Source organism: Patella vulgata, chromosome 5 (assembly GCF_932274485.2).
Source record: "Patella vulgata chromosome 5, xgPatVulg1.2, whole genome shotgun sequence".
NCBI classification, from domain to species: domain Eukaryota; kingdom Metazoa; phylum Mollusca; class Gastropoda; family Patellidae; genus Patella; species Patella vulgata.
In genome coordinates, this window is record NC_065883.2 from 54,982,397 (window position 1) to 55,054,485 (window position 72,089).

At 33.6% G+C, this 72,089-nt stretch overlaps 4 protein-coding genes across 5 annotated transcripts; 1 reads left to right on the forward strand and 3 right to left on the reverse strand.

Annotated features, from left to right (window-relative positions):
* The first annotated feature begins 2,764 nt into the window (after positions 1-2,764).
* Positions 2,765-18,241, forward strand: LOC126820335 (consortin). Of its 2 annotated transcripts, none has more exons than XM_056101185.1 (11): positions 2,765-2,797; positions 4,517-4,650; positions 6,450-6,634; positions 7,007-7,037; positions 7,234-7,320; positions 9,861-9,969; positions 11,160-11,190; positions 12,834-12,942; positions 13,151-13,255; positions 13,562-13,618; positions 13,923-18,241. In XM_056101185.1, exons 2-11 carry the CDS (start codon positions 4,563-4,565, stop codon positions 14,120-14,122), a joined length of 1,002 nt encoding a protein of 333 aa, XP_055957160.1. In that variant the 5' UTR covers positions 2,765-2,797; positions 4,517-4,562; the 3' UTR covers positions 14,123-18,241. The 2 variants fall into 2 exon arrangements, with proteins under 2 accessions (XP_055957160.1, XP_050404159.2); XM_050548202.2 differs by lacking the exon at positions 2,765-2,797 and adding an exon at positions 2,975-3,113.
* A 1,350-nt stretch (positions 18,242-19,591) lies between these two features.
* LOC126820336 (uncharacterized) lies at positions 19,592-25,866 on the reverse strand. The gene is made up of 6 exons (XM_050548204.2): positions 25,502-25,866; positions 24,367-24,523; positions 23,353-23,523; positions 21,367-21,482; positions 20,755-20,872; positions 19,592-19,755 (listed from the first exon to the last, which is right to left on the reverse strand). Exons 1-6 carry the CDS (start codon positions 25,774-25,776, stop codon positions 19,669-19,671), a joined length of 924 nt encoding a protein of 307 aa, XP_050404161.2. The 5' UTR covers positions 25,777-25,866; the 3' UTR covers positions 19,592-19,668.
* A 229-nt stretch (positions 25,867-26,095) lies between these two features.
* On the reverse strand, positions 26,096-45,137 carry LOC126820332 (claspin). Its single transcript, XM_050548198.2, has 29 exons — positions 44,976-45,137; positions 42,627-42,729; positions 42,033-42,082; positions 41,719-41,800; positions 41,343-41,374; positions 41,113-41,176; positions 40,345-40,409; positions 39,662-39,746; positions 39,311-39,402; positions 39,105-39,198; positions 37,635-37,752; positions 36,672-37,370; positions 36,248-36,357; positions 35,751-35,992; positions 35,445-35,544; positions 35,156-35,251; positions 33,886-33,959; positions 33,489-33,643; positions 33,130-33,257; positions 32,464-32,578; positions 32,020-32,164; positions 31,697-31,812; positions 30,551-30,724; positions 30,161-30,282; positions 29,736-29,869; positions 29,271-29,355; positions 27,091-27,188; positions 26,802-26,951; positions 26,096-26,404 (listed from the first exon to the last, which is right to left on the reverse strand). The coding sequence occupies exons 1-29, from the start codon at positions 45,012-45,014 to the stop codon at positions 26,276-26,278; spliced, it is 3,696 nt and encodes a 1,231-aa protein (XP_050404155.2). The 5' UTR covers positions 45,015-45,137; the 3' UTR covers positions 26,096-26,275.
* Positions 45,138-49,485: 4,348 nt separating this feature from the next.
* LOC126820334 (uncharacterized) lies at positions 49,486-55,912 on the reverse strand. The gene is made up of 7 exons (XM_050548199.2): positions 55,056-55,912; positions 53,928-54,029; positions 53,590-53,742; positions 53,004-53,122; positions 52,413-52,551; positions 52,006-52,135; positions 49,486-51,210 (listed from the first exon to the last, which is right to left on the reverse strand). The coding sequence occupies exons 1-7, from the start codon at positions 55,392-55,394 to the stop codon at positions 51,119-51,121; spliced, it is 1,074 nt and encodes a 357-aa protein (XP_050404156.2). The 5' UTR covers positions 55,395-55,912; the 3' UTR covers positions 49,486-51,118.
* Positions 55,913-72,089: the final 16,177 nt, after the last annotated feature.

Below are 72,089 nucleotides of genomic sequence, written 5' to 3' on the forward strand. Positions count from 1 at the left end.
TTTTGAAGAGTATATATTGGCTCTCACAGAAGTTTTTATTTTATTATTTAGATTGGTCCCCAAAACCGGATTTTCGATAGATTGCCCCCCTCCCCTTCACTGATTTTCTATAGATTATCCCCACACAAGATTGCCCCCATCAGTTATTGGTCACAGATCACATTCCAAGAAAACCGACCACAGAGACACAACATAGAATTTATCAAAGAAACATATATACAGGGTTCGTCTACGGTTGTTTTTAACGATTGAAAGTAGAATTATTTCCAGAATTAAACAGAATGTGGAATATAATTTTTCACAGTAAAATATACATGCAATTGAAATGTGTGTAAATGTTGTATTCCGAAGTCTAAGAGAAAGAGAAATGGGGTTTATCGTCCACTCGACACAAAGTAGGTCATTTCGGGACTTGCGCGTATGGGTCTTTAGCAGTGGGGGGAAACCGGGGGACCCGGTGAAAACCCACGAGGTTGGACACAATGGCGGCGGCAAGGGGGACATTTGTCCCTCCCCCATAAATCTGGTCTGCCCTCTGTATGCCCCCCCCCCCTCCAATAATTTTAGAAAATAAAAAAAAGTATTTGTGGTAATCAATACCTTCTACGGTGAATAAATCCCACATCCCCACTCAGTCATAGACTTGCATGTTGTAGAGCATTTCCGACAGTCAATTTTTCAAAATTTTCTTGGGGAGGTCCCCAATACCCCCCACAAGGACTCGCTAGTTTGGCGCTCATAAGGGGAATTCGTTGAGGTTCGCAAGTCCGTTCGTTTGATATTTTGTTCTCTGGTCGGATAAACTAGTGATCAGGGGACGGACGGTATCTGGTCAGATCTATTTATCTCGACGATCGGTGCCTGACGGAATATTGTCAGACAGCATTTCCGGCAGTCTATTTTTCAATATTTTCTGGGGGAGGTCCCCCATACCCTCCGTAAGGACTCCATACTTTGACGCTCGTGAGTGGGCTTCGTCTAGGTTCGCAAGTCCGTTCGATTGACACTTTAACTCAACGATCAGTGCCTGAAATACTGCCAGGCTGCATTTCCGGCAACCTGTTTTTCAACTAGTTGAAGGTCGTGCCTTTGCCCCCTTAACCTTGGACTTTGCCCCAGCTTTGCCCCTCCAAGCATAGACGGCTGGCGCCGCCACTGGTTGGACAGGCGACCCTATTCCTTGTCACGTACAACCGGGGAATCGACACCACGCCAGCTGACTCAATGACAGACTTTATGATACAGCGCGCACGTGCTAACCATTCAGCCATCCAACCCCCACAAAATAGAACGTTATTGTGATTGTCTAAACAATATAAACTCATGTTTGTTCATTGTCTTCAAGCTCCAGGTCGGTCGAGATTTGCCAGCGTGGTTTCCCCCTTGTCAGTGTGCTGAACAGAGATCGTGTAAAGGGAATCGTCTAGTCGTTCGGATGGGACGAAAACGGATCGTGTCCACAAGATGGCATGCACATTAAAGAATCCTTGAGTAGGCCTAGGCGATAGCCCGGAAAAAAATTTCCCTAGAAATGTAGGACGCTACACCCCCCCCCCCCCCGGTGCAGGACAGAAGGCCTGAGAAGGAAAGCTGTCTTGTCGTTCGGATGGGACGATAAACAGCGTACACATTGGCATGCACGTATAAGATCCCTTGGCAGTTGAAATTCGATATCAGAGTAGGCCGTAGAACCGCTGTCCGGGAAAAATTTCCCTCATAGCACACTGTGTAGCAGCATCCATTAGCCAGTAGGTCGTTAAACCACATTTCGTTTCATTTTCAGTTCACGTTAATTTCGCCTTTGAATACGGCTAAAAAATTAAACTTAAAAGCTCTAAGGCAGCTTAACATAGGGGGGAATTTTATTCTTAACATTGCCTTTGAATTCCACTTACCCTTAACTTACAGGAAGTTAAATCTCCTTTGAATTCATAGGGGGGAATTTTATTCTTAACATTGCCTTTGAATACCACTTACCCTTAACTTACAGGAAGTTAAGCTTACGTTTGAATTCGGGCAGATCTAATACTGTTACACATAAAATTCGTCTACAATTAGTTGTTTTATTCACAGGGGCCACGGCAATCACGTCGACCAAGGGCTACGGTAGGGCCTACGGTGGCTCACTATTCACGGAGTAAATTCTGAGCTCAAAGAAGCATTTTTTTTTTTTTTGAAATCATTTAGTTTTATAAATCGAGTTCATGCTTTAGCTCAGAGGGACCCCAGAAATGGTTCCACTACCGATGCCTTCGGTCTTACTCCAGCCACAGTTTACATCGACAGTTTGTAGCTCAGAAGGGCCCGTGTGCAGAATAACTCCGGACAGAAAGCAACCTTCACCGATCATGTCAAGGCGTGGTTATCCTATTTAATTCCCACCTACAAATACATTAGTATTTCTATCCTGATAGCTAATGATAGCTCCTCCCCTTTTTGGTATTTTGAAGGATGGAATATAGCATGATATTTACTAATAGCTCATCTTTCCGATGTCTTGATCATCCAGTATTTCCTAATTTACTTGCGGTTAGATCTATTTGATAAGGTCAACTTCAAGTTTCGTCAAAGGTCACGAGACGTAAAACAGGGCTAGCGGGCTAGCGCTAATCTCAACTCTAACCGTAACCCTGGCCTGGCCCAAATGCTTACCCTAAACTACAATCTCGCCAATAATCACGTGCCCTAACCTTATTTACATCCCAGCGACCTTGATGAAAATTGAACTGGCCTTACCAAATAGATTTAGCCATTACTGGATGGCAAACAAGACTTATGTTTACAGAAAAATATCCAAGTAAAGAATTTCAGTGATCATTTTAATCGTATGAATCGAATTTAATTGTGAAAAAAAAAATATATAAACCGATGACATGTGTTCCATGTAAAATTATAAAATAAGAAAGATAAATTAATATCATTACTTCTTGAAATATTTCACTATTTCGTTTCGGATAAAACTATATCCCAATATTTTTACATCGACACGATATTAATGATGATTGGAAAAGCGTCTATGGTTGCAATCAACTATTTTGATTGAAAAAAAGTGCATTCAGTACACGTATTCAATGAATTGGGACATTTGTGTTGGGCTTTGATTTGTTGCCTAGGTATGCTTCTGTCAGATAATGCAATTTTCGTGATTTTGTTTTATGATATCGTTATTGCAAATGTGTGCCAAAATACGAGGGGAGTAGACCGAATAATGATTTCGTCTGACATTCTTTGAATCTTTTTCATTAACATTCTCAATGACAAAACAGTCTGTGCTTAAGAACATCAATTTTTCCAACCTCTTGCACTTGTCATAGCATTTCTTTTTATCCTAGATGCTTCAGAGTGTAGTTGCCATGCCATTTGACGTATTTTGTGTTGGCGTTATGTCTTATATTTATGCTATAGCTTAGGTAGGCTAGCCTAAGTCTTAGTCTTAAAGGAGCTAAATCGCTAACATTTGGGACCTAGAACTTGACAAAAGTGGGTCGCAACGCATATAATACTGTAATATGAATGTATATAAACTGATTGACATTCAATGGTTTCCGTTTTTACTTTAATTTCAAATCAGTTATGTTCGGCGAAATAAGCCAGCAGTCTCAAGCGAGTGCAAATTTCTAGCGTCTGGTTATTCCAGTCTACATACGCCATTTGATTTGGTGCAATGTGTCTAGCCTCGTCCCTCGAGTCTCTTGATACAACTGGGGCTGAAGCGCATTATGGTACACGATTCGTGTACCAATGGTAAAATGTTTATTTTGTCTTAAATATTGGATATCAGAGGCCCATCTTTTCCTGGTAAGATCACAACATGAATGTTGATTTAATTTGACAAATAATTTGTGTTTTCAATGTTGAAGATTTTGGATGATATTGAGTTAGAGACTTAGCTACTTTAACTCTTGCTTAAAATAGTGCTCATGACTCATGTTATTTAACAAAATTAGGTAGAAATTGTAATACATGTATGCTTTCTTGTTTGAAGTTTGTTACTAGCTATTGCTTCTCAAATAATAGGAATGAACACTTGAGTTATTATGGGCAAATAATACAGTGTTTCATTGTGTTTGGGGGATGATTATAGATATAAAGATTGTTCTTGATTCATACTGCATCTTTTTACGTAACCGGTATACTTCCCATGCAACACCTGTTTGCTTCCTTTTCTTGTTCAACAATTATGGAAATAGTTGCTTGTTCTTTTTGTATTACATTTGTTTTATGATTATGAAGTTATTTAGTTTTAATACGTTTGCATTATATATTCAGGTGCCCCATTAACCCCAATATGCACTAAGTTATTTGAAACAACATACGGGTACTTGAAAAATTGGTATGTTGTGATCCGTTAAGATATTATTTGCCTTCTCTAATCAGTGCAAAGTGACCACACCAAGCCAACCAAAACCATACATATACATGTACATATAAGCTTCTAGTTCTACAAGGAAATTGTAAGGCGTCCAAGAACCATCTTGATAGTGAAGTGCATAATTATCTGTAATTTTATTTTCAGATAAAACCCCCCAAGGGACACAGTGTTAATCTAAAAATAACACAATATGGAAGAAAATACTGACAAATCAACTGAAGATGGAAAAGATGAATCCACTCCTGATTCAACAAAAAACAGCAATAATGCTGATACACGTAATATTTTGAAATATTTATTATATGCTCAGTTCTATAGATATGTTCCTTCGAAGCTTAGTTTCATGTTGGTCATCTGGGAAATGCAAACATTGATCAAAATTTCTTATATCAAGGGTTGGGGAAGTGCACATGGATATGATCAATGGCATCACCTAGCTAATCTGGTTAACATTCTTACAATGGACGATGATAATCATATTTTAGTAAAAATGACTCTTATTAATTATACATATATTAAGCCTAACTTACAACCCGTCATACATGTTTTGGACACACACGGGTCGTAGGGTTTGGTCGCTCACAGTCTGGCCACAAGAAACCGAGTGAAAGTTTTGTAAATAGTATGGGCATAGTACTTGTCGTCACGTACAGGCTGCACATCTGACTTACTCAAAGCATGGGGGAAAAATTTTTTTGTAACTCTGTGGAAAACATAAATCTGACATACGTAGTTGACTTTTAAAATTAACCAGAAGTACGACCTGCACTTATTATGCACTTGGTTAGCATGTGATGAACGTGAAATACAAGGCAGTAGTGTGTATTAGTGTGTATTAATGTTTTGCCTCCCGCATATCGACCAAAAGAATTGAATATTTTCATTTAGTTTAAAACATGGGACCAAAGAAGAAGGTCTGTAAAAGTTCAACAAACTTAGTCGTGTCAGTATGGTGACAGCCATATTGCCATTAGTGCTTTCTGCAGTCATACATGTTAGAAAATCTCCCTATTATATTGTGCTGGTATGATTGTACGCCACACACACACCCACACACACAGCACCTACTAGCAGTTTTCATGACTTGATGCAGGTATACAACAGGAGTACCGACCTCGTACGTACTGTATGCCTTCACGATTTTTCACCAGACCTGTAGAATTTGCATGTGCAGGACCAAAAACACATGCAAGGGATGCTTAAGTCTCTCACATGGGATTACTAAATTTTCTCCCGTAGACTGCCTATAATAGCAAGTACAGTAAGTTGTGAGCTAGGCTTTAGCTATCAATATACACCTTCACGGTGTTTTGTCTTTGATGTTCCATAAACGATAATAGAGATATTGTACCGAGGATTGGGTGATCAGAGGGTGATATGTGATATCATCCCTGGGACGATATCCCATATCACCCCCTGATGACGTCATATTAAGCAAACACAGCAAATGAATTTTATTTTGTTATAAAGTTAATAGTACAGTTAGTAGCATAAATGATAGGATTAGAATCATTTTCTGTAGATGTTTGTAGACAAAACCTTTTTGCTAAATTTTCGGTCTGTTCTGGTGTCTTCCTCGCCTTTTACGTTTTTGCCCTCAACACTCTTACTGACATCGTTCTCACCATTTAATATTTCACTTATTTCATGTTTCATAGCACTTGGCTGGCAACAAGGAGTTCTTCGTCTGACTCAGTCATTGACAGCATTTTACTAGTGAACTGGTGAATGCATGACTAAAGTAACGCAGGTGTATTTTGAGTAGAGGTGGACAACAGTTCACTATTAGTATACTCATTCCAGCAGTGTTGTGTAGCCCTACATCATGCTAAAACAACACGGGACGATATGGATATGTTTATGTTGCTATATGAGGGTATGCTGACCACTCTGTCATTGAAGTAATGTCATTGTGTATGTCAAATAATACCCCACTAACCCTCGGTTCGATATTAGAAATATTCCGAGACCGAATTCTAATATCAATCTCGAAGTAGGGTATTATTTACTACATATAAAGACTTTCATGAAAGGTTTCTTTATTTATATTTTAATTTTTCTTATTTGATTTTGACAGATGAAGATGTGGATTTGGGTGATATATCACAGATGGATTCTGATGCAAGAAACAAATTATTTGAAAGAGGTTTAGATTTTGAGAAATCTGGCAAAAAAGATTGTGCTCTTAAATGTTACCTCGGCTGTTTGACATGTTTACAAGCAGATAGTCATTTTGTTCTTCTACCACAGTGCCTTAGAAATGTAAGCCATTCTTATATCATATTCAGAAATGTGTCACAAGTTTCGTGTTAACAAACAGACTTGTGACCACCTTGACACATTGAATTTTATTTTTATATTAGCTTTACATTAGTAATAATATAGTATTTGTATTCGCATACATTTATAATACCAACCTATTTCTATATGTGCAATTTTCAATAATACATCAGTAGATAATGACATGAATGACCAGTTTATTTACTGTGTGTCAATTCGACACAGCGTGTATTTTTAGCCTTTATCCAGTATACATGTACTAAGTGTTTATCCTAAGGGTATTGAACTTTATAATAATTAGATAATAATTTATTTCATAGTTTTAAAATAATTAAACTGTACTTCTTATTTCAGATTGCTGACATTTATTTTTCCAAAGAAGAATGTATCCTTTTGTTTAAGATGAACGGTTCAGGTGGGATGGGTGGCAGAGTCGTCTAGCACATGTACTTTAGATACACCGCGTTCTGTATCGTTGTGCTCTAACGTATTGTACAGACAAATGTTAATTCCTGATATTTTCTTGATTGCTTGTAAGATACATAACTTATATGAATTTATTTACCTTTACATTTAATTAGATGAAAAGGCCATCCTTTTTATACAGGCTGAAAAATTATTTTATGAAAATGCTTTAATTGATTCTACAGACATACAGGATACATTAGGTATAGCTTCATGTTAATATTTCTTTTTAATTTTCTGAACTTCTTGAAAATCAAAGCGGGATTAAAAAAAATCCGAATGTGCTGAATTTAGGAATCACAGTAGTCGATTGGTATAGTTAAAGTGTTAATGTGGACTGAGAAGAATTTTTCGATAAAAACTTCACTTGAAATGAAATGGGCAAAATTGTCTGCAGCAAATAAATTAATGAAGGCTTATCTGTTCATTCAGTATTTTTAAGGACATCTAGAGCTAAATGACACTGCTCAGAATTTCTTTATTATGAGATGCACACAAGTTACAAACTATCATCAAACTGTACACTGCGTCTATTGGAGCTAGTTTAAGATTCTGAATGTATTATACTTTTTCATTCGCCTGTTAATGTTATTAAATGATATAATGCTGGATGAATGGTCAATGGTTAGCACAAGCGTGATGTATCATAAGGTCTATCATTGAGTCAACTGGTGTGGTTTCGATTCCCCGGTTGTACGTGACGAGGAGTAGGGTCGCCTGTCCAACCTCGTGGGTTTTCTCTGGGTCCTCCGGTTTCCTCCTACTGCTAAAAGACCTCTACATGCAGGTGAATTATTGAAATAAAACTGAATCATTTGTTAGTCCCAAAATGACCTAGTTTTTGTCGAGTGGGCATTAAACCCCATTTCTCTCTCTCTAAGGATTTTTATACGCCCACATTTTATTGTCGTCGCCCCTGTTCATCCGTCCACAATTTGTTTGTGGACACTCTACAGGTCACAATTTTTATCCAATTTTGGCATGTATCGGACCATGACTTCATGGATTATGGCCCCTAATTGTACGAAAAATCACATTTTTAGCTCTAGAGGTCACAATTTTGATCTGATTTTGATGAAACCTGGAATGCATGTTTATAACCCAAAGATCTTGGTTCCTTTCAATATTCGCGCATATCGGATTGTAACTTCCTGAATTATGGCCCTTGATTGAAAAATCGCGTTTTTAGCGTGTGGTCCCTCTAGAAGTCATAGTTTTTATCCAATTTAAAAAAAAGGTTTACACCCTAATGATGGTTGAGTTCGAATTTCGTGAAAATTGGCCCAAAACTGCCGGCGAAATGGCCGTCCCTTGTACTCAAATAGTGTAAAATATGGTATATCAAGGTTGTGGACTCTCTAGAAGTCACAATTTTCATCCCATTTTGATGAAAATTGGAATGCATGGTTATGTCCCAAAGGGCAAAGATCTAGGTTCTTATCGATATTCGCGCATATTGGATCGTAACTTCCTGAATTATAGCCCCTGATTGTACGAGAAATTGCGTTTTGAGTTTGTGGTCCCTATAGTGGTCACATATTTTATTCGATTCAAAAAAAAAAAACGTGTGAATATATCACAGTTATGCACTAATGATGGTTGAGTTTGAATTTCGTGAAATATCGAAATGAAACTGCCCGACAAAATGGCCGTTCTTTGTACGCAAATTGTGTATAAGTATGTAATACAAAGGTTATGGACACCCAGAGGTCACAATTTTTATCCGATTTTGATAAAACTTAAAACATAACTTTATATTCCAAAAATCTCAGTCCCTTTTGATATTTGCGCATTTCAGACCATAACTTTCTGGATTATGGCCCCTGATTGTTCCAAAAATCGTTTTTGTTTTTGGCTTGTTCTCTATCTATCTCTTGCAAAATGTTGGCGTATCCTGTCTGGCAGCCGCTGGTTCATTATATATAAAATATTCATATGGTGCCTAAAACAAGTGTTCGGGAAATCAGTCTCTTATAATAACGCTTTGTATCATTGTCCAATGTATTACATAGTAATAGTTAGATGGTTGACTGAGAATATTATAGTCTTGAACCACTTATGATAAATATCTCGTATTAAAGTGATAAACAATTGAACTAAATATTTGGGAGACAAAATAGTGGTTGTATTTTCAATCGTTCTTGTTTGTATTACAGAGGAGAGCCAAAAAAAGCTCCCCTCAATCAACGAATTGAAAAAATCGCTCCCCTCAAAAAACTCTCCAAGTTTTGATAAGAAGAGTGATTTAGAAATTAAGGAGAGTGATCTGATATTAAGGAGAGTGATTAGTTATGTGCATGGGAAATGGTTATAAGATCAATAACTGTGTGTAATTGGCTCATTCCTGGTTTCATAAATGATAATAAACCCCCAATGACTATATAAAGGAGAGCGATTTTCAGTTTTAAGGGGAGGGAAAAAAAAACCTCCCCTCTGTCGACATTTAGGTGAGCGGCAGGTGCTCGAGAGCGATCGCTCGTCTTAAAAAACAGTGACTGTATTTCTAGAAATATTAGTTGATCGTATGTATTGCATGAATTTAGCTTTGAAAGTACATGTGTGGGTTATTAACTATGTGATAGTTACTATGCTGCCAGTAGTTTAAAATTTCAACACAGACTGCATAATTTTTTTGTCCCATCTGAATGAGTAGACTTATTTTCAAGCATCACTCACAAGGAGAAACCAGAATTCATTTTTAAAAGTTTACCCAATCTTAAACCAAACTATTTTTTTCACTCAGAAAAATTAAGACAAAGTGAAAAAGATGACAATAGTCCAAAGGTTGATGAAAACAGTGTTCGTGCAGATGAATTTGAACATTTAGCAAAATTATGTATGGATCAAAATCAGTGAGTTTATTTTATTTATATGTCACTTAAACTTAAACGTATTTCGAAATAAAAGCATAGTGGAAAAGGTTGTCTTTGAAGTTGCTATTACTTTTATGATTGGAATTCCAGTGCTATAACAAGACAATTATTATTATCGCATGTCGAACGAAGTTAGGGAGGGATATTTCGTTTCTGGAACATATCTCATACACCGTTCAAGATATCGTTTGGAATCTTTGTACACACACCAACCTATTACAGTAGTTGTCCCTTTTGCTATTTAGGAATTTCTGGGGTTTATATTTTTTGTGTTTCCATGGAAACAAATTTGACTTAGTTTTTCGTTTACAATTTTATTTATGGAGCATATCTCATAAACCCTTCAAGATATCTTTGTACAAACATCAACCTGTGATTGTATTTGTGCCTTGATTAGAAATTTGTCGAATTTAATAACGTTTGTGTTTCCATGGAAACAAATTTCTCTGTTGAATGATTTTTGAATATACTACACATTTGAATTAGTTTTTGGTATATAATTATTATTCAAGAGCATATCTCAGAAACTGTTCAAGATACCTTATATAACACTTTCCCATTCATCTACCTATTATTTTAATTTCTGATGACCGTCCTTCCGTCCTGATTTCGTTTCCGGAGCATATTTCATTAGCTGTTCAAGAAATCTTTTTGAAACTTTGTACAAACATCAACCTATTGTAGTATTTCATTTTCTGACGTATAAGCTTATTGTTTAACATACAGTAGCTGATTGAGGTAGGCAAAGGTTATTGTGCAAACCTTACACAAGCGACCCTTCCTTGCCGAGTATGTATCTTCTGACGAGTTCCATTGATATTTCAAGATGTTGTTTGTCCTTATGCCTTCCAAACAAGTGCAAGGACACGAGACGGTGAGGACTAGTCATCTTGTTAATATTATTCCACGGGAGAGACTGTCTGTTTATGTATTTCTGCATTAAAAAAGTCATATAAGTACATATAATTTATTTGACTAGGCCTTTGTAGTAATTCATAAGGGATTGAGAGTCACAAGTTGCTAAAATCACAACAAAAAAGAATGTTTTCTGGAAATTGGCATTATTAAGTTTTGGAATTAATGATATTGTGTTTGAGTTCTTGATGCATGATAAAGTTAATGAGTTATGGGTTTACAAAATTAATGATTAATGATATATTTTATTTCAGACCTCATTTAGCATTAGAGTATGCTGGCAAAGTAAGTTTCTAGTTATAAAATTCATTTTAAACATTTTAGTTTTTGCCAATTAACAGTCCATTCAAAATTTACAAAATTAACCTTTCAGACTCTACAAACCATTATAGAGTTCTGAGAAAGTAGCTTCCATTGTGTTTAGCAATTGCTTGGCAACAATCTAGACAATGAATGACATCGTTACTTCCTGTTTATTGTAACAGCTGCATATAAAAATAAGGTTTTGAAATAATGTGTAAGCTGTATAAACTTTCAGATATTACTAGTCAGCTATTTAGTGATTTGGCTGTTATAACTTTGGTTCTCCTGAACTTTTAGCAAAGAAAATGAGTTTTCTTCCAAGGGAGATGTATTGATTGCTAGTCATTGGATGACAATCCCTTATTTAATAAAAATGGAAAAAAAAATGTCAAATCAAATAACTGATTTCGGGTGCAAAGAATAATATGATATGACACTTATGTTTATTAAAATTTTATTTTTATTTTATATTTATTAGATATTTTACAGCATGACGTATTGTAGGGGGCCCCATGCAGCGAAAATTTTCCCTACTGTAAGATGAACTCGACATGACAAATGTTATTGTTCACACTTGAGTGGCTTGTCTCGAAGAGATTTCTGGCTAGTCATGCGGTGCGATAGCACTCGGTGCAAGAGTCTATGAGTCTAAAAATAGCCATCGCACATGAAATTCTCTACACATCTATCAACTTTTACAGTCGTAAAAAGTCTATTGTTGACAATTCTGAATAGCAGTAATAGTTAGCTTTTTGGTTATTACAGCAGCTTAAGAAATGACGTTTATTTTATTTTTTAAATTTTTTAAATAATATCTCGGAAACACTCGGGTTAAGCAAGAGAGAGAGAGAGAAATGGGGTTTAACGTCCACTCAACACAAACTAGGTCATTTTGGGACTAACACATGGTTCAATTTTATTTCAATATTTTGCTTACGAGTAGGGGGCTTTAGCAGTGGTAGGAAACCGGTGGACCTGGAGAAAAGCCACGAGGTTGAACAGGCAACTCTATTCCTTGTCACGTACAACCGGGGAATCCAAACCACTCCAATGACAGACCTTATGATACAGCGTTCACGTGATAACCATTCGCCCATCCAACCCCCCTGGGTTAGGCAAGAACATGATTCCAGCAGTAGTTTCATTTAACTTTTACAAGGTTCTTAAAACATTTGTTGAGTTGCCTAACGTATGTGTTTCTAAATTCAATTTCTTTTTCCAGCTTTCTGTTATGTTTCGTAAAAAAGTAGTCTTGATTATCCCGTCCTGTCAATCAGACAGAGAATGGTCAATAGACTGGTTAAGCGAGACTGATTTCAAAACAAGGGCATGCAACTTATTTTTTACTTAAAAGTGCCCGGATGTAATGGCCGACACTCGTAACCATTTTTAAGTCTAATATTTATCGATGGTTAAATGGTCATAGCTATTAAGTACAACATGACCGTTTATTTAATGACTACAAATGTGCAAAACTAATTAAAGGCTTGGAATATATAAATATTGTCGTGTAATTGTTGAGATATTTGTAGATACTTATTTATGGTGGGCACCCTATATATTGATCAAGTATTTTCTACTATTCCTAACTTAACATGTTTAATGTTGTAATATCTCATGTTTAGGCAACAAAAATTCGACAACAGATATATGGAAATGACCACAAGATAACTAAAGATAGTCTGGATTATTTTGCAACACTTTATGCAGAAGTTGGAAGAAAACAGTATTCAGGTAAGAATTTTAAAAATGATCGCATTCCTAATTAACATGGCCACCTATAAAGAGATTGATAGATATTACATAATGTATTGTACTGTTTACATTTAATATAAAAGTTATATGCAGATCATTTATACTTTAACAGATAGTTACAAGGAAAAAACTCTGATGAATATTTTTAAGAAAGGTTATTTAAAAATATGTATTTAATTTATTTCAGATTCCATGACTCATCTGTCTCCAAATACGTCCAGAAGAGAATCATTGACAAATGTGTCTCCCCCCTCCATTTTGCGTCAACGTAACATCATGGAAACATCTGATGGTAAATTCTTTCAAAACTTGATTATATAATAGTTATTCTATAAAGGGCAAAGCTAATAGGGGTTTTTGTAATTTGAAAACCCCTGGTTTTCTCATTAATGTATTTCAGTTTAGTATTCTGTATTTTGTAAGAATCAAGATTTTTATAGAACTTTATGCAGAGAAAATCAAATCCAACAAGGAAATACATGGATATTATTTAAATTCCCCTCCTTGATGATTTTATCATTAGCTTATTACTATGCTGCTATATATAGACCTCTGTAATTGATATGTCAGATAAACAAAATTGTTTAATTATTTGTAGAGAGAGAAAAGAAATGTGTACGATTTAATGAACATATTGAAAGAAGAGTGATATATGGTAAGCAGAGCTTTAGTTATCTTATTAGAATTTATAAAATCTATAATTTTAAAGAGATATTTTATTGTAATTAATGTCCAACTTTTCTTCACCAACCAGGTTAATGATGATGGTTATGATTAAGAAGAATATAACCAAAATTGTAGGTTAGAACATTAAGATGCCTAATGATTGAGAATCAAATTATAGGGGATAATTTTCGGGACATTTTTTTTTTTAGAAGTCTTGGTTTGGCATAATATTATGGCATAATATATTAAGTAAAACACTTTTTCTAAAAATTATTGTCATACTTTTTTTTCAGAAGACAATTTACCAAGAAGTTTAACAGTTATTGCCATATTATTTGGTTTCATTGTTTTTCTGATCATGGGAACTTGGCTTTTCTGTATCATGAGAAATGATCATGTCTGCCGCTCTTTTTCAGCAGAAGTGCAATATATTTATACCAGACTACGATATCTTTACTATCATTATACAGGTAACAAAGTATATAAAAATTGAATGAGCTGACCTCTGCTGATTGTACAACATGTACTGGTTGTTTAACTTAAGCTCATAAAATCAGTTTTATTATACTTGTAGTTCATTTGTTTACATCAGTCTAGGACATGCCCTACATTGTCAATGCCGCACAAAAAAATAAGAGTTTTGTCAAGATTGTTTCTTTTAGGAGAAATGGACATCAATTGCACCTCTAAAACATTTTTATTTTAGTTTGTCATTAATGAAATAATTAGAGTATTCTCTATGTTTTTAACTGGTAATGAAAGAAAAACTAGGGTATTATGAATATTTTGTCAACCATTTAAGATTTACAGACAAAAATCAAGCATGTTGTATTGATAATGAATAAAATTGTTGCATGTCAGTACCAAATAGTTGTCAAACTCAACATAATCATGTGTAGTATCAGAGTAAATATTTAGAATAGGAATTTAAATTATAATAGACCTGTAGTACTTACATTTGGATCCAGGCAAAAATACATTTCATAGATAGTATTAGTGACTGTTGAAATGTGGTTTAATGTTGTGTGTTTCCATTTTCATTTTTTAAAGTATCAATTATGACAAATATTTAGTATGCAAATCAACACAGGGCATAAGTGGTTTTTTTAGTTGATATATGGTAACTACGTTTATTTTGATATATGTTTCTATGAATTTTAAAGGTATTTTTTTTATTATTTATAATTTTAAAAAGTAAATTGTATGGAAAGCCAAGACAGATGTTTAGTTGTGATTCATTTATAGCTAGATTTGTTATACTCTGAGTTTTTGTAATATTTATTTACACCTTAGAAGTTCAAATAAATCAAAATATTAGCAAAATATTGTCATCTGAGCACCAGTTTGTAATGCTGTTGATGAAATTCTGATTTTGGTGAAAGAACCTTTAATGTCTTAGTAATTAATCTATATTTTAAACCATGTCAGTGTCAAATGTTTTGTTTAGAATTTGAAAGATATGAGAAAATGGAAAGAGGTTTCATCTGATGGACTAAAATAAATTAATCATTTCATTTTAACTGCATGTATTTATGTATGTGGTGGAATTGTTGTATTGTATATTCTAGTATTTATATAATTAATATCATTAACCCATTGTCAGATATCTACATATAACTACAACTAAAAATTATACCTATCTCTTTACTCAAATTTATCTTAGAGGAGGTTACATGAACACTAAGAATGTCAGTTTAAATTATGTGAAGCCAATTTGTAACAGGCTTAAGTAAATATTTATATTTTAAATTCTTTACATCTGTTTATATCTCAAATTGCTATCCTCTTTTGCTGATAACAGACTTTCAGATTCTATAAACAATTTTCGTTGTGTTGATGATATGGCTTTACATTTCACATCTTATTATAGGTTGGATTTTATAACAGTATATGTTTAACACATACTTGAGATGATTCTCGTAACAAAAACAAAAGCTATGGATATGAAATTTTTTATGTGAAAGTAACCAATAATATAAACATTGAGTCAGTTTTAATCTAGTAAATGTTATTTATGTCAACAACTGATGCTTTTCAATAACCTCCTTTTTGATCAGATGAAAGAAAATAATAACATTTGAACTTCCTGAATAACTCAACTGAGAGATGGTATTGGGAGTTCTGAAAAGAATAGAATATATACTCTAATTCTTGCATTGCACCAGTCATTACTTACAGCTAAATAACAATACCTGTACATCAGAAGCCCAAGAGAGTTATGTTTTCATAAAAATGACTTCATTACCACAATTAAAAAAACCCAGCCTTTTTCTAATACACTGGATTTGAGTAAATAGATAAAAGGAGTATATAGATATTTGATAATGTCATTATAATGTTTTTGCTCACTTTCTAATATTATAAAAGGCAGCCAATGATTGTAATTTAACTATGATTTAGTTGTTTTATATATAGTGTTCTAGCTAAGCTTCTATACCAATAAAAGATTGGCAATATCTATGATGACTTATGTGATAATTTATTTAGCTGCATGAACAAATAGCAGTGTTTTATTATTTAATTTGTATAATAATGTTTTTGTATTTAACGCAATGTTTCTATTGATGAAATTAGTTGATTAAGTGTTCATATTACAAATTATGTTTTTATCATAATATTTTATACTAATGGTTGATAATAATTGAATGTGATTGTTTGTAATTAAATATTAATCTGTTGTATTGTGAAGCTGTCCCAAATTGACAAAGTCAGGAATCTCCAGTATGTCATCCAATTGTTTTTTGTAAAGTATACAGTACTGGTATGTCCAATATTTGCATACATGTATAGAAAATAGATCCATCATGTTCGTATATGTTATAACTTGTCCATGACAATCTACGTATTACCTATAAGTTTGTACCAACTGTATTTTTGTGACATGAAATGTTGGTTATGTTTTGTACTTATTTTGATGAAAATTTAGTGTAAACATGATATCATTATGTTTATAAATGTGACTATTTTATTGTCCAGGACCCTGTTGAACAAAGCACACTTCAGACTTGCATACATGTGAATTAAATATTTTACTATAGAGCTCTATTGAACGTATGTGTATGTCATTTGATGTAAGCTTGGTATAACAGGCTCCTGCATGTTAAGTCACGGGTACTTAGCTGAATTTAAATCGGTACCAAGTTTATGATGTAAAGAAAATGTCTACCTAATGCAATAGAAATAGTTTTTGTGAAGGGATAGATATTGTAACAGCCAAATAGAGAATAAGGCTTATTTCAAAAAGAATACAATTATTTTCAAATATGCTGGTATATTTGTTTACCTATTTTATGCATAAGGTAATGTAAACCATCAAATGTATATTAAAATGTTTACAAAGGTGATTGTTGATTATTACAGAAAAAACGAGTTTGTCCAATCTGCTTTTCTAAGGATAGATAATTTGAAGAAACTAGAAGAATACAAGTAAACAATAATGTCTCTTTCAATGTTATGGTTCCTACTTGAATTGTGATAAGATCAGTATTACCTATTGTATATTATTGTTTGTATATTTATTACTAGGTTATCCCATTGATATCTGGAGAAATAAATGAAATACATTACATGTCACCAATGAATAAGAGTGTTTTGACCCTTTAGAGTCTCTGTCATTTGAGAGGTTGTTAAATCTCTAAAAGGAATATCAGTCCAAATTAAGGTTGAACTCCCTTCGGTATTTACAAAGATATAATTAATTAAAAATTTGTCAACATTCAGCATAGTCATCACAAGCCAGCACTACCTACGACTTTCACTATCTTTTTATGGGCCTCTTATTAATTCAACTGAATTCAAATTGAAAAGTTATCTGCTGCTGATACTTTGATTTTGTTTTTTTAATTAAATGTTACATAATCAATGTGAGTACATATTTAGCTTGAATTAGGATGAGGAAAATTCAATATTTTTTGAAAATGCAAATGCCATACAGAGACTTTAATTGATGTTTGATGAGTAACATTAATGTTTATAAATGATTAGTTACTTCTTCAAAAAATATTTCCATTTCTAAGCAAATACTGAATTTGTTACCTGTCGACTTGAGAATCTCAAGCATATGGTGTTTACAAATTCTGTAATACATTTGTTAAAATTATATGCAAACACTCTATTACAATTAATTAATCAGACTAGAATAAAAGTGTTTTTTGCTGTTTCAAATTATAACATAGTGATACCTGCTAAATTTCCAAACAGGTTGCCCATTTTTCCCATCTGGACAATAGTTACAAATAAATATAAGTTGTGAAATCGGCATGCTTCAATGATACCCAAATTCACCAGTAGAAAACACAACTTAACAATGATATTGTCATTCTCCTTGTTTTATCCTGTGAATGTCTACTGTCTTTGAATGTAATCAGCACTAAGTGCGAATAACTATTAATAGAAGAGTCAGACATGACAGTGTATCTATGGGATAGCTATGTAATTTTGTTATGCTGTAGTACAGTATTATATACAGCTGATCGGGTGATGCAATCATTACTTAATACATTTATAAATTATTTACATTTAATGAACCAATGAAATTTTGATTTTCCTGTCAAGGGGTATAGTGTTACTAATATTTATTTATGTTTGAATAAAAAAAAAAGTTTTCATCGAATCTATAGTGTTTCTGTTATTTACTTATTTCACCCCATTCCTGTTATGATTCTTGCAGAATATTAAATAACTGGTGGAGCCATCTCAAATAGATTTTAGTGATTACTTGAACCTACTGTTATTGACCAATACACAATTGTATACTGCTTCTTTAATACTTGTCACATAAATGGTCATAGGACTTCCATTAAATTGCATTGTCTTATTTTGATGAATATTTTAAGTGGCATTTGATATTTTGAGCTCTCCAAAAGTTGATATAAAAATAATTTTCAATTTGATGTTATTTTATTATACAAGTACATAATGTAAAATATGAGTGGTTACATTAAAACTTTCAATTTATAAGTCATACATATTTTCTATACACCCTCATTTCAGAACAGTAGGGCAAAGACCTGCAATAGGCAGATTTGGCTCTTACTTGATGTATCTTAAAACTTCTCTCTTTAGCATACTACGACAAGGACTGTGCCCTTTATGGTTGGATTTACGGTTTGTTGATTTTGTATTCTGTAATTAAGGTCGTTAAGGACATTTAAAGTCTTTTTTTGTTTAAATGCCTGAACCAGCAATTATGTTAACAAGTCACTTGGAAAAATCCCCTGAAGATTTCATTTCTGCTTCTTTGGTCATAGTCGGTGAAAAAAGACACAAAGGATATTTTACTTTCATAGACAGGCCAGTCTACACATTCTGCTTGTTTATTGGTTCGTGAAAGACTAATTGTAAATGGGTCTTTCTAGAATATATCCGGATGTTTCTAGTTTATGCACAAATTTACCGAGTAGCACTCTTACCAACTCATCAAAAAACATGGTAAATTCAAGACTAAAAAGGGCCCCCAAACTATGTAAGAACATTAAGGTTTTTAAGGGGGCCCCCAAGCCTATCATACTGACAAGCTCCTTTGCCGTCCATCCCTGCTACTCAGTATTGAATGAATGAATGAAATGGTGTTTAACACCCTACTTTTCTGCTCCAACTAGGTAATGAAGATAGGCATATGCCATGCAGAGTGCTATGAGGAAAATTTGGCCCTGACAGCAACTGAATTCCAGATGTCGAGGGTTCTTTTATGTGCACACCAAGGTGTACACTGGATCTAGGTTTTTCAGTCCCATCTGAATGAATAGACGCTTTTCCTTGCCAGGTCCTCGTCATGCACCACTGACATGGGGAAACCATGCTGGAAAATCCTGAGGAACTATCTCAGCCACTAGATAGAACCTGGGGCCTTCAGGTTAGCAAGTAATTGAGCCTGCTTGTAGTTCCTGAATTTTGGATAGTTCCCTTTACTTTCTTTTTGAAAGTGATAATGTTTGTTTAGAAATAAATTATGAACACATGCTTAAAAAATAAAATCTTTAAACTTAAAAATACATATACAAAAATTTATAATAACAAAAATGTGTGTATTGTAATATGTCAACTTTTGTAATATTCAGCTAAAGTAGGAGACAACTTGAAGGCTTTTCTATACAGCTCTGCTGCTTCTAAACAATCACCACATGCCTGTAATACAAAGTTCAATATTAAATAGAAAGTAAACACACAGTTTTATAAAGTTAGTTGACTAACACGAGTTGATAAATCTATAAATGGTACATAGTCAGTTAGCTTTGCTGGAAAAAAGACTTTAGTCAGGAAGTGGGCATCTTCCTGTTTCAGAAAGTCTTCCACAAATTAAGCACTGTCAGGCAATCTGACTTTTTGGCCAGACAAGTAAAGTGAACAAAAATTAATATATCATCTGGTTTTCCAAATAAAGTGCCTGAAATCTAATAAAACACTAGTTTTACTTTTCTTTTAATTAAATACTGTAAACATGTACTGAATGGACTAGGGATTAAAGCATTTTGTCTGGAGCCACAATCTGATCATCCTCCGTATCTCCAGTGGTCTCAATTCATTCTACTCCACTAAGCTCTGGGTTAATCCATGTGGGCGGGGGCAAATATTCAAGTTACCTGCCCTTGATGATTGTGCTATTTTTATCGACTGATCACATAAATCATTAATTGCAAAGGAAGTTGATGCAGGGAAGTAACTCTCATTGTGTTGCAACAAGCCGACATATTGTTGTGAACATAAACAACATGCTGTGGACTAAATGATTGATTGGTTATTTGGAATTCAGGTCAGCCACTTAAGTTAGGTTATATTAGACCCCCCCCCCCTAACATTAAGTAAGGTAACTGCCTCCCTTAATTTCCAGACAAAGTGTCTGAATCTATTGTTATGACTGGAAGGAGGTTAGCCGATTCAAAACAAGCCAGGTCATCATTGATCTTCCAACAAGCCAGGTCATCAACACCAACAAAAATCAACATTCAAATACTTTTTGATGTAATGATGTCATTTAACTCTTCATGGAAAGCTAGATCTAGTTTAGTTTATCTAAATTAAAAGCTTGTCAAGTGAGATTTTTAAAACAGTGGATCTGTGCATCTGCCAAGCAATATACAAAAGACAATCTATGGATGTTCAAAACATGTTTTAAATTCCTCAAACCTCTTTTCTTTCTGCTTCTTGAAGCATTTCAAATGCCTTTTCTTCTGCCTGTACCAACTGAACCTTATCCTGATTTTTATACATAATATCAGTTCTAAGTATGTACTTGACACCATCTCTACATAAAATAATACAAAATTTAATGTTCCAAATGGATGAAAAGTTGGCAGTATTTTTCATAAAGTGTTGTTTCCTTAAACCTAATATTTACTATTGATTGTAGTCAAAAATAATAGCTAGACAATCTAGAAGTTTTATTTATAATGAACTAATCTAACAGAATACTATATTTCAAGAAAAATAGACAAACTTACCCTCATCTGAGAATTTGTGAAAGCAGAGACTTAGACATTGCTTTGGAAGGATGACCAAAGATAAACAGTCGTTGAGAGTCTGTCTTAAAATAGCATTCCTCTAAAATTTATCAAATACTTTTGATCTTTATCTTCAAATATATTGTCTAACTAGCAGGATACGATGCCCCGGGGCCCAAATTCAATGGCCTAAAAGATTCACAGGGTCATGCTGATTAATTTGATACCACATATGTGGCGTGATGGGCGAAAATACACACATACATACATACACACTTTTATTTATATAGATACCTACCCTAGTTTTTGACCTTCATGCAAACGATGATGATTAAAAATAATTCCCAATCCACTTTTAGGTTGAATTCTATAAATAATATTTTTATCTTCTGCACAATATTTACCATCTACTCCCTGTAAACAAACAACATTATTCATTCATTATTCTTTCTTATTACATTATTCATTATTCTTATTACCTATTTCAACACACGCAAACCTTAACAAGTTGAGTTAGGTCCCCTGTATTATTATATCGGTGATAGAGCTTTCACAGTAAGGATACACACTAAAAAACAAAAGAAACGTCAGGTTGGTATGTTACTCTGAATAGACGCATTGCATAAAACTTTCCAAATGTTTTCATTGTATATTTGTGACCACATCTCCAACTTAACCTGAGCAATAAGGCTCCTTCCCAAACACAGAATTGAACCCAGGAAATGTTAGACCAAGGGTTACCACAAGGCTACAAGACCGCCATGTTGTGCGACAGCACGTGCAGAATCCCTTCACACAGGCATCTGAGACAGCACGTCAGACAGTGGGAACACACAGAAGACCTATCAGTTCCGATACAGTCCACTGACTGCTCACCAGAGGGAACATCCATTGCCGTAGACCTTACTGTGGACCGATCATCAACCCTCGCCATCAACGTGAACGTCTACAGTTTGCCCAACAACACCTGAACTGGTGACACAGGCAATGGAGAACTGTTCTGTTCACAGATGAGAGTCGGTATTGCGTATCAACTGCAGATGGCAGGACCAGAATATGGCATCGACGTGGCCAGCGTTATTCTCACCAATGTTTGGGATGGAATCGGCCTGAACCAGAGAGTGGGTCCTGTGGTGTTCCAAAAACGTGGTCCAGAGAGAGGAGGCGGCATCACAGCAGTGGCTACATCGATCAAGCTCTCAGACCCCACGTCATACCACATTTCGCACGTCATCGAAACGTTTTCCAGCATGACAACGCACATGCCCACACCGCCAGAGTTACTTGTGACTTTCTACAGCAGAACAGTGTCAACGTTATGCACTTAGTCCGGACTTAAACCAGAATGAATATCTTTGGGATGAAATTCAGAGGAGACTAAATAGCGTTGTACCGAGACCAAACACAGCTGATGGATTGCGCCAGGTTTTTCTGAGAGTGTGGTTCCAGGTGCCAACGGCGTTCATCAATCGTCTGGTCCACACCATGTACAGACGCTGCGCTGCTGTTATTGATATTCGCAGTGGACACACCAGATACTGATGTATAGACTGTGCACAGACTCTAAACCCTCACGTAATGTCTTGAAATTGTGATGAATTAATCACTAATGTGTCAACATACTGTTCACAAAAAATTGCTTTAATCCATTTAGTAAGTCGTTTTCTAGAATGATTTGATTAAAGTGCCTCTCTGATTTTGAAATCGTACTAACGTTGTTTTTTTTGCTGTTTAGTATATTACAGTGAATGCAACATACACACATATTTATCAATCAGAATGAAATCCTACTGACATGATTGATGTTCAAACTTAGTTGAGTAATTATGATAATGAAAATATACTCTTAGTTTTATCAGCCAATCAGATAAGCTAATTTTATATGTATGGAGGGCACAAATGTTCAAACTTAGACAATTGAATGTCATAATAAGGGTATATTTTATTCTGTTCTTTACTGCATTTCGAAAGACCAACCAATATGATGGTGATGTTCAAAACTTACGGGAGAGATTTCGATAATGAAGATATATCAAAATCCATTTACTAGAAATAAAGTTATATGTTTTTCTGGATATACCAAATTTAATTGTCTTCCTTTCAATAGAAGGCAAGGGACGACAAGGAAGCAATAAGGATGCGGAAAATAGCTGTAATCAAGGAGTCTACCAGCAAATCAAATGCAGTTCTCGTTAATTACCGGTAGTATATATTCTAAAATTTGGAATGGATCTGAAATTCAAATTTAATTTGTCATGTAAAAAGCACCATACTATAAGGCTACCTTATGCAATTCTTGGGCTTCATCAACAAAATTTGTAGAACCGCCACTAAAATCACCATTTAAATATAACATTAATGTTTGTAAAGATCTTTCACTACTTGATCGACCAAAAAATCCATCATAATGTGGTGCAAAATGTCCTCCAGGAAAATACCTACATAATCTTAACACCTGAAAAGCAAATATTTGAATTCATGTTTTGTTTTTAGGTATGAAATATTTATAATGATATACTACTGTCAAAATACCTTTTCATGATTCTAAAGAAACATCCTTTACTACTGAGGGAGAATCTGGCATCTACACAGGGGCAGAGACAAGAATTTTGTAAAGGGGTGGGTGGGGCACAAACAAGCTTCATGCCAAGCAAAGCGAGGCAACAAAATTTTTGATCTTATGTGTTTTCAGAGAAAACAACCACGGCAAAGAGGACTAAAAAAGTGCATTTTGTCACTTGTTATATTTAAACAATTTTTTCCATTTCATATGTTCAAGCAATATAATAATCAGTCTGTAGCATAGTTTATTACTGATATACATGTGGAAACACCTATCATTCCTGGCAAAGAGGTATAAGAAAAGAAAGAACCTTTAGCAGACCCAGCTCATTGAAGCTTGATATATACAAATATATTTTAACGTTTTTACATAATAAAGGACATGAGATTTTATAACATTTTATATAAAATTATATAATGACATATAAGCAGGAAGTTAATTGCATATTTATGTGTCCCAACCAGTCAAGAAAATGTGGTATATGAACTGGTTAGAATTCTTTGAGGCTTGAGATTATATCTTTATATGTATAACGACCAGCCGAGCCGAGCGTTTTGAAATTTTAAAAAAAAAAAATAAATAATAGTTAAATTCTAATTTTCCAATTGATCGGTCCCACCCCAAAACGTTTTGAGTCCTACTTAGAATCCTTCAAACCAAGAAAACAAGTGGAATTATAAAGTTATATAACTTCAGTGTGGAGTTGACTTCAGACAACAATATTTGGAAACTTACATTATTTAATCCACAAGGTTTCCACAATCCTTGTAAAACAGATGTTATACCATGTATATGTTGCTGATCATGATCTCCATCTATTTTTATATCACCTAAATATGGTTGTATTCTCTTCCACAGTATATCATTTAATGTTTGATTTTCTAGAGTAATTCTAAAAGGAAAACAGGTTATGAGGAAACAAAGATATACACAAAGGCAGTAGGTGGCAGTAATCGTTAAGAAAACAATAGGTCATTCCCTCTCAATTTAGAAATATCTCATAAAATGTTAAATAATACTGGATATAATCATAATAATATTAAACAAGGTCAATTTGAAAGAGACTTCCTTTTATCATGGTACACACCCACTATAAATTTCAGCAAGAATGGATATGACTGATTTATCTTATTCTCAATCAATTATGAAAGGATTTAGATGAAATTTATATTAGGGGCATGCACCAAAAATAATAGAAGTCATCCTTAGGGTATAAGGAATAAGTATGAAAAGTTTTCAAGACTATTTCTTAAGAAATGCGGCCTATATGCGACACACACACAAAAAAAGGGCGTGGCTCTTCCCCTTGGGAGTTGGTCATGCACCACAAACAATAGGGATGTTCCTTAAGGTATAAGGAATAAGTATGCAAAGTTTCAAGATGATACACTAAGAAATGAAGTTTGTAGATGACAAATAAAAGAAATCAGCGTGGCTCTGCCCCTGGGGGGTCAGGCATGCACCAAAAACAATAGGGATCATCCCTAGAGTATAAGGAATAAGTATGTAAAGTTTTGAGACGGTCAGTTAAGAATTGCAGCCTCTATAAAAATGGTTACTTGTAAAGGTTTTTTCCTTCAGTGTGCCCATATTTATATTTCATGTAGCACATAGCTGATCATGATTCATACTAGTACATAACATTTGGGAAATATTCCCCTTTTTCTTCAGTTGCTCTCCTTGTTAGTTGGTTTTTCACTGAGAAGTCTGTATCACTACAGGCTTGAGGCAGTACAGCACAGTGGACGCTTATGGCTATTCCCCGGATCGATTCACTTGATCCAATATGTGCGTTTGTTGTGTCTTGTCCATAGGTTTGTCTTGTGTAATTATGTGTGGTGCAGTTCCCCTGCACATACTATTACCATACCTTTTACAGCTTCTGTAATTATCATTAGCCCCATGGATAGAATCAAATCCAATTTCCTCTCCTTTCTTTATTATATCTTGACATTCTAATTCACTTAACAGATTACTTAACAAGAAACCTTCTTTTCCAAAGTCTAATATATCCATTTTTTCTATATTATTTTCATTAAATCTCTCATCTTTTCTAAAATCTAAGATCTTAAGCTCTCCAGCATCAAATGAAACCTGCCCATCAGAACTGGAACCAGCCTCACTTTTTGGTGTATATACCGCCATGATTCCTTTTGATATCCCTGCTTCATATCTAAGTAGTCACAGTACCGGAACTTTTACTTTGTATTGCACAAGATGATGGAAATAAACCGAAAAGTTCTATTTATAGTAACATACAGAGTTACCTCCCATTCATTAGAAAACCAACACTATAAATCAAGTACTGGAAGAAATCAATTACAAATTCATTTTTCATAGTTTGGTTTTATTCAGTATCATACAGTATTCACACAAACATTCACATTTATTATTTTTTTTATATACATCATAATCTAATGGAAATAGATTCATTTATTTACAAGGAAAAAATAATATACCTCCTTTTAATATTTATACATAAATACAAGTTGAAAAGAAAGAACTTATATTAAATATTTAAATAATTATCTCAGCTTTTTTTCCCAAATAGTTTAAAGGTAAATTAAGATACTTATTAGAAATTCGGATATTTTTTATTTTTTTTATTTTTTTTTTATAAGTACTTTATCTTGAAACAAAATATTTATTTTTCTAATAGTTTAAAGATGCTAGATGTATTGTTTTTAGTAGGTTTACTGGCTAACTTTTGTCTTTTAGCTGGTGGTTTCTTCACTACAGATTTTGGTGTTGTTTTGGGTAGTGGTAGTTGTGGCTGCCAAATAAAGGAGATAAGTTGCAATAAGGGTTGTCACATTATAAATTCACACACATATATATATATATATATATATCAACAGATTCAATTTCAAGTCAATAGATGATAAATTTGGAAACTGGATCGATAGAAAGGATCTAACAACAATATATGATCACATTTCTAATTCCAATATGTATTTGTTCTAATACTAAATCCATTGAATGCAGATTTTTAGATTATATATTTTATTCAACAGAAAGATAGCAATGTAATAAAAAAATAACTTTGTTATCCAGGCAGCATAAGAATAAATTAATGATTTCCTTATGCATGTAACATACTTGGCTTTAGATTGTTAATGATCAATTAAGATAACTTTATAATATTGAAAATGTTTTACAATGATAATTACCTCTGGTTTATCTTTCTCTGGTGATATAACTTGAAAGACAAAATTCCGAGAATGTTTTGTAGCATTAGGATTCATCTTAGCTTTGGTATGAATAGCAATTTTAGCGAGAGCTTCTTTACTTCGATTCAAGAATGAACCTCTCTTGGTACTCTGTAAAAAAAAAAAACCACAAAAACATTATATTTTATTGAAACTTGGTACTTTCAATGTTTAATTTAACTAATTTTCAATGCTGTACTAGGAATTAATTGGGAAATAAAATCAATGTTATATGTTGTATATAGCATACCTTTAGACTAGGTTTAACAAAAGTTGGTTCTATTGTTTTACTACTATTAACTGGTAATGATACTGATTTCTGTAGAGGATTTTTACTACCAACTGGATCTGGAAAAACAAGCCAACAGTGAGGCTGATGTCCCCCGCCGAAATAGGAAAATAATTAGAGGACACATATAAATTTATCACAAATTATCTTTTACAAAGTATTGAACAATCAAACAGTATATCTTTACTTATAGTCTAACAATCAAAGTAGGAGAGTTATTGTTTTCCAAAGTCTCGACCAATCAAATTGCGTATCGCTCTGCTTACCCTGAGCAGAAAATGCTCATTATCAAACTTAGTCAAGGTATTACTGTAATGAAACTATACACCAAGTTTCATCAATCTCACTTAATTAGAACTAAAGTTATCGTGTCCCAAAGCATCAACCAATCAAATTGCTTATCTCTGCTTACCCTAAGCGGAAAATGCTCATCTTCGAACTCCATCAAGGCATTGACCTAATAAACACATACACCAAGTTTGAACATTCTAGCTCAATTAAAAGTTATCGTGTCCCAAAGCATCAACCAATCAAATTGCTTATCTCTGCTTACCCTAAGCGGAAAATGCTCATCTTCGAACTCCATCAAGGCATTGAACTAATCAACACATACACCAAGTTTGAACATTCTAGCCCAATTAGGAAGAGAGTTATCGTGTCCCAAAGCATCAACCAATCAAATTGCTTATCTCTGCTTACCCTAAGCGGAAAATGCTCATCTTCGAACTCCATCAAGGCATTGACCTAATAAACACATACACCAAGTTTGAACATTCTAGCTCAATTAAAAGTTATCGTGTCCCAAAGCATCAACCAATCAAATTGCTTATCTCTGCTTACCCTAAGCGGAAAATGCTCATCTTCGAACTCCATCAAGGCATTGAACTAATCAACACATACACCAAGTTTGAACATTCTAGCCCAATTAGGAAGAGAGTTATCGTGTCCCAAAGCATCAACCAATCAAATTGCTTATCTCTGCTTACCCTAAGCGGAAAATGCTCATCTTCGAACTCCATCAAGGCATTGACCTAATAAACACATACACCAAGTTTGAACATTCTAGCTCAATTAGGAAGAGAGTTATTGTGTCCCAAAAAGTGTGACGGACAGACAGACGGACGGACAGACAGACGGACAGACAGACAGACGGACGAACCCATTTTAATAGTCCCCTGCTTTCTTCGAAAGGCGGGGGACAAAAAAAATATCACCATTAATCTTTATCTGACCTAGTGTTTAAAATATCATACATGTAGAAATATCAATGTCCATATGGATTCGAATATGGCAATTAATGCTTTATGTTATTAATTCACCCAAAAATTCAAATTCAACACTAGAAGTTAACTGATTTTTAAAAAAGATAGGTTGGCAAGGAACGAAACATACACTCACAGCAGCTAAGTCACCCGAGCAGTCCACAAGGGTTGTCGCCTATTTATTGTTTTGTAGGTAATGGGAAGAGACTGGTGGCGCTCGATTGTCAGTCCAGAAGATTCCGAATTGACAGAATTGCAATCAAGTGATACAGAATTCAGCCCCGTCATAGTCCTGCCAGGCCCGACAGCTGAGGTGGTGTGAGTAGAATCATGACTTATTTTAAGTAACAAATATGTTTCAGCTGTCATGAGATATTTTTTATGCATTTGGCACATGCTTTGTACTCCAAAATTCTCCTGTTCGCTCGACTGACACTATTTTGGGAATTGAGAGAATTTAATTATGGAAAGTTCCATCAAGTATCCCCACTAATTAGAGTGTCCACAAGATTTCTCAAAGGGATAAAGGGCCATAACTCTGACAATAATTATCGGAAATCACAGATTTAAAAAGTAATCAAGGGTAATAACCCCCCAAAATAATTCTAGATTTCTTGTATAAATTTAAAGTCAATCAGATTTGGACTTAAGCCTCTAGAGCATCCACACAATTTTTCAAAGTGACTAAGGCCTATAACTCTGGAAGTAATTGCTGAAAATCAATAGGTTTCTTCGTCTCATGACCATAAACATTGTGTATAAATTAAAATCAATAAGATTATAATTTTAGTCGCTAGAGCGTGCGCAAGTAGTTGTGGATGCCGAACGACAATATACTTCCACATTTCAAGGTGGGCATATAAAATTGGTTTAACCTACCTTTTTTCTGTAGAAAACATTTTCCAAACTTCATTATCTGACTTTCTTCTCCTTGACTTTCCTCTTCAACTTTTTCTTCATTTTCCTGTTCATTAAAACAAACACTTTGTAAAAATTGCTCACCAAAATCAAACAGTTCAAACCAAACTTAACTCAAGAACGTAAAAACCTGGCAGTATATTCAAAAATCACATACATTTTGACATATGCATAATAATACTGTATATTATCCAATCCATAAAGAAAGTCACTTGTTGAGAAAATAAACACAAATCATAGTTTAAATTCATCCCAAACGAAAAAGAGAAGTAGACTTGATGGAGTACCATACAAAGTGAAGGTAAATAGTCTTTGATAAATAAAGGCCATCTTTTATAATTTATAATGGTTTGGCTCAGACACCTTGATCTATAAATAAACAAAAGCATACAAAATCAAATATCAGCCCCAAATTGAAATTCATACCTTTTGTTCTTCAAGGAATTTTTCTCTTTTAAATCTTTCCATTCTCCATTTTAATTCTTCTGTTGCTTCTTCATCACCATCTTCTCCTTCTGCATCAGAATCTTGACCAAACATATCTTGTTGTGATTCATCATCTATTTTAGAATAATAATATAACTTATTTACTTCCACACTCAAGTTTAACTCAATTATATTAATGACAATCTATTTAATTGTTTGACAATTGAAAGACCAATCAGGAAAATGAACACAGGAACATACAGCAATTACCATACCTTCCTTACTCTAGACTTTGTCATCCATGCTTCCTCCCACTCTTCAACACATGTGACAGTACAGTACTTCCTATTTAAACTGTTTTAAATATGCGATGCCGCATAAAATGGACTATGTAACATACACTGTATTAAAGAACTAAATCCTACCCATATTACTCCAGCGAAAACGTCTCATTCTACCAGCACCTTCTGTATGTAAATCACCATCAGGTAAATACATCTCTTGAAATCTCATTAACTCTCTTTTATCTTCATCTATTACTTGTTTCCTATTATACATCAAATATAAAACATACAAGTATATTATAAGAAATCAATATTCTAAAGACTTATTTAGCATTGCAAACTACAAGCAGATCTTCAATTCTTAAGCCAATCTATTTTTTTTTTTGTTATGTTGCTAAATTACAGTATACTGCAAACCAACAAATTATTTGTTAATTAAGACTTTATTTACTGACTAAAGTCACAGTTATTTGATAAATGATTATCTTTTGTTGTGGGGAGGATTCACTATTCTATTCAATTAGGACCTACAAGTGAGCTCGTCCAACTTGATCTCTTAGTTCTGTTTCATTAATAGGATTATCTTTATCTCCTTCTTCTTCCATCAATATATCGTCATCTTCATCAATATCTAAATCTTCATCACTTTCATATTCACTACCTGATAACTCGGCTTCTTCATCTACAAACTCAGCCCGTAATTTACTGAAATAATCAACACAGGTTGTCATTGATAACTCTGAACTTTGCAATTAATAAAACTGGAAATTTTGTTACGTTTTTTTTCTTACCACAAAATGAACTGTAGTGTGTAGAGGATTGACAAGAAAAGTTTAGCAGTCTGACGGTTGAAAGACACAAGTGACATAATATGTGTCCACATTAAATGTGGATAGGTGACCTATACATCCATATTAAAGGGGCATTATGGGAGATTAGATAAAGACTTGACAGTTCTCGCTATAATAGTTAAGAAATAGATATCGTAATTAGAACATGCTGAAAATTTCAGTCAAATTGCTCCACTCTGAACTGAGATATTAGCGATTGAATTTAGGCCTAGCCTCGATCATAATTACTGAAGTCGGAACAATAAAAAACAAAATCTCGATTATCCATTTTGACGTTAAAGAGAGTGAGAGAAATGGGGTTTAACATCCTCTCGACACAAACTAGGTCATTTCGGGACTCACAAACAATTCAATTTCATTTCAATAATTCGCTTGCACTTACGGGTCTTTAGCAGTGGAAGGAAACCGGAGGACCTGGAGAAAACAAACAAAGGTTGGACAGGCGAACCTACTACTGGTCACATACAACCGGAGAATCGAAACCACGGCAGTTGACTCAATGACAGACCTTATGACACAGCACACACTATCCACTTCCCCTTTGACATTAAATCCTCCAACACAAAATGTATTCAAATCCAGTGAATATCGTAGGCTAGCAATGGCATCGAGAGTTGATTATGGTCTGGATAAGTTAATTAATGCCTAATTAATAATTTAGTAAACATTTTAAGCCTAAAGAAAGACCTGCAATAGCCAGATTTAGCTCTTGCATATTGTATGTTTAAAATGTAGGTGTATAAAAAAAATGCATACTATTTCTAATCATTTATTCATTCATTCAATACAGTATTATTCTGGCATTGTCAAAAATCTAATGATTTACCCAAATTTATTCTTGAATCCTTTCTTTTTCTTTGATTTAATTATAATATTTGAAACATCTTCATCTGAATCACTATTGTTTTCCATCTTCTTACTATCACCATCATTATTAACATCCTTTTGAAGAAATTATATTTATAACAAAGTTATTAACTATAATGTCCTTGCAAACATCACATATACTCATAAAAATATCTAATTAATTATAATTTATGACACTACTGTTGATATGTACTGTTTTTGTCAGGTAGTTAACTCTATCTTATCTATTCGATTTTAATATTGGATATTACTGAAATATTAATAATATTCCTTGCTACTTACCTTATCAGATCCTTCATCAGGTTTTTTTATATCATCATCTTCATCTTCAGATAATAGTTTTAGTGACATATTACTATCTTCATCATCATCATCATCATCATCTTCCAGTTTCCTTTTAGTTCCTTGACTTTTTTCTACACCAGTTCTAAAATAATAATGTATCTTCTCATTTTAAATCTAACAGCAATGAGCAAATTGCCTCTTTTGTATCTCATGTTAATTTACTGTGCAATCTGTATTGTCAGGAATATAATCTTTTATTGAATAATACCCTTGTTTATCCCTCTATAACATCACTTACTGTAAATAAACTTATTTTGGTTGCCAACTAATTTCAGGATAGTGTTTCCAAATGTTGTATTTGAGAATTGTGAGTTTGTAAGATTCAATAATGGATGGGTTAAAATTTTCAAAAATTTCTGCATCATTCAATTAAATACTTACGCAGCAAAAACACCGGAGCACAATCCTAGTAATTCATCCATATTACCACCATCTTGTGTTGGCTGTACATCATTATCAAATAAACTTTTACTTGATGTTTTATTATTTTGTGTAGCTGAAAGAAATAATAGGAATTGTTTTATTTTCAACTATTTCTCTAACAATTCTACATCACTGAAATAACGGAATTGAAGTGGCTCAGTGAGTAAGATGTTGGCTCGCTAACCTGGAGGTCTGGTGTTTGATTCCGGTGTTTTCCAAGAAAGTTCATAAGAATTTTTCAGTGTGGTATCCCTATATCAGTGGTGCTGGACGGAGGGACTGACAAGGGATAAAGTATAGTCGTTTAAATGGGATGAAAAACTGAGGTCCTGTGTACACATTGGCGTGCACGTAAAAAAACCCTTGACAGTTATAATTCGAAATTAGAGTAGGCTGTAGTGCTACCGTCCAGGCAAAATGTCCCTTATAGTTATAGTACACTGTATGGTGTATGCCCATCTTAATTAATTAGTCCAGTTGGTGCAGAAAAGTAGGATGTTAAACCCCATTTCATTGAAATAAATGGTCAATTTTATTTTTTTATAAATACAACAAAGTTACATCTGTCAACAGAAAAAAAGCATAAAAACTAATACTAAACTATATAAAGAAACTACGCTTCACCTGCAAATCTTCCGGAACATAAACCTAACAATTCATCCATATTGTCCTGTGTATTATTAGGTATATCGTCTTCTACACCCAGAGATCGTCTTGTAGCTTGCTTAGATGAAGATCGAACTTTCAAAAATCTGTTTAAATATTAAACATATAATACATATTTATGTTAGTGTCTTAAATTAAGATAATGATTATTAAATTTTTAAGCCAAGTATTAATATTTACTGAACATTCAAATGCCAAAAACCAAAGCATAACATCCAATCTGTCATTATTATAACAGTTACAGATAATGTGGAAAAAAAACCCCAACAGAATATACTTGAAAAACAATATAAGGAATTGATTAATAAAATCCATACCCATCAGCATCTAACATCTGTGATTGTGAATCTTCTAGTAGAAAATTTAAACTTTGAGATGGCTGTGTATCAGTAGGATAAATATCTTGTGTATCATCATATAGATCCTGGGTATTCTCTATAGGCATAGTTAAACTACGCATACGACTAACTTTCTGTAATAACATAATTAAACATGTCAAATATACACATCAAATAAATTGCCAAAAAGTTAATTAATACAACAGTTTTGTTTTAAAAACAAGTTGGATGATTTTTATCACATTATATTATTATAGAAAACATTTCATTTTCTTTTCCGCAAATAAAAGTGAACAATAAAGCAAATGAACAAATACATCTAATTTTCTTTTAAAGGGGACACAGAAACAAACATATAATAGCATGTAAGACTTACAGGTGTATGACTATTGAGATGTTTAGAAAGAGGAGAAAGTTCTGCAGCCTCTACATCTTCATTATCATCATCATCTAAAAAATATCTTAATAATTAGAACCGTATGTTCATACCATAAAATTATTGACAAATCACAGTTTGCATTGGTATTATATAGGATTGTGTTTTGTAGCAAATTATGGGGGGTTTAAAACCTAAGCATACATCAGCATGATTCTGATTTGTAGGGTGCCCTACCATAAATAAATATCTTCAAATATCTCCAAATATCTCGAAAAATTACACAATATATATATACAAAGCCTCAAATCAGATTCGTACAAATCAGATTTTACTTGATAAGCTATGTCCATTTAACCATCCATAAATAATAAGACTGAAAAATTGTTACGAGTGTCGGCCATAACATCCGGGCACTTTTGAGTAAAAAATAGGTTACGTTCCCTTGTTTAGAACTTAGTCTCGCTTAACCCGTCTACCGACCATTCTACACCTGTTTGACAGGCCAGGATAATCAAGCCTACTTTTTTACGACACAACAGAAAGCTGGAACAAGAAATTGAATTTAGAAACACGCACATGAGGCAACTCAACAATTGTTTTAAGAACCTTGTAAAAGTAAAATGAAACTACTGCTAGTATCGTGTTCTTGCCTAACCCGAGTGTTTCAGAGATATTATTTGTACTAAACCAAAAGATGCCGCTCCTAACGGAATAGTTAATGATAAAGCAATTTAAAAATAAAAAGATCGTAATTTCTAAAGCTGCTGTAATAACCAAAAAGCTAAATATTACTGCTATTCAGAATCGTCAACAATAGATTTTTTACGGCTGTAATAGTTGATAGATGTGTAGAGAATTTCACGTTCGATGGCTATTTATAGACTCAAATAGACTCTGTTATCGCACTGCGTGATTAGCCAGAAATCAATTTGAGACAAGTCAATGAAGCGTGCACATTTGCCGTGTCGAGTGTATGTAATGTAAAAGTATCAGTCAGAAACATTAACAAAACAAATTGTAATCTAATTTTGATAATTTGGGAAATAAATATTGAAATGTAACCCTTTTTTTATCATTGTAATATGAAGCTACTGTGAACTGAATTTGTTATTAGAAGCACAGACTGTAAAACTAGGGATTAAATAATTCAAATATGAAATAATAGCAAATTACATTCTCGTGCAATTTAATCTATTCTGACTCCATTAATTTAAGGCTGCACTTTCTACAACCCAGTATAAATTGTAATAAATTCATGGTAACATACCATTGGGATCAATATTTTGAATACCAGCATCTCTACTTTCTTCTTCATCACTAATAACAGCAATTTTTTGTGATCTGTATGTCTTTATCGGTTCATCTGAAAGTAACATATTCATTGTATTTTCTATCAGTCAGATATTTATTTATCAATCATAGTTAAACTAAAGATGTTCAAGACATTCTCAGCCTAGACCCAATTATAGGCCTATACTCTATGCATAACAGTAGTTTACAAATTCTTCCATTGGACTTTTAATCATTATCAATAAATTTATTAAAGGTCCATTTACCATCTTCTTCATCTGATGTATCAAGTTGTAATTTCATTGTTTCTTCCCCACCGTCATCATTGTCTTCTTCAGCCTCATCATCAGCAAAAGGATTCTCTACCTACATAATAATCATATTTGTAAAATTAAGCAATCTGAAATCAAATTTCCACAATTGTACAAATTGACAAACTAATGCAAAAGCAATCAAATTTGAAACTAGAATTTTGAGATATTACGTGGCAAATGGATGAATCTAATGCCATGTGATTTTTCTGCATGATTAAACAATGGACAATGAATAAAACAAACAATTTCTTTCATTACCTGTTCCTCATCATCAAACTCTGCATCACCAAACTGTTTATCAAACTCATCATCTTCTACATCAGTATCCGAACCATCTGTCATCTCAGCATCATCATCTAAAATAGCTTCTTCATCACCACTAACATCAAAACCTTCTTCATTCTCTAAAGCATACATCTCTTGTCTCTTCTGGCGGGATTCTTCTCTTTTTACTTTCATAGCTGCTTGTAACTTTTCTTTTAAGGACAGAAGTTTGGCTCCTAAAATGTAAAGAAGATATAACCAGTAAGAACAAAAATGAAATTTCACATAAAGTGAATGTTAAACAAGTACAATTTTTAAAAATAATTTCATTGATTAATTAGTATTGAAAATTTCACATTGAATGACAAGATATTGGCTAGCCCTGTGTATATTTCTCAGAAAGGGTCTGGCTCTCAAAAGATTTACCAAAGCCCTTACAGCATCATGGATTTAAAGCCTTCATGGGATTCCATTTAATTTCTAATACATACCTGGTACTTCACAATCAGGCGTTACAGGTTCTTCTTCCTCTATATGATATGTGAATGAATTTAATTTTAATTCTTCTTTATTAATACCATCACTTTCTTTCTGTATAATACTACAAAATACAAATATAATCAATATTAAACTATACCTCTAAATATTATCAAAATAATATAAGGCAGTAAGGGAGATTATACAATCCTTATAATTTATAAACAAATAAAAATATGCCTGTATGGTCTCTTAATTAATCAATGAAATGGGGGTTAACTGTCCTACTTTTCTGCACTAACTGGGATAATTGAAGACCTGTGGTCTCTTTAACAGCACTGTGAACTACTGACATACGGTTTAAGACAGGCCTATACTTTCCAGTTCTATTAGCACAAATATACTCCATTTAAATACTGATGACAAAAACAATTATACCTGATATCAACATCTTTAGATTTAATTTTCTTTTTTTTCTTTGAATGTTCCATGAACCGATCCATAAATTTACACAATTCTGGATTTTTAGGCGTAACATTTTCTTCTTCAAAAACAATAATGGAGTCAGTATCCCCACTAAGTTTGGGCATGTCTTCCATACTTAGATTTAAGCGAGACAATATCAACTGTTTAGGAGTTTTAGAAACCACATTGTTCGATTCTGTATTTGAAATCACATTTTCTTCTGAGCACTCTTTTTTTGTAGATGATTTTGTGACCTTATCAACCTCATCATCACTGTCATCTTTAAGACAGTCTGATGAAAAATCCATACTGTCCACATTATTAGTATTTTTGTCAATGATAGCACTATTTGTCATATCTGTTGTTTCTAGATTAGAGTTTGAGATTAACTTTGGGCTTACAGCATCTGATGTTTTTCTAATAGGTTTAATTGGTAATTCTCCTGAAATGTCAGGAAGTTCATCTCCACTATCAAATGTTAAAAGAGTTTCACTTGCTTCAGAAGGATTAACAGTCGTTTGTTCAGTTTTTTGTTCACTTTTGTTAGAAGTTTCAGTAATAGATAAATCATCAAATGAAGTGTTTATTTTACTAGACGATGGTTTAGGTGACATCTGTGTGGTGACAGGTTCTTTTTTCTCTGATAATGTTTCTTCAATAACTTTAGCATTTCTGAAATACAGAAATTATAAACCCATTTGAGATAGAGAAAATGACAAGAAGCTGATTTGTGGGTAAGTGCACTACATTTTGAAGTCGCTGACTACACACAGTGGCCAATTAGTCAATGGGGCCATAAGTCTGTGTGCCATTGTAATAGGCTTGGAGGCCCATAAATTGCTGCTATTTAAAAAAACATTTCTATAAATACTATGACTTGTTTCAAGAAAAATTTGTTAATTTTATAAAAATTGTGTTTCTACTAGAACTACTTACTTGTTGTCTCTAATACTTTTTAAACATTTGTATTGAGCTTGTTTCTTACTGGCTCTTGCCAAAAAATCATTTAATGATTTGGGAGCAGGTTGGTGATACGGTAAATTAACACCAGATTCTAAAAAATAAAACACATCATTAAAACAACAGACAGTGGACAGATTCACAGTAAGGAATCTTGAAATGCTTTTCTTATTCAAGTTTTTACTAAGCTTGTATAAGCTTATATCTTCTTTTTTTTTCAAATATTTAATTTGTGTATTTGCTCTTTATGGGCTGTGGAAAATCTGATTACACAAAAACTACAGAATAGAAAAAACTGTTTCAATCAATTGCACTATCAAACATATAGTTAAAGTCTCTGATCAAACATATAGTTAAAGTCTCTGATCATCATTTGACCGGGGGGTTTTTAAAAACAATATAGCAAGCAATATGGTGAGAAAGTTGAATCAATTTTTGCTGAAATCTATTGATAGGCCATGAATTCATATTATCAGTCGCCTATGTCGCAATTTGCAAAATATAATTGAAAGTCGTTATTAGAACTTTTACAACAAAACATACGCTGACCACAGCTAAATTGTCCAACAAGGTTTGTCGCATATTTATTCTTTTGTAAGTAATGAGCAGCATTTACAAGACAAATTCATACAGATCAGATTATAATTTTCTTTGTTTGAGGGTTCACAAGGTTCTACAAATTGAAATAATAGCCTTGACTTTGGAAGTAATTTACAGAAATTGTTGAAATTCGACAGGCTTTTTCTTTTTACTAATTTAATTAATGCATATAAATTTCATACAGATCGGAAGATCACTTTTGTCCTCTATAAGTAATTAACAGATAAAGCTAAAATGCAATCAGATTCTTTGTTTCACTAATTTAAATGACACCTATAAATTCCATACAGATGGGATGATAACTTTTGTTGTTTGACTTTGACTCTTCCTAAGATTCAACAAGTTAAAAAAGGGCCATACCTCTAGATGTAATTAATGGAAATTGCTGAAATTCAATAGGCTTCCTCGTTTCACTAATTTAAATCATGTATATAAATTTCATACAGATCGGATGATAACGTTTGTCATTTGAGCTTTCACAACATTCAACAAAGTGAAACAAGGGCCATAACTCTAGACATAATTGACGGAAATGGCTGAAATTCAATAGACTTCTTCGTTTCACTAATTCAAATGATGTATATAAATTTCATATAAATCAGATGACAACAAAGTGAAACAATGGTCATAACTCCAGAAGAAATTAATGGCAATTATTGAAATTAAATAGACATCTTCATTTCATGAATGTAAACACCATATATCAATTTCAAAACAATCAGATGATAAATGTAGTCTGTAGAGTTTCCACAAGAAATTATGGATGACGGACGGGGGCGACAGCAATATGCGACCACATTTCCATATGGGCGTATAAAAATAACAATATTTGCAATGAAAACTTACCTCGTAATATTCTCTGTGATTCACTATGTATACTTAATGCTGCATCTTTAGCTTTTCTTTGCTTACTTTCACGTGTTAGTTGTTTACCAGCTCCCTACAAAAATATATTGTAATTTAATTACATGATGAACATTTTACATTTAACCAAGAAAATACTGTATGTTTTATCAAATATAGAGAAGAAAGGTTTTGAAACAACAAATTACCTTTAATTTCTTTAACTTAGCCAATAATTTGGGATCTAAATTGTCTTCATCAAATCCTTCATCACCTTGATCTTGTTCTCCATCACTTGATTCTAAATTAGAAATAACCATACTATTATTAGAACATAAGGTGTAACCAAAACTCTAGCTATAGAAAATATTACTTTTTCTATACATTCCCTTCAAGCTAAATATCTCAATTCTGTTCAATTTTTGGATAGGAGTCTGTTATAGTTTAATACTGGTATATTTTCAGCGGCTATGCCATCTTTGACACAATTTAACTTATTGTAATTATGGACAATTTAGTTAGCATTTCTTATTCATTTTTTTTGTGTATTCCTAGCTTACCTGAATTACTATCATTTTCTTTCTTATCCTTTTCATCATCACTACTTTCTTCAGCATCAAATATATCACTATCAAACACCAGTTTCTGTGAAAAAACCAAATCAATTCGAAATAAGATTTATAAGCAAGTTTAAATGTTTCACATAACAAACACATTTTTAAAATACTAAAAATGACATAAAGAGCCTACGAACATCTACAATAATAGAAGTTATTGTTTCCCAAAATCTTTATCAATCAAAATGCTTATCTCTGCTTAGCCTAAGCAAAAGATGTTCACCATCAAACTCAGTTGAGGCATTCACCCAATGAACATCCACACCAACTTTGAACATATTATAACCCCAATCATTTTGCAGAGTTATTGCTCCCAAAGCAAAAAGTGTTAATACTCATTAGTGTTCTTTGAAAGATGTGGGACAAAAACACTACAACTTGGGTGTCATGTAGTTGTGCTGTTTTAGCAGGAGCTTCTATATTTAATGTTTAGTTTTAGTTTTTCAGTCTCATTAGATAATGAGTGTTGGGTTTACAACTGTTTACTTTCACTAGCGGTGTTAAGTAATTAACTAGTCTGTCAATTACTGAAAGTAACATAGCCTGTGTATTAATTTGTGTATAAAACCTATATTTTTCTAGTTTAGATGGAGCCGCCTAAGATGAACACTGAGTAACAAATTTACCTCTGATTTTCTATCTGTTATATCTTCTGAAGCCTTGACTTCCGTATTTAGATCCGTTTCAGATTCTGTAAATAAAAGATAATTTGTCAACTTTTTTACCAGGCCATATTGAATATCATACTTTTATCCTGGTTGGGGTTTTTTTTGACAATATCTAATATTTCTGGCTTAGTCTATTCTTAAATCAATTATTTAACTTTTAAATAACGAAATGAAATGAAATGGGGTTTAACTTCCTACTGTTCTGCTTTGATCTGGGCTAATGAAGACGGGCATACGCCATTCTGTGTGCTTTGAGGGAAATTTTGCCTGGACAGCGGCACTATGACCTACTCTTTTATCAAATTCCAACTGTCATGACAAGGGGGAACAACGCCAGAAAATCTGAATGAACTTTCTCAGCCAATGCAGGGATCAAACACCCGACCTCCAGGCTAGCGAGCCAGCGTCTTACCCACTTAGCCACCGTGACCCCCTTTTAATTAACAAAACAAAACCCAAATGCCAAATGTAGATAATGTGCTGGCTTGGATTCAAATGGATTAAACTGACGCCCATCAAAAGATTTCACCAAACACGTACAGGTGTTGCTAGATTGTTTATAGCGTCTGTAGAGATCATCAATTGTTGCGAAATTTTCAATTCACCATTCATATCCTTGCATGCTGAATATGGTTTGAATATTTCTTTAATCAATTATTATATATTTTGGCTCTCCACTGCGAGGAAATATACCGATAAAAACTGTTAAAGTAATCTTCTACTTACCACTCTCAACAGTATCACTATTGTTTATATCATTCATCACTTCATCTAGAACTTCATTAGCACTCTAATTCAAAATATTACAATAATCGCATTACATACCAGTAAACAATTTCACATAAACTGAAACATTTTGTTTAATCTACTGTTTTAAGATAGAAAATAAATTCAATATAAAATAGGCATATAACAGTATTACAGTTATCATGGACTTAAAAATCAACTCAACATACCTTGGTCTTTCTAAATTTCTCTGTATCATTACCTAAAGAAGAAAATATTTCCAAAGTTATAAATATATTTACATTAAACCAGTGATTCTGTTTCGTTCTTTCATACCAGATATGTCCGTCTGGATTGCCAAAAATCTGTCAATAAATAACCCGAATCTGGCATTTTGTCTTGCACATATTTGTCTTTTTTCAATGTTTTACTAATATTTTAATATATGTTTGACAAAAAGTTCAAAATACCAGATAGATTCAAACTCATCAATGCCTGAAATTTTGTCAGATACAACTAAAATTGTTATTTCTAGAAATCTTGCATTAAATCCAACGTTTGAATGAAATATCAAATATCAATAGTCAACTACAGTTACAAACTTACTATTTTCCTCATCATTATCTTTCAAACTTTCTGTTTTCTTATTGCTGTCATCATCTTCATCATCACTATCTTCCATAATCATCTTTAATTTTTTTAAAAAAAGAAAAGAAAATTTTCTTTAAATGTAAACTAGTTCTCAATATATTTAAGAAATTATTTTAGAGTTTTTGGCACATGGGTTGGTCATAAATATGCTGTTCATCAAATTGAAACTGATGTAAAGAGGTGCACATTAATCACAGAGAGATGTCAAAATGCTTTAAGTTTAACTGTCCTAGAGTTTATGGAATCAATCATACTGTAAATCTAATCACCTTTTTCTTTGGTTTCTTGGTGACAATAACTTCATCCTCACTATCAGAATCTACAGAAAGAGTAAGTACATGTAATATATTTATATGAAATCTGCATGATGATATTATACTCATCACCATACAAAATAAATGGTATACACAGCACATCAGGTTTGAGACCTATACCAACAACAATTAATACACCTTTCCTTGCCAGGTCCTGCATGCTGAGCCACTGACAGGGGGAACCTGGATGAAAAAAAACCCAAAGAACTTTCTCAGCCAATTCTGGGATAAAACCTAGGACCCACAGCACCATACTTACCTGAGCCATACTTTCTAAAAGATAAACAAAATTAGCTCTAGACCTGGATAATAGGTTAATATTTCATACCACCTGTGTAAAATTAGTGAGTGCAACTGCAACAACATCAAATCTAAACCGGGAAAAGATGTGTATACTGTAACTGCACACAGGCTAAACATTATTACAGGAGCATTAAGTACACATAAATTCACTTTAAGGATTGGATAATTAAGGCTCTTGCCAATATTTCTGAAAACCTGTTGCCACAAAGGGTCATGTTAATTGCTAAGCTTTACATGAATATTTACCTGCAGCTAAAGGACTGTCAGTTTTAACTGATTCATCATCCATTCCACTATCTGTTTTATCATTAAAATCACAATCACCTTTTACATCACTTGTTTTACTTGCCTAAAAAATTATATTTCATAGAATAATAAAATAAACAGTATTATATAACTTTCTGGTGTGAATCTGTGATATGAAAAGTGTATGTTTTGCAGTATATTTTAGTCTGTCATCCATGTGTCAATGAAAATATGTTATTCTTCCAAAAAACAAACGTAATATTTCAACGCATGCATATTTGCTGCTTTCAATTCCTTGTTCAAACAAAGAAAATTCCTTGTGACTTGCCTACTAGACAGCCAGGGTGTGGCACTAGCAGACTAACCAGGCCCAAGATTTGATCCTGTTGGTGGCCTATTAGTATAAGAGAATTCACAATTTTAGTATGATGACAGTACATGAATAGGGTGAGAGTTAGTAATTTAAGTTCCGACATTCTTAACATATGGGGCAAAAGTATACAATTTGGTGAAAAATTTAATTAGTTGATAACTGGACAAAAATAGTGTTTTATGGTGGGAAATAATCTATATTTTGAAGATAATCTTAAATTTGGGTGGAAAATCTTGCAATTATTTTTTTCTATTTGGTCTTGTGTCAAAGTTTACGTTGTAAATGTTGAAATTATAATTTTATTGTATTTTCTTACTTTGTGTTTGATTATTCTGTCACATAATGAATGATTTGGCATTAGTTATCTGACAATGTATATAAACATGATATTTATAGATTAAAACAGTGATTTTCGACCAGTGTGACGCAGGACACAGGTGTGCCGCAAGATCTTCCAAAGTGTGCCGCAAAATTTTGAACAGCACAATAAGAAAATTTCTCACTAAAGACTGATGAAATTCGAAACGCTGCAATAAAGTAAATTCATAGCTGTTTTTTTCTTTATTTAGTTTGAGTCATTCTATGTGTCTATGACTAGTGTGCGTCCACGGTTCTATGCCGTCTATGACTTTCCATGTTTTTATTTTGCAAAATTCAAATATTTTTCAAATATATTTAGCTATTAACAGAACACAGTGTTCTGTTAATGTGTTTCCCAATTGCTAAATGCCACTTAAAGATTATATTTAGCCAGGTGTGCCACTATTTTTTCATGTGCTCCAAGGTGTGCAAAAAAAGGTTGAGAACCACTGCATTAAAATATAAAATAATACATTTTTGTGAAATTAACTAAAATTAAAAAATATTGCTATGAGAATGTATGTCCGTTACCAAATATTTACATTTTTTTTTCTGTCTCTCATTCATATGGAATTGTTTAAAACTTCATATCTATAGCTAGAATAAACCACTCTTACTATATAATGACCATAAAACGAGAAGATTTGCAAAAGTTCTCAGAATAACTTGGGTTTTCATAGATGTACGTCCGATACTTTTTATAGTATTTCATGTTATCACATATTTACCTCTCCAATTCATATTTTTTATGGAACTTATAATCTTTTAGAGGCATTTAGTATCACCCATTCTTGTTATTATGACCAGAGAAAACAACTGCCAAAATTCTCTGAATCACTTAAGGTTTCATAGATGTATTCATATTGCTCATGTTTGTCAGTAGGCCTAGCGCCAACAAATATACACTGCATCAAGTTTACTGAGTAATAGCCATGTCCACAAATGGAATGATGGAAGAGAATGAGTTTATTTTTTCTCAAATTGTTCATTACTGTATGGCATTTTTATTTAACACTAACATGGTACTATGTACCACGCTTAGGACAAGCCTACACATCCATATTTTTGCACAATGATAATCAATCCACACTGAAGCCAAGCCTTATCACAGGCCTGGGCTGTACCCTTACGAGCTATAGTATTACGACTGGTCCAAGATCCATTCATTTTGTTTGATATCTGTTGTTTATGGGTTGCAATAATCTGTGTAATTGTGTCTGATCTGCAAGTTTGTCTTTTGGTTTTATTTGCACTTACTGATACAGTAATAGGCCTACTCAACTATATTATTATTAATTTATATACGGCCGGTGGCGGTATTACCGGTACATTTATAATATTCAACACCATACGACGGCAACCAAAATTATATCTATCTATCCAAATTTCAACGCTTTTTTAATTCATTTTCGACAAATGTGAAATTGTAACCAAGCATTTGGGGAGTGTGTTTGATTTTTGTCGGGGATGCGCGTCCTCACTCTGGCAGATCCCACGGGTGTGACTCCCGTGTCCGTATTAATAAATAATAAAAATAGGCCTAGTCTGTACTAACTATTCTGAACTATTCATTTTTGCATTTAGGTTTCGGCCTTCCCCTAGTCTAATAATTTTACCTCATGTTCTCCTCTTTCCTCTATTATAACTCCGACCATATTTCATTGATCAAAGGACCATCTAAAATGTACTGGGTTAAATATAAAATTATTAAAGTGTATTCTATTTTTTTATGAAAACAATGTCAATTTTCTGTGTTATTGATATTTCCCGCTATATTGTAAGGCGCATGCTCAGTATATTTTCATGGTAATCGCGATCATCAAGACATAAATTTTCAATATTACATTTTCGGTAAGTGCAGGGGAAACAAATCCATTTTTAATCCTTTATTGGATTTGTTTCCCGTGGATTGTAATTCTATCAGATAACGATTATCAAATTTTACTCCGGGTATTAATTATACCTCATTATATATATATATTTTCATATTTATGGGGATTTTTATTTGGGTTTAAAGATGGACGTATTTATAACATAAAAATTTTATTGATCATTTAAAAAAACATTTATCAAGATCAAACATTTCATGGCCGTGTTTAGTGACTTTTGACCGGGTGAATGAAATGTAGTTTAACATCCTACTTTGGCTAAATCTATTTGTTAAGGACAGCTCAATTTTTGTCAAGGTCGCTGAGATGAAATTAAGGTTAGGGCACGTGATTGTTGGCGTGATTGTAGGTTAGGGTTAGCATTGGGGCTAGGGCTAGGGTTAGGGTTGGGATTAGCGCTAGCCCTGTTTACATATCGTGACCTTTCACAAAACTTGAAGTTGGCCTTATCAAATAGATCTAACCGTCCTACTTTTCTGCACCAACCGAGTTAATGAAAATTGGCATACGACGCACAGTGTGGGTGAAATTTTGCCCTGTTTCTTTTATGTGAACACCAACATTAAAACAGACACCGTTTTTTTCCGTACCACCCGAACAACTAGACTCTTCCTGGCCAGGCCCTCCGCCCTACATGTACACCACTATGTCGACTAAACGTTCCTCCTTAAAAAAAATAACTGTATCAAAACAACCAACATAAAAGGTGTTGCCAAGAAAAGGAATTAAATTTCATTCTATTCCAAACCAAATAATGTTGGAGAGTGAAACAGTATTGATCTCGTTAAACCCCACTTCATTTAATTTCACAGTATTGATCTGAAAATGGTCTCACTCTAATAATAATACTAATCCATCTTGTATAGCGCTGGTACATTCAGTAAAACTGCTCAGTGGCGCACAAATTAATGTTTAAAATCACTTACACGCCTTAAAAGGTTTGTTTTGAGATTCTCCTTAAAATTTGAGGCAGAACAACTTTGTTTGATAGAAATTTATTCCATTCTTGGGAGGAGGCGAAACAGAAGACTTTCTCCAAATTTTGTGTTTGTTTTGTGTGCTTTGAGTTGTAGTTGATTTGATGACCAGAGGGAACGTTGAGGAATATATAATATATGAATTAAATCTTTAAGATAGGCCGGAGAATCGGGATTGTTGAGGCAGTTATATGTGAGGCGGTTGATTTTGCAACATATTCTGTTATTTGTAGGTAGCCAGTGTAGATCTGCAAGGATTGAAGTTATGTTTTCTCTAATGTTGGTTCTTGTGATAATTCGGACTGCTTTATTTTGAAAAGACTGTAGTTGGTGGATGAGATATGATGGTAAACCGTAAAGAAGTGAATTTGAATAGTCTAGTGCAGATGTTACGAAGGCATTGATGGTCAATTTCGTTGTATCAGTATCCAATTTTTTGGTTTTGGGCTGATCCTATAAAGATGGAAGTTCGCTTTCTTGCAGATGGTAGAAACATGTCGTTTCATTTTCAAATTTTCACCCAAGAGCACTCCAAGATTACTGACACGGTCTGTAGTTTCGATACGTACATCATCAACCAGCACAGAGTTTTGCAAAGACAGTTTTGTTTTTGAAAAGAAGATAGCCTCCGTTTTGTCATCATTCAGCTTGAGGAAGTTAGACTTCATCCAGTTACGAAGGTCTTCTACACACGCCTCTACTTTCTTCATGTTTTTGTTGTTAGCGTCTACCTCCACATAAAGCTGGGTGTCATCTGCGTAGGCCTACATGTGGCGGTCAAGATCGTGACGTCGCATTATTTCGGCAACTGGTGTGGTGTAGGAAGTAAATAGCAGTGGACCGATTACTGATCCTTGTGGGACGCCGTAGCGAAGACACTTTGGCTTAGATCTTAACGACAACATATTGCTTCTTACCACTAAGATGGGACTGGAACCAGTCTAGTGCAGCACCATTAACACCGAGTCTGGAGGATATGCGTTTAAGTAGCACCGACTGATCAATCGTGTCAAACGCTGCGCTCAAATCCAACAAGACTAGGGCAATGGTTCTGTTGTTGTCAATAGAGGAGACGACATTATTGTATACACGTACTAATGTGGATTCCGTGCTGTGACATTTTCGATGGGCTGACTGGAATTTAGCCCCCAGACAATGTTATTCTAGATGATGACAAAACTGTTCAGCTACAACCTTTTCAACCAATTGTGAAATAAATGACAGATTGGAGACGGGTCTATAATTCTTTAAAATGTTAGGGTCAAGTGTTGTTTTTTTCTTCTTCAGAAGTGGGTTAACTAGTGCAGACTTAAAGAATGGTGAGACCTCGGATGTTGAAAGGGATGTACTGACGATCAATGTAATCACAGGTAGTAAATCATCTAAACAGGTCTTGAGTAGTTAGGTTGGAATAGGAACCAAGGAGCAGGATTAGGGTGTCGAAGAAGAAACCAGTTTCTTTATTTCAGCTTCAGAAACGGGTTGAACGTGATTAAGCAAGTACCCAGTAAATGTTGCATCAGGTTGGTTTAAGCCTGGTTGGTCATTATCAAGTTGATCTCAGCTAATAGAAGATACCTTTTTGTCCAAGAAATCAGAAAATGTCTGTGTTAATTGTTCAGTTGTCTGGCCAGACGCAAGGTTGGATGTGTGAGTGGACTGCAAAAGTTTATTCGTAATTTTGACGATTCATTTTGTATTCCGTTTTTTTGCCCTTCAATTGTTGTTGAAAGCGTTTTTGTTTTTTTAGCAGAGTTGTACATTTGTCGGTCAATTTCCAGTTTTGATTTTCTCCACTTGTTCTCAGCCTTACGACCTAATCTATTTGATTGACAGATTTCATCATTGTACTATTTTTTATTGGGTCGTATGGTGAAGGTTTTGGTTAGAAGTGGGGCATGATCGTTTAGTAGGTCTGTTAAAACTCTGCCGTAGCCTTCAACCTGTTCGTTCATGCTATTCTGTGAGGCGATCCCCAGCAGTTGCTCATTTGTACTCCAAACAGCTCGGAAACCCTCGATGTCCATATTTTTTGTTTTCTGTGTTGTAAGCAATCTCTTGATTGGACCAGGTTTCAGGACATCGAGCTCACAAAAAATGTTGTAGTGCTCGGAGATTAAATGGTTTACAACTTCTGTTGATTTGGTGATGGTATCAGTTTCTCTTGTAATTACAAGATCTATTAAGGTATGGTTTTGTGCGTGGATTGGTTAAGTGATGTGTTGCTGTAGATTAAATTATTGCAATAAATGCAGGAATTTTGAAACATTTTCCAACATGGATATTGAAGTCACCTAGTATAATCAGTTTACCAGAATCAATCACTGTGTCACTTATAAAGCTACAATATTCCGACATGAACAAGTCGAATGTTAATCCATTTGACTTTGATGGCGGAGAGCGGTAAATAGATATAATTAAGAGTTTCATTTCGCACTTTAGCAGATATTGCCATATGTTCAAAGCTTGTAAATTTTGGTGATGCTACTCTTTTACAGTTAATTGATTTTTTTAAAGAAATTGATTATACCAGCTCCCTTTCTAAAGTTTCTATTCATTAATTCATAATCATAATTATCAGGGATGAGTTGGTTAAGTAAAAAAGTCGTCTTTATCTTTTAAAAATGTTTCTGTTATTATGAATATGTCCAAATCATTGGCAATAATGTACTCGTACAAATTGTTTATTTTATTAATTCATAATCATAATTATCAGGGATGAGTTGGTTAAGTAAAAAAGTCGTCTTTATCTTTTAAAAATGTTTCTGTTAAATTATGAATATGTCCAAATCATTGTCAATAATGTACTCGTACAAATTGTTTATTTTATTTTTAACTGATTTAGAGTTCAGTAAGCACAGAGTTGCTAAAACATACAGATGAATTTTCAAAAGATTGTTTCGATTTATAGGTTCAGTGTTGGTTTTAGTTGAAAGTACAGGTTTGTTGCGACAAGTAATCAAAGTTTTGATTTTTTTAGGCCACTGCATGCTTTCCACCTCTATACCCTCTTCTAGTAGTATTAGTATGATTTGTAATCACACCAATAGGTACACTAAACTGATCATAATATACTGACCATGTCATTTTAAAGTCTAAGCAGAATTCACATTAACACAAAGAAATTTAGAAAAATCTCAGGCCTAGCTGTGTTGCCTTGCTGGACAAAATTTATTACCAGTATTTGTTTCGTTAATGTAAATATTCAACTATCGCTGAACATTCCCACTACTCAATTAGTAAATTTACGAACTAAAACATTAGAATAAATAACATTTATTAAATAATATGTAAAGTGGTAAACAAACAAGGATTCATACAATTTATTACATTGTGAACAAAAATTTCTTGATAAATTTTAAAAAAATTTTCAAGTTTATAAAAATTTTAAATATATAATTCTAAAAACTTTTTTGGGATGACGGCGGCATAAGATTATAAAATTTTAAATCAAAAACATAGACAGGGGTGCGCTGTAAAATAAGTTCTGTCATTAAGTCAACTGGCATGATTTCGATTCCGCGGTTGTGCGTGACAAGGAGTAGAGTCGCCTGTCCAACCGCCTGGGTTTTCTCCGAGCCCTCCAGTTTCTTCCCACTGCTAAAGACCCCTACGTGAAAGCGAATTATTGAAATAAAATTGAACCATATTGTCCCAAAATGACCTAGTTTGTGTCGACTGGACGTTAAACCCCATTTCTCTCTCTCCCTCACGACCGGTGATATCGCAGACAAGTGAGGATGTGCGGCTAAGGAGACCAAATTAAAACTTTGATATTATACTTTAGAGACCCAAACCGGGTCTTAATTAATATCAAATGACACGGGTGTAAAAACATTATGATTAAACTAATTGAGCTTTTCATGACTGATCCTGATAGTGGCAAAAGCAAAGCTACTAGAAAAGCCTATGAATTCAAATGATTCACACTTTTAAGAAATTTGTAAGATATACTTTGTATACTTTTAAAATGAAACAGGTTAACAATGAATCAGAAGAAACAGGTTAATATGGTTTTAGTTCTACACAGATTCACATTAAATAAACGATATGGTTACAAGGCAACAAAACAAACACCCACAGAAGCTAAATGGTTTAAAGTCGACAAGGGTTGTGGCATATTTATTCTTTTGTAGGTAATGGAAGAATTTACAATCTTGACACTGATATCAATTTCATACAGATCGAATAATAACTTCAATTGTTAGAGCATTCTTTAGGTTCAACAAATGAAGCCAGGTTTAATTTTTTGTTGTTACAGTTTATAACTGGAGTTGTCTAAAGTCAGTTATTATCAAATCATATCATGCGAAAATTAAACAACCGTCTTCAACGTCCGAAAATATTAGAAGAATCTCCGATTATTTTAGTCGACAGAATATTATCAAAAACAGGAATTCTTTAAAAACAAATACACTTTGTAATTAAATTAAGATGTAAAGTGGTTACCCCAGATTTTGAAAAAGCTTTCAACGTAAATTCTAACATGTTTTTAGTTCTACACAGTTCACAATTCACATGAAACAGTTTAACATGGTTTTAGTTCTACACAGATTCACATTAATCGGGTTAACATGGTTTAAGTTCTACACAATGATTCACATGACATGGGTTAACGTGATTTTAGTTCTACAAAATAATTTAAATGAAACAGGTTAACATGGTTTTAGTTCTACACAATGATTCACATTAAATGCATTAACATGATTTTAGTTCTACAAAATGATTTAAATGAAACAGGTTAACATGGTTTTAGTTCTACACAATGATTCACATTAAATGCATTAACATGATTTTAGTTCTACATAATGATTCACATGAAATGGGTTAACATGGTTTTAATTCTACATAGTAATTCACATTAATAGTGTCTTCTTTGTTTAAATCAGTGCCTTAATCAAAACTTCCAGTCAATCCGATTCCAATACTTTCACCTTCTCCATTAGGGTAGTAATCAATCATCCACAAAAAATCATTTACCAATACTGAAATCCAATTACATATTTCATCAAATACTATAACATTTGTCTCCTTAAACAACAAACAAGAACATTTTCTAATACAATTGTAGGAAAATATGTGCCATTTCACAATATTTATTAAAATTTAAGGTTGGCTGGTGGCAGTGGTGGGTATGGGTGACCTTTCTTTATGCATTTAGTGTACTTCTGTTTGAGACAAGCAGACAATCCTTTCTTGTTGTAGATTTCTGTTAATCAATATCTATTACAAGACCTGACAATATTAAGACACAACTTGATTAGGTCAATAATAACTTGCTCAGCCGTGAAATGACATGTAGGAACTGAATTGGCAATTATCATGTTCATTTTATTTAATAATAAAATAATGTCTTTATTTTATAATAGTAGAAAACTGCGATTAAAGCTTTTTTTTTTTACATCTTCTGATATGTGGTATATATGAAAAAAATAATAATGCAAGAAAATAAATGTATGTGCGATGTATGGTGAGATATATGATAAATAAAAATACAAGGAAAATTACATCTGTATCTGAGAACTCCACAACTCCATAACCTAAAACCCGCACAAACTACAAAGAGTTCTCTTCTTAACTTTTGTATTCCATTAATTATATAAATCTTAAACTTACATATTAAAATAATTCATCAAAGAAACCAAGACACACAACAATATAATTTAATAAGTGTGGAAAAGATTTTTAAGATAGATTTTGATAATTTGAATAAAAAAAGTAAGAATCCAAATATATTTGGGGAAAAATCCATCTACCATTGTACCCAATAATGAACTTACATGTTTCTCCTCCATGCAAAGTTTCTTTTAATTCTGGACATACATCTGTGCAGACTTTATCAGGAAATAGAACAATATCTACACTGCCCACCATCTGCATTAATATGACCATTGGACCATCAACTAGAACCTGTAATAAAGAGTTCATCATCTATATTCAGCTACGAATTGAATTTTAGACACTTATCTGAACAGCAGAGAGAGAGAGAGGGGGGGGGGGAGAGAGAGAGAGTTTAACACAAACTAGGTCATTTTGGGACTAACATGTGGTACAATGTAGGATGAGAAGTTATCGGGAGTTATTACAATCACATAACTCACTTCTATACTTTACTTTTCACTACTAAAAATAGAGTTTATACCATACTCAATTATTAACAATTACTTTAGGATGTAAAATAACATACTGGTTTGGGCATTTTTGCTGTATAGTTCTTTGAAATGTAAATCCAACTTGTTTCAGCTACCTCAACTACAGATGATAAAAAATATGGCTTCTTAAAGTAGTATCGTAATTCTCTTGCAGACTCTTCAAAACAATTCTTCCTGAAAAAAATAATGTACCAGTAGATTTATGCTATGTATTTGTGTACAAATATTGCATGAGGCAAGATGATATCTTCAATAAATGAGAAAGGCTGCAGTCATCTACAGGAAGTTGTAAAACAACATACTTTTTCTTGGAAGCATTGGATGGAATTAATTTGATATTTTTATAACAAAAGACAATGGAAAATTTAAGCATCAATATGATTAAATTTTATGTCTTAATTTCTTTACAAGATTCCTGGGAGATCAAAATTATTGTATATTTCAAGTTTAGAATTTATGTCCAAAACTTAATTCTGTTTACATGACTGATATATAAATGTAGTATTTTGTAGAGCCTGTTGCACCATGGCCTTATTGCCCCAACACTTATCTATTTGGCACTTCAATATTCAAATCAGTGCCATTCAATACTTTATTTGTACCTAAATCTTTCCCCTCTAACTTACCAAAATGCAAAGTACTGTGGATGTTCATGAGCAGCCACTTGTTTCAAAAAAGATCTGTGACCGCTAACTTTTACATTACAATTAAAATCACAACTGTCATACATGCTATTTTCAAATATCTGAAATGTATTTCAAAGTCAAAAATGGCAAAAAGAAAAAAAAAGAAAATTCAAAACAATCAGCAAAACTTGGATTAAACACATATCATATCCTTTTCCTAAAGAAAAATGTCAACAGTTTTTATTGCTTTAAAATTTAATGTACCATAATTCTCATGCTCTTCACTCTATTGTCAAATGATTTGATGCTTTTTCATTTGATGAAAATTTAGATGGATTAGAATCTGTTACAGCTGAAATGGATATTGGATTAATCTGTTAGTGATGCTCACCTACAATAGAATCAATTAGAGAAACACCAATCTCTAAAATCAAAAGAAAGTTTGCATGTTTACATCAAAATCTATGTATCTATGCTTTCTCATACACCAAGGGGATTGGTATCCGAAAATAATTTTTATGTAAACCTCTGTGGGGAAAGTTGCCTAAGATTGTTTTCTTATTATTGTTTTAAAAATGATACCTACTCTAGCTAGAAACTCAACTGTAAATCCCTGGTGATCATTCTGTGATAATCCATCTTCTACAATAACTGGTTTATCTAGCTTAATATATTTCTGTATCAAATCCTCTTCTTTTATATTTTTAACACGAGAAATTTCATTTTGATTTTCACATGCCTGCAAAATGAATTATTTGTAATAATCATATGTTCAACAAAGAAGGCTACAATTTCAGATAATGAATTTTATATGCTTAGTGTTTAGCTTTTGTTTCCAATTATGTTGATTGAGCATGCAGCACAGTACTACTAATAGTACTACTATAGAGAAACTCAGATCTGAACAATTTCCAGTCAACTTACATAACAATCTTTCAGCACAGGATTCATCTGAGATTCATGTAAAGGATTTTCTAACAGACAGTCAACATAATATAATTGACTCCAATCATAAATTGGCATAATCTGTAATTGAAGATAATAATTCTATATATTACATCTTTTGAGCTTATTCCCAATGCTTAATTAATATGCTTAACAATGCCTTTGCTAGAATATAAAATAGGCTTGTTATTGTAGATCATTAAATAAATCCAGTAATACCACGCTAAACCCTATTGCTGGCCTTTTGAATTTACTGCCTGATATCATTTTCTAGAAATTGGCATTACAGAGCCCATCACTATCAGTTTCAATCTAATTTCATGCTCAACTGACTTTCCCTTCAATATAATATGGCGAAATCAAGTTTAGATTCTATGTCATGGTTATTCTAGTCTGTCTTTACTGAATTGGAATTAGTCGTTCATTAAATCAATTTTATCGCAATCTATAGGCCTACTTCTATGATAATCTAAAAAATAAAAAGACAAATGACAAAGTCTAACTAAGTTGCTTTCAGCCATAGTGCCCATAGTGCTCAATTTAAAGAATAAGCTTCTGAAATTAAATGGAATTAGATCTCCATTAAAGTAGCTAAGTCTCTAACTCAATATATCATCCAAAATCTTCAACATTGAAAACACGATTTATTTGTCAATAAACGTTGATTTAATTTGACAAATAAATCGTGTTTTCAATGTTGAAGATTTTGGATGATATTGAGTTAGAGACTTAGCTACTTTAAGCTTGGGTCCACTAAGAATCTAAAAAGATTTCTATGTATCATTTTACCAATCAAATAACCTAGACTGTCTAGCTAGACCAATCAAATATGACACAAGACAAGTTACCGATTTTGTTTGTCTTTTTCAGTTTTCTTTGACGTCTTTTTTTTATCAAATTATCATTTATGGCTATTTTAATTTTTTTTTTTTCAATCAGCATTCAATTGCACATAAAACTATAAAGTAATAAAATACATAAAATAATATGTAGATCTTGACTCTACACAATTAGGCTAATTGAATATTGATACTGTTGTTAAGACTAAATTCTAATAAATTTTAATAATATTAGAATTTGATGAGTTGAAAATTGTAATACTTTAACCTGAATAGCTGCCCTTCTTCCAATGGTACACACTAATTTGTTGACTGAATCAGTGCTGAATAAAAACCACGTCGTACAAAGAAATAAGCAGCTTTTCATGGTAAATTTTAACCATTTCTTTCTGTTTGCTTCTTTAACTTTTTTGGAAAGTGGCTCTGCAAACTGTTCGATTTGAGAGGGATTGTATCCTGAATTTATACAAAACATGTGTAATTTATGAAGTTCATCATCGATCAAATCTAGTTTTTGTTGAAGAGAAAGTCTATCCATATCCTCAGTGTCCTCTTTTTTGTGTTTTGTCGAGGAATCCAAATTACAGCCACCCTTCTTCGAAGCCATTTTTCCGTCTGCTAGAAATTATCAAGGGAAGTAAGTATAAATATTCTAGTCGCGATTGTTCAGCCCTTCCTTTGCTCAGTTTGCCTGACCATCTCTGTCATCCGAGACATCGAGCAACCAAATTTCTGAGAAAGAGTGAGAAATGGGGTTTAATGTCCAGTCGACACAAACTAGGGCATTTCGGTACTAACACATGGTTCAATTTAATTTCAATAATTCGCTCGTGCGTAGGTGTCTTTAGCTTACAATTTTTTTAATTCTTTGTTTCGGTAGGCTACATTACTACATACTTAGTTAATAATAGTATTTTTACTAGGTAGGAGTAGGACTAGGAGTAGGACTCCAGTCCAGACTCGCCAACCGAGTCCTGCTACGTTTAATTTTTTAGGTCAAATTCTGCTCTTATCATCATGTGAGACCTAATTAAGTCATGTAGAAATCGTTATCTTTGCTGGATTTACGGCGGGTTGTAGTGCAAATAAAAAAATACTTTTGATGTATCAGTTACACAATTTTCAAGGGTCTTGAAACAGCATTGTTACCCGGAGTTCCCTCCCTTCCGCTATAATAGACAATAACTGCGGTCTGGTTTGTTCTAAATGATAAGGCCAGCTCAATTTTCCCAACCCTAACCTTAACCCTGGACCTAGCCCCAATACTTACCCTAATCCTTGCCTACAATCTCGCCAACAATCACGTGTCCTAACCGTATTTACATCACAGCGACCTTGACAACAATTGAGCTGGCCATAACAAATAGATTTAGCCCTGCGGTCATTAGGCTACAATAGGCCTAACCCGTTACCAGAGCCATCCAAAATAATCAGAATTATGTGGAATTTTATGAGGGTATAACCCGTTTAAGATATTTTAACAAAGTTTTACAAAATGTTAATGAAATGATTCACCTCCATGTTTTAGACCAATAATGCTCGTTTAAAGAATATTCAAATCGTGGGAGATTATTAATACTGCCTCCCTGGTTCGCTCACGTCATTAAATGTTTTATTTTAATCTTTTGTGCATTTGTAAACCCAAGATATAGATATCACCGAATTAGAGTATTTTATATAAAAAAAAAACCAAAACACTTAATGCTCGTCTAAATCGCAAAGAAAATTCAGAAAACATATAATTTTCAAATTCAATTTTCCCACAATATAAAAAAGAATAGAGGGCCTATATACCATACACGCAGCACTTTATCGGCACTATTATGTGTGTTTTAAGGAGATCATTAATCCTTCCAATATTGGTATTCGACTGAACAACCCATTTTCCTGATTGTATTAAATTTTTAAATAACTTAGAAAAATAAAATTATTGACCTAAATCGCGTAATTACACAATAGATTAAATAACTTATTTGCTAAATATTGTTAATCAGTATTCTGTTATTGATTATGAGTGCGTGCACGCACTACTCGCATGTTGCATGACAACGCTAACGCTTATCAAGACACTGTTTAAATCGTCTCTTTAGTAGTCTAAGTTACGTTAAAATTTGTCAAATTAAAATGCGAAATAATGTTTTAGCAATAAATATTTCTCAGTAATTTTAAAATATTTTTTATTCCATTTAGGATCTCAAATGACGAAGAAATACGTAGACCCATGTTCCCTAAAGAAATTTTTAGTCTTGAAATTACGTTGTTTTAGATGAATTGATAAGCCCTTTCTGGAGGTTCGGTATTTCGGATATAGCCCAAGAGTGGGGGCCCCTCGCGGACCAGGTTAAGGAGCCCCCGAGCCCCCAGTCTTCTGATTATTATCTTTAATATAATCCAAGAGTGACATTTAGCGATTGAGCACATACCGGTAAGAGAATACTTGTCAAAACGTCGCACAACATGTATAACAACCAGTTATTGTATTCCATATAAATATTTTTTGTGTTTTATATCCGTAAAAAAGTGTACGATGAAGGAAAAATTGATGGATGTTCTTTAAAAAAAAACAACAACACATACATATCCAAATACCAGTACCAAAGTCCATAGATTTTGCTTTTCTCCAAAGAAATGTTCTCAATGAACCTGATTTCGAAGGGGTTGAAATGCCATTTAACAAAGTTTATTTTGAACGTGATATATTTTAAACACAGGCGCTAATATCATTTTGGCGTGAGAAACGGACTAAACTTCTTTTCCGAGGCTACTTTAAAACTTGTAAAAGAGTTTTCCAGTCATTCTATTATCCTATATTGAAATAAGTACTTTTACAGAAAAAGTAAAAATACAGTTTCTGTCGTACAATAATACACAAGAAAACGCGTCATTAAAAAAATAAGCAGTAAGGTGTATAAAAATGTATTCCTGATTTGTAAAAAGAGTCTAATAAGAAAACCAAAACAAGATATAATAATAATATACTGTATATACAATCATGCACTTATGGTTGTTTATTACAAATTTAACGTCTAATACATAATACATGATATTATGGACACTTATTAATTTGAGATCAAATAAAATATTTTATGTTGGGTGTACAACTTGTACGAACTGGTGTTATTCCAAAACCATTGAAATAAATTCTTTATATGGACAGATCCTTTCAATATAAAAGTGTGTATTTAGTGTTCATGTTATGTTTCCTCGACAATCGTAATTCTAAATACATAACCATTGATTGGAAAACATATTCTGTCATTGGAAAATGGGGGTGTGAGGTGGGGAAATGGGGTTTAACGTCCACTCGACACAAACTAGGTTATTTCGGGACTAACATATGGTTCAATTTTATTTCAATAATTCGCTTGCGCGTAATGGTCTTTAGCAGTGGGGGGTGGGGGGGGGCGGAGGACCCGGAGAAAATCCACGAGGCTGGACAGGCAACCCTACAACCGGCAAATCCAAACCACGCCAGTTGATTTAATGAAAGACCTTATGAGACAGCGCGTACGCGCTAACCATTCGGCCATCCGCCCCCCCCCCCCCCACACACACCCGATTGGAAAGCATTATATATACTATCAAGAAAAGCATGTTTTAATCTACAACTCTTAAAGTAACAATCATAGGGGGGGGGGGGGCGAATGGTTAGCGCGTGCGCGTTCTATCATAACGTCTGTCATTGGGTTTTGTCTGGGTCTTCCGGTTTCCGTCCACTGCTAAATAAACCTAAGCGCAGGCGAAATATTGAAATAAAATTGCGCCATACGTTAGTCCCGAAATGACCTAGTTTGTGTCGAGTGGACGTTAAACCCCATTTCTCTCTCTCAAGCAACGTCAGACTCAGTTATTGACGCCCTGTAAAAGTTAACTTATTTAAATTATTTTGTCTTATTAGGTAATATATATATGGAGGATTATATATATGTAAGAATTCGAATAGACGAGACGTCCGCCGATCATTAGTATGATTAAAATTTAATTATTATTTTAGGCGGAAAGAATTATAGATAAGGGGTATTTACAGATTATAAATTGATGAAATCTGAATAATAGAATTAAGAAGATAATGTAAAAGATATCGTATTGCTATAAGTTATAATTAGAGAATACAGAATGTCAGTACGTCGAGCTCCACTGGCAGAGTTATTTTTCTTCAAAACAACTCAAATTTTTATGCCTTTATTCCAAGTGACGGGTAATTTTGTGGACCAAGTTTATTATCTTAGATTTTGTGAATTACCATCAATATAATATATAACATATACAACAATCTGACAATTAGAATGCAGTATTCATTGGCTCACATGACTTATGAGACAGATAACATCCATTGTTTTGTATTATTGTAATTAGAAATGATTGGGCGATTACCCAATATCCATATCTAAGTGAATATCAAACTATTCTGTAAAAGTGTTAATAAAATACTAATGCGCACACGAAAAAAAGAAATAGACAAAATTTATTTAAAAAAAAAAAAATAATTAAAGGGGTAAACCTTCTTGGATTTAGGCTACATAAAGTATTGTATTGCGTTGCGTTGATTTGATGTGTTAATTCCAATAGACAATCTCGATTGACGTAACATTTTGACAAACTGTCACTTCACAAAACAAATCAACACATATACCAAGTGTCATTGACACATTTATTTTTAATCCAAATCAAGAGGGAATCTGAATAAATGATGTATGTAAAAGAGGACAAGCTAAGCTAAATTTAAAAAAAACTATATATATTAGGCCAATGACATTACCGCTTCTCTTAAAAATACAATTATCTTTTAAAAGGAATTGTACCCGCTGATGTTTGACTTTCTTATCCTACAAATGTCATCTTTGCATGTCTTGTAAAATGATGATTCCAGATTCGTCATAATCTAAAGTCATTTTGAGAAATGTAATTTTGTATTGTCAAAAATACATGTATGTTCTAATATGCTGGAAAACAAACAAAACCGGAGAGGTTTTTGTAGACTATTTCATATCTTGCTTAATTTTGTTTTAAGCTTACATAAAGTTCTCCTTTCCTCGCGTTTACCCCCCCCCCCCCCCCCCGTACTTTCTGGCTAATGTAAACTAGTAGTATAACTTCATTTGATAAAACAAATGACAATGTTCGTTACATCCAAGAAACACCACTTCTAAATATATAATCTGCCATATTATCAAGTCTCCAAAGTGCAATAGATTTGTATCTTAAGTAAGCAATTTGCCATTCAAAGAGCTACTTGAAATATAATATACATCTAATTAAATTAAGCGGGTGAAATAGACATCCCATGATGTTTCTGCTTACATGCTGCTGTCACTCATCACGGCACCGATGTATAACCATTCCTAATTTGTGTTTGGTGCGCAAACTCACTGATTCATATTAAAGTATATCTATATATAATTTTACATTTTACTTTTTTCATTCCCTTTTTTTTCTGTATCAATTGAACACGAGATATAGTCGTGATAACAGTTTCCAAATGTTCACGTGTTGTCAAAAAATTATCCTTACATCTTTGAATTAAAATAAATTATATAGAACAACACAAAAATTTATCTTTACATCTTTGAATTCAAATAAATTATATAGAGCAACAGACGAATATTTCGAAAATAGTCTCAAATATTCTTAAGAAATTATGTGGTTATATTTTTCATGCATAGCTTTTTAAGTCCATTAATCTTTGCCCAAATAAGAAACGGTACAATTGTGTCTATACTATTTCAGTATTTTTGTTAGGGTGGTGGAAGGCGGCCTACTTCTGATTACGCCCTGGTAAGCCTACGTGTCTTGCAGGACGTTGTGCCATTTTCCAAAAATGAATTAGTTAAATGTATAAACAGACATTCTAGAATTATTTTATTATACATGACTTATGCTCACGATAAGAGCAACGAATATAATCGCGTTTTAATGCATGATTCTTAACTTTTAATTAAACAAGAAATGGCAATGGCATAAAATGTGAGCACTGTGGAACTCCGGTTGTGTCTCTAAAGAGACATAGGTATGTATGTTGTGCAACAGAACTATAGCAGACATGCGATTGGAAGTATAAACAGGTTTACATTGAAATAATTTGAATGTCGTAGTCTTTTTTATTTAAATACTTCAGTTTGTGGATTTGCTTTTAAATGAACCTATTCAAGCTTTCTTTTTAATTATAGTCAAAATGCTATGTACTTCGCGTAAAAATATTTCATACACAAAATGGAAATAAATACCTCATTTAGGACGTTTCAATAGCTTTCAAAAGAATTTGAGCTCTTTAAGTATGCCCACCGTAGGGAATGGCCGATTCTATACCAGATAGTAGTTGGTGAATGTAAATAATTTTAAGCTAAATGGTTTAATTTGACAGACAATATAGTTTGTATACGCTTTAACCTTCTTTCTGTCGACATAATCCTCCCCATAAAAATTCCGTTAAAAGACCACAGTACTAGGATTGGGTCACCATTTTCTTTGATCTCTAAAATAATTGATATTCTCGCGAGATTACGGTTCAAGTGAACACGCCTCTTCGTGGCATTATTACAAGTATCTCTGCCTGTTTTTCACGAGTTTTAACATCCGGTAACGATCTATCTATTACATGATAAGTAAAAGATACAGATTAATGCTAACAGGTGACGTTTCTCTAATTCCCTCGCGCCTGTCACGCGTACATCAGCTCGTGCCGCTAATAAACAAAGAAAAAGAAATTAATGGCGACGGGAACGTTGTTTTTTAGCACTGTTCGACGTCCCTGCGGCGATCTAAACTATCCTGTATATCAGCGAGGAAATTTGTTTTGAGAAGTAATTAAGCTCACTTCTGGATTAAAAATGATATGAGTTTGTCCAAACTGTTGGTTTACTGTGTTATTTGAGTTGGAACGCGTCTGTTGAGAACAGCTTTCAGTCTGTTGATACCTTTTCTCCTCTTTTTGCCCCAGTAGTTGTTTTTACTGTTAGAACATCTTTCACCGATATTGAAACACGTTTGGCTTAAAATAACGAGAAAATTAAAATTGATCTGGTTTGGGTACTAGATATGTTAAAGAGAATAGCTGTAGATTTCCTCCATACCTCCAGTAACTTTATATTTTGTATGAAAGGTAGTCTATATTATTCCCTTAAACACCAAAAAATTTCGTAGCTAAATGAGGGACACAAGTCAGCAAAATATTTTACACAAATAATTGTTTGCAAAACGAGCTATAATTTTCTCTTAAATAAAAATAAAACAATAAATTATGAACGAAATATATATCAACAATGGCTCATCAAAAAATAGAAATAAATAACAGCGCACTTAATAAGATATATCAACAACACTTATCAGAATATGGTACACCAATAATTCTCTGCAAAATATGATACACGCAAAATATGATACACAAATAATTATCTGCAAAATATGGTACATAAATAATTCGCAGCAAAATATGGTATGCCCCTACACAATTAATTCGCAGCAAAATATGAAACTTTAGTAAATCTCAGCAAAAGGTGATGCACCAATAATTCTCAGTAAATATGATTCACCAATAATTCTCAGCAAAATATGATATCCCTGAAATCTCAGCAAAATATGATACACCAATAATTGTCAGTAAAGTATGATACACCAATAATTCCCAACAACATATGATACACAATAATTCTCAGCAAAATGATACACCAACAATTCTCAGCAAAATGAGAATACGATACAACAATAATTCTCAGTGAAATGAGAATACGATACAACAATAATTCTCAGTTAAAGGAGAATAAAATGCACCAATAATTCGCAGCAAAATTAGAATATGGTACACCAATAATTCACAGCAAAATAAGAATAAAATACAATTTCTCAGCAAAATATGGTGAATCTCTAATACTCAGCCAAATGAAATGAAAGCAAGTTTAACGTCCCACTTTTCTGCTAAGTGAGCCAATGTTTTACTCACGGAATCACCGTGGCCCCCACTTAATAAAATAATTTGAATCATAATTTTCAAATATATTCTTAACAAAATAAGTTACATCTCTCGAAAATAAAATTGACTCAATAATTGATAAATCTCATCATTTATAATCGGTTAACCGGTTATACCAAACGTTGGATATTCGTCACATATATGATTTCAAACTAATGCCACTTGAACAATGAACCATCCACCTGGGTCGTCCATTTTAATCTTGAACTAAGTAATTTGATTTGTTGGGATCGAATTTTTGCAAAGAAGCAATGGTTGTTCAACCATTCTTTTAATGGAAAATTGAGGCTCTATCCCTGGAACCAATCAACAGTTAAACTCTCAACTCGCTTAGGGGGGGGGGGGGAATCACGTGGCTAAGTGGGTAAGACGCTGGCTCGCTAGCCTGGAGGTCGGGTGTTCATCCAGATTTTTCGGCGTGGTTTCCCCTTGTCAGAGATGCAGGACGGAGGGCCTGACAAGGACAGCTGTCTAGTCGTAGGATGGGACGAAAAACCGAGGTCCCGTGTACATATTGGCAGTTGGAATTCGATATAAGAGTAGGCCGTAGCGCCGCTGCCCGGGCAAAATTTCCCCCATAGCACACTGTATGGCGTATGCCCGTCTTCATTCGCCCAGTTTAGGAGCAGAACAGTAGGACGTTAAACCCCATTTCATTTCATTTCATTTCCCCTCTCTTAGGACCATGACCACCCCTACCAACCCGCTTTTCGAAAAGGCTTGACGAGTGGACGAACCCCTTTATTGTCTGTAAAACTCACTTTCTTGTCGGTCACGCAAGCCGTACCCAGGACAGGTAAAATCGTGACTGAAAAATGTCATTGTTTCATTAAAGTAGCTACATGTATCTTTAACTCAATATTATCCATAATCTTTGACAATAAAAACACTCATTAGAATTCAATATTGGTCCATTTCAATCAATTATGGTGATATCTCACCGTGAACATATGGGCCCCTAATATCATATATTTAAAGTCATACTGCGACGTCGCTTTTTCTATCGAGTGACATTTCGGGGCGCCTAATAAACGAGGAAAAACGTCAACGAGGAAGTAAAATCCCCATTTAATTTGGACTGCTCAAGCATTTAGCCGAACATTCAAGTAACTTATTAGAAATTACAATTTAAAATTTTACAAAGTGATGTAAATCAGTTTATATACAATCATATTACATTAATATATGAATTTCGTCAATTTTAGGTTCCAAAAAATAGAGATGTAGCTCCTTTGATAATTCAAACCTGAGATAGTCGTCCGGTGCATAAAGTACGCCAATCCACGACCTACCTCACACCGGTTACCGAATCTGTACACTGATTAGCTTTCAGAAAGTAAGAGGTTAAAAGCAACTAAGAATGTTAAATTGCAACAAAAATTTACACATGAGAAATGTTTTTTCTTCTTCTTTCAGCGGTATTGAAATGTTATTGTCACTACGACGATAGCTCTGTAGCATTTTAGGTTTGATAATTAACAGCGCCAGTTCTTTTTATATGAACTGACGATTCTTTAACTATATCAAGAAGAGAAGGCAAAGGGATTCTGTAGAATCCACATGCTAGAAAAGGTTGAGCCCTCCTGCTAAATAATAAAGTAACGGTTATTAAAAATCTCTTTTAATTATAATGGCATGTCTTCTCCATAATCTGCTCATTATCCATGAACCATTTAATTATCATTAACTTTCTCAACCACGAGTTCTCTTTTTTCCGTACAATAAAAAAACCCTTCTGCTTAACAGTTAGGTAGAAATAAATCTTTCACATGACTTATTCTATGGTTATTCGGGACAAGTGAGAAACACTTTAAATATTTTTACATCTGGACTCGGTTGGGGGCCCAAATCACTTCTCGACATATTGCTCAAATTATGGATGCTATCTGGAAAAAAGAAATGGATAAAAACGGCCTCTCTTCAAATATACGTAAATCAAAACAAGGTTGATGACAATAGCAGGTCCGCAAAAAAGATGTTACCATGACGACATATTGGTTGTCAGGGGTGCATGCTGGTCTTGTTGAGGCGATCATGTTTTTTTGTCTTACAATGTTGTCTAGTTCTTATCTAGGGTAAATTTAGCGAGCAATGACTAAAGCAGGCCAGTATCCACTCTTTTTGAATTTCGTGTAGTTTGTAAAAGATAGCTTTTACTTTTATCTACAGGATAAGAAAGGGTCACTTTGGGGTCCGAAATTTTCCCTAAATTAATTAGTACGTGCCGCGTACCTTCAGCCGGAGCTTTCAGCAATTCGAACCTATATTATGACTATTAATTCTACCGATTATCTTTCCATCAAATATGATTTTATAAGCAAGCACCGTTTAGTAAGACTTATATCAAATAAAGCTATAAAACGCCAATAACACCTTCATCACATTCTAGCATGTTAAATAAAATATGTAAGTATGATGTCTATATACTATACGGTATAACTCTACATGCAACTTAATGATGTATATATTATTTGAATGTATGGATGGAGGCAACACAGGTATTTGGCTGATCAGTAAACAAGGATAAACCTCATTACTTTCTACCCATTCATTACTTATAATACTAGATTTTTAACATCCGATACGACAAGGCATCTTGTCAATGCATTGATGACAACTTGATGGTCTCTTGGTGTCGTATTTCATTGCTACAAATCTTATAAGGAAGGTTCCATAGCTATAAAGATGAAAGCAGAGAAAAACATGATGGTCATAAAAAGGTAGTTTGTTGCTGGTAATTTTAAGGATGAGATGAAAGAAAGATAACATAAAATGGTGTATGTATCTAGCAGATGATATACAAAGTTTATGACAATACAACGACTACATGTGGTCTCTGTATTTCACTAACATGATTCCCAGTACATGTAGGTATCGTAGAATTCAAAGCCTAATGATCCTGAACCAGGACATGACTTTTTTTTAAGCCACCGTAATCGAAAGAAGAACGCAAATGTATTTGCTGAAGGGGGGAGGGGGGGGGTCGCCACCTGAGCTTTGAATTTATGAGATCAAGTGTTTCTAGCCCAGTCTTTTGCGTAGATTCCGAATCTGTGAGGTGATCAGGCGTCTGAAGGGGCGTTTTCGAGATATGGGGGGTTCAATGTTTACAATTGGGGAAAATGTTATTATGTTGACATAAAAGATGATCTTGTTATATATTAATAAAACATAAATTGCTAGGACTGTAAATCTCTAAATAAGTGTATATGGTGCCCCTGGACAACTGTTTTGTTTTGTGAGGGTGTGGGGAGGGGGAGGTGCAGGTGCGTTTGTGGAAGAGTGTGTATGTGTGTGTGTATGGGAGGGGAGTAAATTGGCGGGAAATGAGTTCTCGTTGATATAAATGATGATTTTCTTAGAGCTTGGTAAAAACATTACTTTTTAATGCCGCTGCACATCTCTAGATATGTGTATAAGATTCCCATTGTGTGGGGTGGGGGGACGGGGCAAAATGTATTTTTGGGGACAGAAACTACTTGGTTTAAAATTGACTTGAGAAGTGGCTTCTCGTTAGCGTTTTCGTTCAGTACCAATTTCGTCATTCAAAATATTGAATGGAAATGTAAATAAGAAACACAGTAAACAAGAGGCATTTGTAGATATTAGTTTATTCTTATAGTCTTCATCAGAAGATTCAAAATCAAAGTTTATAATATGAGCGGGATAAATATCTTCTTAATGGCTGATCAACAGCTCGCATATATCCTTTGGATATGCTTCAGATACCCATTTATATTTTAAATCTTCCTTCCAGCCGTGCATCGCAGGGTCATCTTGTTCGATCATTGGTTTTGCACCTTGTCTGTATATTGTTGCCACACAATATCGGATGAGTGCACGAGAACTGTCCCTAGTGGTACGAAAAAATCGCGTTTTTGGCTTGTAGACCCTCTAGAGGCCACAATTTTTATCCGATTTTGATATAGTAGCAAAGCATGTAATACGCATATACCAATAGTGTTGTGGACCCTTTAGAGTTCATTATTTATGCGATGAAACTTAAAACACGTGTTTCTTAAGAATAAAAATACCTTGGAAGAGTTCGATGTTGTTGCGCATCGGACCTTCCGTTCTGGGGTTATGCCCCCTGCCCTTTTACGCAAAATGTGAAATACGTACAAAGTTTGTGGACCCCCTCGACTCGGTTTCGCTAGGTTCTTATCTGAAAAAATATTTTAAATATGATTTCAAAGTCCTGCGAATGAATCAGATTAATACTAAACGTCATTTTGGGACATTCAGTGATTCGAAGTATTATAAACTGGAATATGTCGGTATTCATCGCGCATTTAAATCGACTTTTTTTTCATCTTTTTAAATTCATTATCAGTTAACCAACAATAGTCCCTGTGTGAAATAGCTTTATTTAACGCCCGCTTCCACCGAGGTGATATTGCAGACAAACAATAATCTCTCCACGACCATAAAGACATAGGCAACCACAACTCTTTAACCCCTTGTTTTAATATATTTAAACACCAAGCTAAAATCGACCCCCTAACAGGAAATTTATGTTCGTGGCTAATCCGGTTTAAATTGACTAACTAGCTGTAGTTTCAGATATTTGTTAAAAAACCCATTAAGTTTCAATCAAAGGTGGGTAGATAATTAGGTAGACCACATGTAAAAGGGGGAGCATGTTCCAATAGATGACATCAATCAGAAAATTAAAACCTATCTTCTAGATGCCTCCACCTGACTATAATTAGTTGTTTTACTTCACTTTTTACAAGTTCTTCGACCCTCTGATTATTTTCAGATGAGCTTATTTAAACTCCTCAAAAGTATAGTTTACAATCAAGCGAAATGGGCCTTGATAGAAAACATCCTCAAAGTCGGCCTGTAGTACCATTAAACAGTGGCGTAGACAGGACTTTCAGGGATGGGAACGGTTTGCTGAAATAAGAGTATTACCGTTCATATTGAGGTTCCTTAATGGGTTTGAACCATATTCTGTATTATATCATAAATGTTACGTTGAGTGGTGCTATGCGAAATAGATCCCAATGATTTTTGAACTTTCTACATGTAAAAGAAAGGGTTTACCGAGCATTGCATGCAAGGGCATAAAAAGTTTAACGTCGGTTTTAATTGTCAATTATATTTTGAACATCCAGTAAGTTCTTAATTACTGGTCCGTTATACTGTATATTCGAAATAAATCTATAAAAGTTATCCCGTGTATAGAGTATAATTCGTGTGGAACTAAGGGAAATATCCTTACATTTCTATATTAGTGTACGTCAACGTAGATCACTGTACCTGTTGCGTAACCGTTAAGGCGAAGGTGAAGTGGTTAATCTTAAAGGAATTTGTTATAGAAATCAGCTAGTCGCCTACATTTGTTCGTCTCTAAAAGTAAAAATACTGTTATTGTTAGCTTGTGAAGTCTTTCTGCTGATGGTATCAGATATTTATTATGATTTGTAATTTTCATTTTAAACAAGAACTTGTTGTTCTGCTCTATGGATTATAGTGCAGCACCCCACCGCAGGATATCAACACGGTGCAACCCTAACTTGTTACGGGGCGGTTCCGGCAAATTATATGGCACCATAATTCCGGAAGCATACATCGATGTTTGATTGACAGACATGTTGCTATGGAAACATAATCGTCTCAGTCAGTGGGTGCAGATTGGGTCGAGCATGACGGCATAATGGATAAGGGTCCACTTTAAGATAGACAGATGGACAAATTGGACGATATATGAGTAATATATCATTCTAATAGTACAAGCTGATAGAGATAGCACAAGTGCATCCGGTGCAAATATTGCATGTGCAAAACGTATGTTTTGTGTTAAAACTATAACATGATTCTGCTTAATCCTTTATTATAATTAAATTAATTGAAACTACCAGAAAACTTTATTGTAAGTAAAATAATCAAAGCTAAGTGAAAAACTCTTCAGTATTTTCATCTAAGATTAACCCCACTGACAGAACTGTCACCACCCAGTCTAACCCAAACAATTGATGTTTTTCTCTGTCGATAAGGATATTCGTTCGCCCTTATACTTTAGAAAAAGAAAATAAAAACAAGCAAAAAATCCAGAATTCCAGTAGAAACTTTTACAAAAATATTTACATGAAAATTATTTTAGGTTTTTTTTTCTCTTTTATTAAAAAAAAGCGTGCGATTTCAGGCACAAAAATGTCCCTGGTAGTGTTTTTTCGCCAATAATGATAACCTTTTCATAAACAAAAAAATGTGCTGTAAAAGCAATCAATATTGATGTGCTATATTGAATTTTGGCTAATGTGTTACTCCTGGGAAGACTCTCCCTAGGGTGTCTATTGTACGATCTGGTAACTCCATCACAGGGTAGTCGCTCATTAGAAACTAACGGAGTTAAGGCGCCAAAACTAGTTGGATTACAACTTCAGCTGTCGGCATTTATTTTATGTTGGATATGGTAGTCCCTTGATGAGCGACCATTTCAATATTTATACTGTATCAACTTTACAAATTGTATATCTAACAAATATTAGCCCAGTTTTCTTTAGATCTATGACCCTTCTGGGAATTTGATAGTAAATAAATAAAATGGGGTTTAATTTGGATAGGAACCAACTATTTTTAGTTTAACTAGGTTTTTATCTTAAGTTAATGTAATTCAATATAGTTTTACTTATTATTTTATATTTTATTTTATTTTATTTCATTTTAATGAAAGTAGAAGGCCTGGGTGATGGCTAAAGTTGAGTTGATAGGATGTTATTGAACCCAATTTGTAATAAGTTTCCGTTGACTTTCGCGTTAATCAACTTATATATCCAGATCATTTCATTCATTTGTATATAAATGTATATATAATTGATAATGTTTGAGACATTCCTGTGACTACTTAATAAACCATTGCTCAATTTGACGGACATTTCACCTGCGCAGTTTGAGAATTTAATTTGTCAGCTTTTTACGACAAGAATTTCAAGGCTGTCATTATCAACATAAGAGAAATGGATTTTTCATGATTGATGCATTTTGAAGACTGGCAGAAGCAGGTGTCTTACAGACGGTGAATGTATCTTTAAATCTATATCAGTATACACAAAACACATCTTTACCTACCCATGCGTGATTAATCACTTTAAAAAGTTATTTGAAAAAATAAAACTCGTGTTCAAATTTACAAATAATAATAATAATGGTTACAGTAATGATTTCAACGATAACAGACACAACCAACAAACAAATATTCTCGGCTTTCTTTAATATATATCACCAAAATTCTAAAGAAATTCTAGAAAATTATCATTTTTCTTTCTACAAAAATACATCAGAAGATAATGCGATAATGATGATAATGTTTACGAAGCTTGTTTGAATCGCTTGAAATAGTGGAATGGGTATTTCACGCCTTTTTGAGAAGAAGTTGAGTGAATAAAGGCGTGAGTAAATGGTAAAACACAGTTATGTTAATTCATGTATAAGTAGCGATACATTAAAAATAAATATAGCATCACCTGATGTTGATTTTAACTATAATATAGATACATACAGATAATACATCCCACTGTGTATTGTTTATTAATGGGTCTAAATAACTGTTATCTATGTAGCATATTATGATTAACTGAATGTACAGTTTCGATCAACCATGAATATTATTAGTTATATCATTGGAAAAGACAATAACTATCTTACAGAGAATTGCGGACTCATACGACCATATTGAATATTATATATTTCTAATATAACTAAATGCATATTTCATCGTTTAGGGTAGTAATTGATTACGTTTAATGATATACATTTGGCGGAAACGTAACCTGTTTTTGTATAACTGTGAAGACCATAGATTTCTGTGACTATACATTCGAGCATACATAAGCCTAGGGCTATCTTTTTAGTAAATCTTTCAAATTTCCTTACTGTTAATTGAAATTAACTATTAGTCGTGTTTCTATAATTCTAATGGACACTTGCTAGTTCTGGTTCTGCCTCTAGAATCACAAATGCAATCGTTTATTTAGTATAGTCATCGTTATAATGTTGTTAGACTATCTCCATTAAAATAAACGGTTTTAAGGTTCTGTTTTAAATGTGAGTATTTAATCGATGATTTTATTATATTAAATGAAGTCTACATTATATATCGATGTATTGGTATTTGTTATTAGTTAACAATATTGATTAAAGGACAATATTGGTGCCAGCCATTATCATTATATGTGATAGAACTGGTTAAACACGTTCCAAAATTATTTTATCACAGAAATCATTGTTACGATATATGTGGAATCGATGTTTCAACAATCGGAAGTGACGAACGCAAAAGGAAAACACGAGTTATCCCTCTATATAAATGATTGAAGTGACGGGTGATAACAGGTACATGGGCGAATTTCTGCCAATTAATAATTCCTTCGAAGACCAAAATTTGTTGTGTGAGACTGTGAAAGGATATCTGACAATTTATAAAAAAAAAATTGACTGTCACTAGATAAGAGAACATGACAGAAAAATAGAAAAAGTCCGTGCATTACCATTTTTTTTATAAGGATTGAATGAATAAACACGCGTGAATGTACGGACTGTTTCTATTTTATTCGTGTTCTCTTATCTAATGACATTCAATTACTTTTTTGAATTGTCAGATATACTCTTACAGTCTCATATAACAACTTTTGGTCTTCGAAGGAATTATTAGTGAGCAGAAATTCGCCCATGTATCTGTTATCACTCATTTCAGTCAGATATAGTGAGGGATAACTCGTGTTTTCCTTTTGCGTTCGTCATTTCCGATTGTTGAAGCATCGATTACGCCACTATCGTAGCAATGATCTCTGTGATAAAATAATATTTGGAACGTGTTTAACCAGTTCTATCACATATGGGATAATGACTGGCACCAATATTGTCCTTTAAAAGACCACCCTCCTCTGTGTTCACTCTGTGTTAGTATTGTGATATTTTGCTGTCACCGAGAATACCGTCCTTTGCTAAATGACGTTTTGCAGCAGACAACCAATATCTCAACCAACTTACTGTCTTTCTGGAATGGAACAAATTACTTATAGTATACAAACGTTATGTTGATTGATTTCGTTTGGTGAAACTTAAAACAGAACACGTGCAGATGTGCATACTTATCTAAAAACAATTTCATTTGAAGATTGTATACGTATATACGATCCTACGTTCAATTATGTCTTCTATTACTTATTAGCAAGCAGTTTTCTACCGTTTTTGTGAAGAGAGTTATTCAGTATTTGACACTTGTAAAAATTAAATGTTGTTTTAAGCTAGTCAGGCAAATTGAACGGAAAGGGCTATGAATCGGTTCATTATAATAAGCAAGCTGAAAAACGTGGAGTAAAAAACTGT

Bases quoted from the DNA above. Each gene is read 5' to 3' on its own strand.
- LOC126820335 (XM_056101185.1), top strand. From the start codon at position 4,563: ATGGAAGAAAATACTGACAAATCAACTGAAGATGGAAAAGATGAATCC. The intron at 6,635-7,006 runs GTAAGCCATTCT...TTCTTATTTCAG, and splicing joins TACCACAGTGCCTTAGAAAT to ATTGCTGACATTTATTTTTC. The intron at 7,321-9,860 runs GTATAGCTTCAT...TTTTTCACTCAG, and splicing joins AGACATACAGGATACATTAG to AAAAATTAAGACAAAGTGAA.
- LOC126820336 (XM_050548204.2), bottom strand. From the start codon at position 25,776: ATGGCGGTATATACACCAAAAAGTGAGGCTGGTTCCAGTTCTGATGGG. The intron at 24,524-25,501 runs GTATGGTAATAG...TTTTCCTTTTAG, and splicing joins AATTACAGAAGCTGTAAAAG to AATTACTCTAGAAAATCAAA. The intron at 23,524-24,366 runs GTAAGTTTCCAA...TTTGCTTTTCAG, and splicing joins AACCTTGTGGATTAAATAAT to GTGTTAAGATTATGTAGGTA.
- LOC126820332 (XM_050548198.2), bottom strand. From the start codon at position 45,014: ATGGTCGGAGTTATAATAGAGGAAAGAGGAGAACATGAG. The intron at 37,371-37,634 runs GTAAGTAGTTCT...TCTGTATTTCAG, and splicing joins AAAAGTATTAGAGACAACAA to AAATGCTAAAGTTATTGAAG. The intron at 36,358-36,671 runs GTATAATTGTTT...TGTATTTTGTAG, and splicing joins TCTAAAGATGTTGATATCAG to TATTATACAGAAAGAAAGTG.
- LOC126820334 (XM_050548199.2), bottom strand. From the start codon at position 55,394: ATGGCTTCGAAGAAGGGTGGCTGTAATTTGGATTCCTCGACAAAACAC. The intron at 54,030-55,055 runs GTTAAAGTATTA...CTTCAATTACAG, and splicing joins GAAGAAGGGCAGCTATTCAG to ATTATGCCAATTTATGATTG. The intron at 53,123-53,589 runs GTAGGTATCATT...AATACATTTCAG, and splicing joins CAGTTGAGTTTCTAGCTAGA to ATATTTGAAAATAGCATGTA.